The 72,089-nt window shown below is 37.5% G+C and overlaps 1 protein-coding gene and 1 non-coding gene across 2 annotated transcripts; one reads left to right on the top strand and one right to left on the bottom strand.

The window, feature by feature from the left end:
- Positions 1-19,477: 19,477 nt before the first annotated feature.
- On the bottom strand, positions 19,478-48,783 carry LOC136227093 (uncharacterized). The gene is made up of 7 exons (XM_066015805.1): positions 48,624-48,783; positions 48,089-48,446; positions 23,390-24,764; positions 23,135-23,227; positions 22,690-22,729; positions 20,608-22,167; positions 19,478-20,097 (listed from the first exon to the last, which is right to left on the bottom strand). The coding sequence occupies exons 1-7, from the start codon at positions 48,781-48,783 to the stop codon at positions 19,478-19,480; spliced, it is 4,206 nt and encodes a 1,401-aa protein (XP_065871877.1).
- Positions 36,534-36,640, top strand: LOC136228139 (small nucleolar RNA R71). Its single transcript, XR_010688473.1, has one exon. It is a non-coding gene; the product is annotated as a small nucleolar RNA R71 (small nucleolar RNA).
- Positions 48,784-72,089: the final 23,306 nt, after the last annotated feature.

The raw sequence follows: 72,089 nt of genomic DNA, 5'->3' as shown, positions 1-72,089 counted from the left end.
GAATATATTTAATTTTACTTAAATAATTTTGTCAAATCAAAATCATGTGGAAAGGTGTTTCAACAAACTCCCACATGTTGATGTTGGCAAAACTATTCAGCGAGGAACTTAGTGTTGAGCTCCCCCATGATAGTTGACCTATTATTACTTAGCAAACTCCCCCGTCAGGGTTGAGCTACTGACTTAGTTTTACTCTAAACATTTTAAGGTTTAGTCGAGTAAGTCTAAGGTCAGTTTTCAGATATAGGTCAGCTCATGGAACATATTCTATTTTACTCAGTATTAAGCGTAAGGTGTAACATTCAGAGAGCACCGAGTAATCATTTTGTTCAATGGGTCTTATGAGATAGTGTTTTATAAACATACAAGACAGTGTCAAACATATTATCAGCATTGGATACAATCAACAAGGGGTAAATTTCATCAATGGTGTACAACCTTTGCCTTATTTCACACTTTGATGTACAACCTTCAATTTGTCTCACTAATATATACGAACTTATAGGTGACCTCTCACTTTGGTGTATAGCAGGTAAAAATGACCGGTCAACGCGAAGTCAATCTGCCATGTCAGCGGTTTGACCAGTCAAAAAGTCAAAATTTGACCTCTAATATATAATTACTTTTATACCCTCATCTTCCTCCTTCCTCCTTCCCATGTCCCTTTCTCTCTCTAACTCCTCTCTCTACCTTATTTCTCTCTAATTCTTCTCTCTCTACCTTATTAGTTTCTCTCTCTACCTTATGCAAAATTGCATTATCCAAAATTGCATGGGTTTTTAATTTCTTATGAATTCAAATTGCATTATCGTCTTCAGCTTCACCAATTTAATATGTGAAACCTGATGTAAAATCTAAGTCCTGAATTCCTCTTCTTGTAATATATTTAATCTAATCTTTTTAATTTGAGGTATGAATCATTCATCAATTATATAATATTATCATACAAAATGGTGGATAATTAAATAGCTGCCACTTTTACTACTTCAATTTTTATCAAATGCTTCTGTCAAATGCTTAAAACATAAGGAATAAACGTTGTTTCTTAATTTATTATATAAAGGAGCTAATTAAACCTGGGCATTACTTGTAAAAATATTTCGGATATAAATATTAAACTAGCAGCATTTATTTGCCAAATTATAAAATTGAATTTTTTTTTTGAACGGTAGAGAGAAATTAATAAGGTAGAGAGAGGAACTAATAAGGTAGAGAGAGAAACGTTAGAGAGAAATAAGGTAGATAGAGGAGTTAGAGAGATAAAAGGGAAATGGGAAGGAGGAAGATGAGGGTATAAAAGTAATTGTATATTAGGGGTCAAATTTTTAACTTTTTGATCAGTCAAACCGCTGACGTGGCGCATTGACTTCGCGTTGACCGGCCATTTTTACCTGCTATACACTAAAGTGGGAGGTCACCTATAAGTTCGTATATATTAGTGAGACAAATTGAAGGTTGTACACCAAAGTGTGAAATAGGGCAAAGGTTGTACACCATTGATGAAATTTACCCAATCAACAAGTATTATAAGCATTAAACATAGTTGAAGTATTTGAAGATACATAATAGCATAATACTCAACATCGTATGAAGTAACTCAAGTTTGGATAAAAGATGCAAGTATTGTATTGAAGTAAAGTAGTCAGCATACATAGCAAAAGATGAGCATAAAAGAACATAGAACTACAGACTAAGTAAAAAGCTAAGCCTAGCCTATTTCTACTTCTTCTTCTTTTGCTTAGACTGACTACTTCTAGGAGCCTCCTGCTGAGTTCTAGCTTGTTCTTTCTCCCCCGTTTTGTAAGCATCGGGAGGAGGAGGAATTCTAAAAGAGTCGGTTAAGACCGCGACAGTCAGTACGGCGGATAGCTCCTTAAGTTTGTCGGCACTTTCATTAATGTCGTCAAAGACAATAACGCCTTCATTCAAGACCTCTTTTGGTATGCCGATTTCAACGGCACTGAGCAGGCTCAATATGTAAGCTTGAGACTTACCTACCCAAGTAATTGAATCTGTCAGTGCAGCAAAAACTTGATGAAAGGTCTTCAGCAAGGCTGAGTCATAATATTGACGCTGGATATTGTTATGACAAACATGGGTGAAGATCCTTTGGGAGTTGGCCAAGATCTCATTTTGCTTCATTTGGTCAGTGTCCATCTCTTGCTTATTCAAGTTCAGCAGACGAACTGCTTCGCTAATTTGCTCCACCGAGCATTGAGAGTAGGAAGCCAGGTGATGGTTGGTCTTGGTTTGCTCAGTGTAAAGCTGGGCAAAGAGCATCTTAACTTCATCAAAAGTTGCATACTGAGTGTTCGCAGCTGACAAGGTCTGGAATTGGCCTTGAAGGGTGTTAAGATGATGAACCGTTGTCAGTTGGAGCTCAGCCAGCTTCGATATTGAGTCCTGCTTGGGCTGATGTGATTGAATTGTGATCATATCACTTAGCAAATCCTTCAGTCCCTTAACTTCATTTAGAAGCAGAGTGACTTGGGATAGCTGAGCTGATGTAGTGTTAGTAGACCCAGCAGAAGGTTCAGCGTGTTGATGAAGATCCTTGATTAATGACTGCACCGAGTTGATGAGTTGTCTACCAGACTCGGTGGCATGCAGATAGCTGAGTGATCCTTCATCATGTTGCCTGGTTTCCTCAGTTTGACTAGTTGGTGGAGGAGTCAGAATTGTTGCAGGGATGACATGGTCAGTGACTGGAAGTATGTTTTCGATCTGCACTTGGTTTTCTAGAAGAGATGATTGATCGGCAGTAGTGATGGTCGGTGAAGTAGTAATCCTAATGCTGTCAGTGTTGACAGGGGCAGGAATGTTCTGAGTCAGTATAATGCTTGGAGCAACATCATTAATGAGAACTTGCTCGGTCTGACTAGTAGAGTTGGCGGAAGCATTCAAGTCGGCTTGTTCCTTTTGTGAAGAAACAGAGGCTTGCTTTTCAAGAGAAGCTTGTTGAGAAAAGGGGGTTTGCTTACTGAAAAACTTCAGCTTAAGAGAAGAAGGATCTTTAGTCGGCTTTTGAACAGGAAGGTCAATGACAGTTTTCTGACTTGCCTTTACTAATCTTCTTCTGCGAGGAGGAGTGTCAGCTTGGATAGACTCTCCTGAGTGAGAAGGAGAAGTCTCTTCTTGATCAGCATTAAGCTGGTCAGCTTGTTCTTGTTCTTTATCTGCAGCCAACTCAGTATTAGTTGGGTCAGCAGCTTCCTCTTCACTAGCTGTCTCCTCAGCGTCATCCTGACCGCTTTCTTCTTCTTCTACTTCCTCATCATCCTGATCTTCGTTATCTAATTCTTCTTCCACCTGAGTGATGAAATGATCATCCAGTTGTACATCATCTTCTTGATGCTCAGTTTCAGTTCCCTGACACTGTGTGAAGTGAGAGTCACTGGGATTAAGGAATTCAGTGGGGATAACATCAATGGGGGTCAGCTCTGAAGACTTCTTCTTCTTCTTCAGAGGTTGCTCATCATCATCCATTCTCTCTTCTGTATCAGGCTCATTGTTGAGCGATTTCCGCAAGTGCACGGTATACGCTTGTAGTAATAAAAGATATCGATCCCACAGGGAACGCTTTTTTAACAAAACTTATTTACAATCGGTTAAATTTACTTTTAGGTTTATGATATGGAAAAGTCGTTTAATCGGTTTTGGTTTTGAAATAGCTAGAATAAGAATTAGATTAGAATATGAAGATGTTAGAAAATATCTGATTAAAAATGAATTTGCAAAACAGGAACGTTTTAGTACTTTAGAAAAGTAAACAAGTATATTTGTTTGCATTAAGCAAAGAAACAACTTTAAACTTTGTACGAATTATAAAGATGAAATAAATGACAGAACCTCTAATTAATTGGCTTTGAACGCGACAAAACCCTTATCCGGGATAATTGCCCTTAACCAAATTAAAACTCTACTGAGATAATAATTTGCCTAAGTGTTCAACAAAGTTTCCTTGTAAAGATTTTGGATTAAATACGTTTTAATGAAAAAACCAGCATCAATCCACTTCGGCTCATTTACCAAAGTGCTGGATAAGAATCTATCGAATAGAACAGACTTTATTAGATGAAATATAAATTGATACAAGTTTACAGAGAACATGGAGCATTGAATTCTTCGACGGTGTGCAAGTGAACGGGTTGTCAATCCTTTCCTTGGGTTTCGTTCGAGTTTGTCAGGCTCAGGGGCGAATCCTCTACTCAATCTTCTCGCTGAATCTTCGTAATAGAGACTGGGTCGGTCTACTACCAAAATGAAACTAAACTAGAACAATGTCTAAACGCTACTGAATTTGTTATTAATTTGTAAACAATGTGTGTACATCATATTGCTTTTGAACAGAATCGAAATCTAACTTCTAAATCACTTGATTCGGAATTTCTACATAAATTCTACACTAATTTCTTTCTTCTACACATATCACATTCTTTCAACTCTCCATCAACTCTTTATTTATAGATGTTGAAGAGTCTTGATCGAAGTGTCGTGTCCGTTGTGAAGGAATGTCTTTATCCACCCGAACGATCGCGTTCCGTTGAAAACGAAAGTGTGTAACTAGGCTTCTAATCTCCTGCTCGTACCGAGAATTATCAAATTCACTACCGAGAATGGGGGAGCATCAATTGTACTCCGGACGAAGGGTAAAATGGCTGAAGGACGCGTGTCGCGACCGTGAAAAAGGGAAGCCGCGGTCGCGGCACGGAGCATTTTTCATTTTTTCGCTCTCGTTCGTGTCCTCGACTTGGCGTTATTAATTTTCGTCGTCTTTGACTCCTTTTGTAGGGCTTTTCTTCTATTTTCGAGCTCTTTTTACTCCTATTTGGATTTTACCAAATATTTATGTACCTTGCATGAAAGAAACATATTCGAAAGTAAAAGCTTTCTAAAGAGTTATAAACAACATAAATTCGTAGCAATATTGATGTAATTATTATTAATATTTTAGGTATATTTGGGCTTAACAAATCTCCACACTTAATCTTTTGCTAGTCCCGAGCAAAATTTCACTGAATTTATTCTCTAACTAATCTCTTTATGAAAATAAAACATATATCTCTGTATTATCTTTTAAATTAGTTAAGCCAAAAAGACTAACTTCGCATGGCAAATTTATACGTAAAATATCAAACTAACTTAGTATAAATACGATATATCATTCGTCTTGTATTTCCAATTTTTGTATTGACGCATTCGGGACAATGTATAAGCACGCATGTTATTGAGTTTTTCCGTCTCAAGGCATTTCAAAGCACAAAATTTTCTTTCCCAAACCTAAACTAATATATGAGATATATTATATTTAAATAAGTACTTGAACTTTAATTAATTTGCTTGGTTACACCCGAAATAAGGGTGGTTTCAACTGTAACCTTGTACGTATATATTGCTTTGTGTTTGCTTAAGAGGTACCGACCATGCCATGGGTGGACGCAATCGTTACTTTAAACTTATACACGCTTATTATTTTTAAAAACGTTCATTCCATACCTCGATTGTGATAAGGGTGGTCGCAACCGTGGCCAAAAGTAAACGGTTCTTAATTTTCTTACCTTTCATACCTCGATTGTGATAAGGTTGGTCTCAATCGTGGCCAAAAGTTAAGAATTCAACTAATTGATTAATTAATATGAATTATAAAATTATAAGTTGGGAAAAAGAAAAATAGCACATTCATCCTATATTGACTTAAAATTCAACATGTATTATGGCTAAAGTTTCCTTAAAAACTTCAATTGGTGTTAATGTAAGACGAAATCAAACCGAGCTAAAATTGTTAGTTCAATTTAATGCCTATAAACCTAATTGAAAATTTCAAATAAGATTTATTCTATCATGAATTGCATGATATAAAAATAGAGATCGAAATAAAGAATTTATTTACTTAAAATCATTCACTCGAGACAATTTTACTTAAAATCGTATCGGAGATTTGTGAAAAATTTGAAAATATATTACCCGTATAGAAATATTGTTTCTATCGATAATGATAACCTAAACAAATAATCATATTAACTTATAAAATGTTAAGTTATGTGTTGCAATATATATATGTGTTGCATTTGCATGAATATCATTTGTTGCATTTATTATTTGTTTTGCAAAATAAAATCTTTGTTGCATTTATTCGTATTTGTGTAGAAATGGATATATGTATGTCTCCTCCCACACTTAAATTGGACCATGTCCTCATTGGTGCAAAAATAATGGAGAAAACATAAAATACGAAATAAGGCATACGAAACAAAGATTGAAACTTGTAGAAAAGTAAACATTCAACATAAAAGTAAAAATTGTACCAAACATAAGAAAATGAAAATTGTACCAAATTATAACAAGATAAAAAAAATAATGAAAGGAAAACAACCTAAGCATGAGGTGGTGAATCGGGAGGTGTAGGTGACGTCTCCACATTGCGGCGTCGGAAAAAGGAAAGCATCCGGTGCCGAGTCGATCGATGTTCACGCCTCAAAAGGTTGAGGTTGGCATTCATCACCATATTGTTTTCAACCAAATCATCAATTCTTAAGTTCATTTGACGGTTGTTGGAATTGATTTGGTCCAAAATCCTCCGCAAATCTACCGGATTATCCTCCGCTTGAGGTGCTTGGGGTTGTGCTTGAGCCGGTGGTTCATCATCCCCTCCATCCGCATCTCCGCCGCTTTCGGTACCGAATGGAAGTCTAAGAAGTGCATATCCACAAATTGGCGGTCGGCTTGTGAAAAATGTTTGAAATGAACGGCTTCTTCCTCCGAATAGATGTCAAAATAAGCTCCGCATTGAACCCGAAGGCGATTAGCTTCCGTAACAGCGGGCTTGTTACCAACACGCTTAGTCCGAACCATGGTGATGGTGTTTAGGGGCTTAGGGTTTGAGAAAAAGAAGAAGAAGATGAAGAAGTGGAGAGAAAGACCAAAGCTTGAAGATGAGGTTGGGGGTTGTGAAATGGAAGTGTTTGAAAATAGGAAATATGATAGAAATTGGAGTGAATAAATTGGGAAGAGGAAAAGTAGATTTTTGGGGAAGAGTTTAGAGTAAGGGATTGGGTAAAAATAGAGGTGATGTGAGGTTTGTGTAAGAGGTAGGTTTATATAGGGTGATTAGGTGAATGTATAGGTAGAATAGGAATAGGAATAGGGAAAAATATTGGCAAAATCGGAATCAATAGGGCAGAAATCACGCGTGTCGCGACCGCGAACGGCAAAGCCGCAGCCGCGGCACGCGAATTTCAGGCAAATTTCGCCCTGAAATCTTGCCAAAGTTGCTGCTCATACCGAGAATTTCTTAATTCTCGGTAGAGAATTGGGTAAGATGGCCAATTTTGGTGCCTTTTGACTTGGTTTGTGCATTTTTTGTTGTGGAATGGTTCCTGAACTTAATATTAAGTGTTCCTGTACTTAAAACTAAAATAAATGACATTAATTGCAAGGAAAACCAAAGGTTTAACCTTAATAAATTGAATTAAAATAAATTTATTATGAAGAATTAATGAAACTTAAATGTGCATTTATGCATATAAGTTAAGAGAACCACATTAAATGCATAATAAGGGCATGTTAATACATATTTAATACATGAATTGAATTGATTAAATGTAAACTTAATTCATTGAAAATAAATTGAGTTACAAAATAAAATTAAACGTGGATAAATGTGTGGGAAAATAGAAAAACATATTTAGTTCAGGTGAATCCTTTTTATCTGAATATGAGTAAGAGTAATGAGAGATCCATATGAGAATATGCTAAGTATAGATAATGGATCAAATGGATAATTCTAATAAAATTAAGAATTGAACTAAATAAGATTTTTATTAAATAAACATATGTACAAAATAATGAAAACAAACCAATAATTAAAACAAAACAAAATATATACAAAAATAACAATGAAAAACAGAAACTATTCTACATAGTCATCCCTATCTAACGGGATATTTCTGGCCTTAATACGATCAATTTGAAACTGCACGAAAGTTTCACGTTCCGGTGCAGACAAAAATTGAGGCCCTGCTCGAAAGACACGTTTCACAAGTCCTTCGTGCTCGAGAAATTCATAGTCAATTGTCGGGAAGAATTTATCATCACTCCAGGGAACATCAATAGTACCCTTTGAACCGAGAATTATTCCACAGATTATATTGCCGAACCCAACCTTCTTATCTTTGGATCGAGAAGCGGCGACAAGACCTTCCATCAGAAGTTTGGAAGAATCCACTGCATGGCCCTGGAATATATCTCCAAGAACATACAAATCAGTGTCACGGACCACACTACTGAATGTGCGCCCGAACAAACTGTGACACAGGAATTTGTGTAAATACAACATGGAGTTGGAGCGAAAAGAGTGATTATAGGCGAGTTTTGAATTGAATCGCCAGAATCTAGTGAGCATTCTCCAAATGTCCGAGGATGTCATGTCTCGTCCAGGATGACGTTTGATTGTATCCCTTGGGGGAAAACCAAACCAAGCATGCAACTCGGGATAGCCGAAAGTGAAGATTTCGCCTTCTCGACGAAAACTGAGACGTACTCGTCGTTTATTAGTAAAACGAACGGTACAGAAGAATTCGAGTATCCATTTGCCTATTATTGGAAATCGCATTTGGGCGAATTTTGTCCACCCTAGGCGCTCCATATAGCGACTCATGTCATCAGTAATGCCTAATTGGCTATTAAGAAATTCATCCATATACAACATTCCGGTGAAGAATTTGTAATGGTGATTCCAGTAACGTCTACCTTCATCGTGGTTGAAGATAGGGAAAGGCGCCCCATATCGCTTGGATAAGTCTGGGCATTTGTTGATTGAGGCAGCATTGTGCCTAGGTGATTTGTATTTGGTAGGCATAATGCAAAAGTTAGTGTTACTTTAGCAAAGAACGGTATTTGTGAAGAAAAATCAGAGTTTTGACAAAGATGAAAAAGAATTGTAACAGAACTTGAATCCTCTAAGATTAATTTATAAGAGTTTAGGATGAAAAGAGGTATTGTTTTAATTCTGAAAAGGTATAATTTGTACCTTTCTGGAATGAAGAAACTTAATTTTTCAATTGCCAAGAGGTTCGTCGAAAGGGTGAGAGTGTTTCAGGCCTGATAGTGCAGGAAACACGCGTGTCGCGACCGCGAATGGCAAAGCCGCGGTCGCGACACGTTGATTTTCATGCGAAAATCAGGCATCAAAGCCACCTCCTGATTCACGGTAGAGAATTTAAAAATTCTCGGTATGAACAGAGAAATTCGAACCTGTTTGTGACATTCTTAAATGAAGGGATTCTCGGCAGGGAATTCTAAATTCTCGGCAGAGAATTGCCTGAAACTTCAAATTCAACTTAATTTCCTAAAAATCAAATCTAAAATCATGAAATATAAATATTTTATGTATTTAAATCATAACATAAAGTTTATCTAATAAAAATGGCATTTTGAAAATAAAATAATAATAAAAATAAAATAAAATAAAATAAACAAAATCATAAAAACAATAAAACAAAATAAACTGTGTAAAATAAACTGAGTAATTCATACGTCAGATAACCTTGTTACGAACTCAATTCCTAATTGGGAAATATTTTCGTAATAGATTTTACATCGATTACCATTAACTTTGAATCGAACTCCGGTAGGACCTTCCAGTTCTAAAGAACCGTAATCGAATGTTTTGACGACTAAATATGGTCCTAACCATCTGGACTTAAGTTTTCCTGGAAATAAACGAAGTCGTGAATTAAATAACATCACTTTATCCCCAACATTAAAGTGTTTAACTTTAATTTTGGCATCGTACCATTTTTTCATTTTTTCTTTATAAATCTTTGCATTTTCGTACGATAGATGACGTAACTCATCTAACTCATTTAAATTGAGCAAACGTTTCTTACCTGCTTGATGTAAGTCAAAGTTAAGTTCTCTAATAGCCCAATAGGCTTTATGTTCTAATTCGACTGGCAAATGACATGCCTTACCATACACCAAACGGTACGGAGTCATTCCTATTGGCGTTTTAAATGCAGTACGGTATGCCCATAACGCATTATTGAGTTTAGAAGACCAATCTTTTCTAGAGGATGAAACCGTTTTCTCGAGAATCCATTTGAGTTCTCTGTTTGATATCTCCGCCTGACCATTTGACTGAGGATGGTATGGTGTTGATACGCAGTGGCGTACTCCATATTTTTTCATAAGCGTTTCAAAACTCTTGTTTATAAAATGAGTACCACCATCACTAACTATAACTCTTGGACAACCAAATCTACAGAATATATCGTCAATAAAATTAACGACAACCTTAGAATCACTCGTCGGGGTTGCGATTGCTTCAACCCACTTTGAAACATAATCAACGGCAACTAATATGTAAGTTTTACCATTGGAAGGAGGAAAAGGTCCCATGAAATCTATTCCCCACATATCGAAGACTTCAACTTCTAATATGGTTGTGAGGGGCATCTCATCTTTCCTTCCTAGATTTCCTGTTCTTTGGCACTTATCACAACGAGTAATAAATGAACGGACATCCTTAAACATCGTAGGCCAAAAGAAACCACTTTCAAATATTCTAGCTGCTGTCTTGTTAACTCCATTATGTCCTCCATAAGAGCTAGAATGACATTCTGACATTATGGATTCAAATTCATTTTCACCAACGCATCTCCTAATTATCCCATCACCACAAGTTTTGAACAGAAAAGGATCTTCCTAAAAGTATTGTTTAATATCGAAGAAAAATTTCTTCCTTTGGTGGGAATTTAATCCTTCCGGAACAATATGTTGAAACACCTTTCCACATAATTTTGATTTGACAAAATTGTTTAAGTATAATTGAAATACATATTCTAAACACACTAAGTTTAAATGCTTTGATTTATTCTACTAATGTGTTTGTTCAATGTTGAGTTAAAATTGTTTATAAGTCACAAGAATCAAAAGGCCCAAGCCCAATACGGAAGTCAAGGCCCAAGTCAAACAGCTCAGTACAACTCGGCCCGCGTGTGTCAAGACATTGCCGTTTTAAACAAAACGCAACTCAGCAAAAGGAAGGATCTAGAAGACCTTCGGGAACAACTTCAAGATGAAGCTGCTGAGTAGTCTCGACAAAGCGTACAAGACAGCAGCTGACAAAGGAAAACTTCCAGACAAAGTATTTCCCATTTGGGCAAAGTTCAGATGACACAGTATGCTGTCCAGTTGACTTTACCATAAAAGGAGAGACAGTCTGCTGAGCTGACCGAGGACAGAAGATACACAATTCTGATTGGCCGAGAGCTCTGAGCAAGTCAGGATGACAACTACATGTAGCTGTTTCCCTCCAACGGTTATTTCGAAATTCGAAATGACCGATGCCCAGACGTCTCTATAAATAGTGCCATCAGAAGCTTCACTCAACACAGAACTTGATCAAGCCATTACGCTGACCAAACTTCTACAAGTTCTGCAAGCAAAGAAGCAAAGCAAATCTTACACTAGAATTCTTATATCTGTGTAAAAGTCTAGAGTGATTGTTTCAATCGTCTAAAGTGTCTTAGCAAATCTTTGTATAGGACAAAACACTTATCATTTCTAGAGATAGAAAGGAGAGGCTGAGTACTCGGTTTTAGTACTCAGCGAGAGATTAGGATTGAGTAGAGGTATAGAGGAAGGTACTCTTGTCATACTCAGTTGCTAAGATTGTAAAAGGTTTGAGGCTCTACCTTTAAAGAGCTCAGTAGAGGATTCGAAATCTCGGAACGTGTTCCGGGGACAGGACGTAGGCTTAGAAGAAGCCGAACCTGGATAAATCTGCTGAGTGAAGTATTTCTTACCTTTAACTCCTTATATATATTGCTTGTTTAAAATAACCAAAAACTGACCAGGTAAAGAGGTCAAGTTGAGTTGTGCGCGTTGAACGTCTGAGCTCAGGAATAGACTTTAAGTGCTATCTCCTGACTCAAGCTAAGAAACTGACCTAGTCACCAGTTGACTAAGCCAGTATCTTACTGTTTACTCAGCGTCGCTGTTAAAACCTTTTTCCTTAGAAAAAGAAGTCTGCCCTAATTGCAAAAAAGTTTAAATAGTTCATAACCCCCCCTTGGAACTATACTTGCAACCTTACAAGGGACCAACAAGTGGTATCAGAGCTTAAAAGCTCACTGTAAAAGGTCTAACAACCTTGAGCTGATCCCTACCATGGGCGAAAACAGCACTCGGTTTCTCCCTGGAAACCAAATAACTCAAATACTGCCTGAGGGGCTGTCCATTACTAGGCCTCCCCTATTCTTCGGGCCAAACTATACCTTCTGGAAGAATATGGTGAAAAACTTCATTCAGGCTACAAACATGAGTGCCTAGCTATCTATAGTCCAAGGCCCATTTGTACATGTCGAGGTTGTGGCTGGCCAAACAGTTGTAAAAGCTGAGGCCAAATGGACAGAGGATGATCTTAAGAAGCTCCAAAACCATGCTTCGGCTATCAATATGCTTCACTGTGCGCTCGATGCTGCAGAATATAATAAAATCTCAGGTTGTGAGTCGGCACAAGAGATCTGGAGAAAGCTGGAAGTCACCTACGAGGGAACAAATAAAGTAAAAGAGTCCAAGGTGAATCAGCAGATGAGACTGTATGAGCTGTTCGAGATGAACAATGATGAGGGCATTTCAGACATGAATGCAAGGTTCACCAACATCATTAATGAGCTCAAGAGACTTGGAAAAATCTTCACTGAGGAAGAACAAGTCAAAAAGATACTCAAGAGTCTTCCTAAAGATTGGCAAGCAAAGAAGACAGCAGTTGAGGAAGCTCAGGATTTAACCACCTACAAATATGACGAACTCATCGGTTCATTGCTGACCCATGAGATATCTATGAAAAACTTTGAGGTGAAGGAAAAATCTGAAGGCAAGAAGCAGAAATCCCTTGTCATGAAAGCTGACTCCACTGACGGGAGTTCAACTGACGATGAGGAGATGGCTATGTTCACAAGGAAGATGAAAAGGCTATTCAGGAAGAGTGACAAATACTCTAAAAAGCCTTACAGAAAGTTTGATAAGTATAAGGCTGACTCAAGTGACAGCAAATACAAAAAGGACAGCTCAAAGCCCATTACATGCTTTGAGTGCCATCAAACTGGCCATATTAAGTCAAACTGCCCCACACTGAGGAAAGACAAGAAGAGTGGGAAGAAGGCAATGGTGGCTACTTGGAGCGACAGTGATGAGTCTTCATCTACAGAAACTGAGGCCACCGAGTCAGTGAAGATATGCTTCATGGCTGACGAACTTGCTGAGCCATGCGTCTCTGAGCATGCTGACCTATCAGATGACGAGGAGCAATCAAATGAGGTAATTTCTCTTCCCCGGCTCAGAAACGATATGGTTAATGCCCTTAGTGATCTCTATACACTTGTCAAGAAGTGTAATAAGAAAGTTAGAGCACTCAGCAGGCGCTGTGACGAAGTGGAAGAGGTCAAACTGAGTGACCTCAGATTCCTTCTTCAAGACAATACAACTCTGCATGATAACATGAAGATCATACATGAGTCTGTCTCTGAAGTCCAGTCAGTTTCAAAGAAACTGAGTAAGGACGTCACAGCTATCCAGAACCAACTAAAGGTTCCAAATAAAAGAAACAGTCCTCTGAGAACTCAGTACCAAGGTACTAAGCAGAGATGGAATCCCCAGCGAAAATTCCAGTGTGACTTTTGTGGGAAGTTAGGACACACCACTAAGGTGTGCTGGCACGCTCAGCACTGGGGTGCTGACAAGTCAGTGAAACATCCTAAACAGAAGGTCAGTTGTGACTTCTGTGGAAAGAATGGCCATACTGTCCATGTATGTCGCCATAAAATAAAATATGATGCTTTACCTGTTGCACCTAACAAGCAAGGACCCAAAAAGAATTGGGTACCTAAAAGTAACTAGTTACAATGCAGGTAAGCCTGAGATGTGCCGAGAAGTCAAAGATGTGGTATATTGACAGCGCATGCTCAAGGCATATGACGGGTGATGAAACTCAGTTCATCACGTTTGAGCGTAAACGAGGAGGGAGCGTAAGTTTTGGAGACAACAAGAAGGGTAAGATAGTAGGGTCAGGAACCATCGGAGGTAATCCTACTATTGAATCTGTCTCCCTAGTCAGCGGACTCAAATATAACTTACTCAGCGTAGCTCAGCTATGTGACAATGGGAGAAAAGTTATATTTGATGCTACTGGATGTAAAATATACGAGGGTAAAACAAATGAGTTAATATTAACTGCCCCTCGAATAGATAATGTCTTTATGCTAAACTTAGAGAAAAAGTTTTCAAAAACTGTGTGCTTAGTATCAAAGGAAGAAAATTCCTGGCTATGGCACAGGAGACTTGGTCATGTAAGCATGGACCTCTTGGAAAAACTAGCAAGAAAGCAATTGGTTGAGGGACTGCCTGAACTTAAATTTCAAAAAGATCAATTATGCCACGCTTGCCAAGCTGGAAAACAAACCAAACAATCTTTTCATAGCAAAAATATTGTCTCAACTAAGCGTCCGTTAGAGTTACTACACTTGGATCTCTTTGGTCCAGTCCAGCCGTTGAGTCTGGGTGGAAGAAGATTTTCCTTGGTCATTGTAGATGACTTCTCTCGATATACGTGGGTTATCTTGCTGACCAGAAAGGATGAGACCTTTGAGACATTTTCAAATTTGGTTAGAAAAATTGAAAATGAAAAAGACCTAAAATTAGCTCACATCCATAATGCTAACGGTGGAGAATTCAAAAACTAAAAGTTTGTTGAATTCTGTGAAGCCAGCGGCATTGACCACAATTTTTCTGCTCCTAGAACACCTCAGCAAAATAGGGTTGTAGAAAGGAAGAACAGAACTCTGGTTGAAATAGCCAGGACAATGCTGGATGAGCATAGGCTTCCAAAGTATTTTTAGGGAGAGGCTATTAACACAGCATGCTATATTCTTAATAGGGCTCTAGTTAGACCTATACTCAAGAAAACCCCCTATGAACTTTGGAAAGGACGAAAGCCAAATATTGGATACTTTCGTGCCTTTGGCTATAGATGTTTTATTTTAAATACCAAAGATAGCTTAGCAAAGTTTGATTCAAAAGCTGATGAGGCTATCTTTTTGGGCTACTCAACAAACAGCAAAGCATACAGAGTTTTTAATAAGCGAACTCAAGTTTTAGAAGAGTCAGTACATGTAGAGTTCGACGAAACTGACCCTGCAGGTAGATACCAGCCGCTAACCGAAGATGATCCACACTTAGTAACCACCGCTGACCAAGAACCAGCTACTGAGTCATTCATGAAAAGGCTGACCAAGAGTAAGAGTGAACCTAAGATTACTTTTACTGACCCATCTACTTCTGCAGAGATTGTTGAAACAGAGACAGCACAAGACATAAATCTACCTAAAGAATACTTCTAACTCCCAAAAATGTCTCAACAACACCGCACGCAAAGTGTAAAACAAGAAACTAGAAGCAACAACACCCTCACATGATCACTCTATGCACTCTTGTGTTTAGGCTTATAATTCATTTTAGAGGATTCACTCAAGTCACAATCATAGAATGTAGTTACCATAAGCTAGCCAATCAATCGAATCTCCACCACATAGTATGAATTCAAACAGAAAATCAAAGGGACTTACAGGGGTGTAATGTAGGTTAGGCTCATGGGTTGGAAAAGAGAGAGGGGAATGAAACTTTAGGGGATCCGAGAGTAGTAGAATAGTGCAAACTACTCCAAACTAGGCCAAAACGAAAGTAAAATTGCATATTTACAAGACGACAAACTCGTAAACTCACATGAATATCTAGAAAACAATTCGAGATAATCATGGAAACTAATGAGAACATAAACAAAAGAAACTGAAACATTAAACGAACTAGGACAGACAAATGAATGTATCCTAATTATCTCCTTTTTTCTATTTTTTTTTTCATTGAGGCTTTTTCTTTTCTGCCTTTTTTTTCATTTTTATTTTCTGCCTCTATTTTTTTCTTTCTTTTTTTTTTTTTTGTTGATAACCACAATAAGTAATTATAGAGCACAACAGTTTGTTGTCTCTTCTTTAAAGAGCTTGTGGTTCGAAATGTGACACGAAACATAAACGACTCAACACTTTGTACAAACTTCAACTGGACTCTGAAGGCTTAAAACCTATCATTGGTCAAAGGAATAAACAAGGTATCAAAAATGGGGAAAAAGGCTCAAATTGGCAGTCTAAAGGCTGGTTAAATTTTGGTAAATTTTTTCTTTTTCAGGGTTCAAAAGTGTGGAGAGGTTAACAACAAAAGAAACCTAATGCCCTTATCATTTTAACAGTTCAAATTCATCAATCGGGTCTTGAAACGTATGTCATGGCAAGTTCTAGAACTATCATGCTATACAGACGCACTCAGAAAAGAAACAGAGCAAATGCGTAATGTGTTTGCTCTTTCCATTAGGCTCAAATGCTTACCAGAAATGGGGTGTAAAGTGGCGTTGCTGCTTCTAAGTCAACTTATTAAAACGATTTTTTCATGCAATGTTGGAAACAATTCAGTTCGTCAGCGTGTAAGCAAACATTTACTTGACTCCGACTATTCAGAAAGGTGATCGCAAGACTCGATAACACTTCAGGGGACTCAATACTATAACAACAAGCAACTTTATCAAAGCATTTGAAAGATAATGAGCTAGCAATGGTAGAATCTCAAAGGGACAAGGCAAAAGGCAGCCACCTCACACTAGACTTATACCAACAGTTGCACAACTTTTCAGCTTTAAAGAATATGTTAATCATGCGCAAAACTACTAACAAAATAGACATGGACAGCCAAAACTACTAGCAAAATAGACATGGACAGCCAAAACTACTAACAAAATAGACATGGACAGCCAAAACTACTAACAAAATGGACAGCAAAACATCATGGACATCAAAACATCTACAGAAATCAACAAAAACAACCATATTCACATGTAAGCACTTCTAGAATATCATCCCTCCCCCTCCTTTCTCCTCGCACCGTCCTCGGTGCGAAATTCAATCAAATAGGGGCAAGGGCAGCAATCTCAACAACTAAGTAAATGAAAAGGTAAAATATTAACGAGTGATTGAGAAGCTTACTGCCTTTGTTAGGGGAGGGGACCCCGAGCCTCAATCTTTCCGAGGGAAGGGTGGGTCAAAATTGACCGTCTTGAAATAAGCCTCTTGGTTGGCACGCATTTCTTGGATTTCTTGCAGTATACGCTCCTGGGTGCGTTGACATGCTTCCACGGCAGTTGTAGAATCTTGAACGAGTCCTCCTAAGGATTGTAATTGCCTTTGCAGAAACTGAAGTTCCGGAGGGGGCAACTCAGTTGTGGCTTTCCTTGCTGCCGTTGCCTTAGTGAAACGAGGACGTTGGCTTGCTGTCCCGTTAGTACCGTCATCTGGCAGTAGCTCCTTATCTGTTGCCAATCTCCCTGCATCCACAAACACAAAGTTTTGCCCTTCTCGGCGTAATAATTGCATGTTCTGTAGGACTTTTAAGTTAAGGGGTGGTGTAGAGCATGCAATATGTTTGTCAGTGTGTGCAACATCAAATCCACATAGGTGTACAGCCAGTGATGTTATCAAATGTCCTAAATAGATGCACTTGGGTTTTTGGACTAGCCTTTGGAATTTGTCGGCTATCCAATAACCCAAGTTCACCTTTTGACTTGTTACCATACACCATAAGAAAAACAGTTCAGCTTTTGAGACTTTGGTTGAATCCCTATTTCTGGCCGAGTAATTAACCGCCAAAAACCGATGCATAACCCTAACAACAGGATTGCGAAAGTAGTGGGCCGAAGTTTTAGACGGGGAAAATTCTGGTGCAGACTCAATCGTGTATTCATTATAAACATGTGTGTCATCAAAGTTGGAGGGATAGTCACATAGCAGGTCAAGATAATCGTCAGAGGCAGCATAGGTGGCATTCATTAGTCCTAATGCAACATTAAACTCAGTTATAGATAACTGAAGATCCTTATCTAACAACCTAAAACGAATGCATTTAGAGTGTAAATCTAACTTCCTCGTGTCACAATGAAATGCATATGTACTATAGAACTCATGAACCAAATCGACAAACACAGGAAATTTCATGGCAAATAATTCCCTCCAACCAATCCCATCTACTAATCCATAAAAATTATCATGCATTTTCAAATGAGTCAAAGCATTCTCATCAACACTGTGAGCATGGACAATTCGTAGGGGTTTTAGAAATTTATACCTCACTGTGTGTTCAGGGCTGGAGAATTTCAGGTCACTTACGTAAGGAGTGGTAAGCGAACCGTATTTGCTCTTCCCGTGCCCGAGCCGAGCACGTTTCTTTGATGGAGCTTTTGGTTCTGGACTTGAGTTGTCCGAACTGTCAGATTCGTGCGAACTGTCCGGGCTAATTGAAACTTCAGTGTCTTCGGTATCTGAACTTGTGTTTGAACTGGAAGTGGGAGTTGGAGTTTTTGCCTTTGGGGTTTTTGGCTTGCTCGTGGTTGTTGGCTTGCTAGGTTGAGACCGAGTGGATCTCCTAGTGGTTGTGGGAGGAGTGGGATTCGGCTTCCGCTTTTTGGAAGTTGTTGCGGCTTGAGCAGGAGGTTCTTTTTGCATTTTTGCCTTCTCCGTGGTTGTCGTGGCTTTGGCAGGAGGCTCTCTTTGCGGTTTTTTCTTTTGAGTTGGTGGATTGGTCGGTGCTGGAGAAGAGCTCACGACCGCGGCAGGTTCGTTAAAGACTACCAGTCTCAAGTTCGACGGCGATGAGTGTTCGGGTGATGGAGGCACTATTGATAGAGGCGGCGGCTGCTCCTCCATTTGATGTCAACGGCGGTGATTTTAGGAGTGAAGTGGAGATGGCGGTGTTAAATTCGTGAACGGTGGCCGCGAAATGGAGAAAGAAATTGTGGTGATGTTGGTTAAGTGAGAAGAAGTGTGAGTGGAGGGAGTTAAGAGGGTGGCGGTGATCTTGAGAACAATGAAATCAGAAAGTGGGTTTTAGGGAGTGGAAGCGGCGATGTTGCGGGTTTAGGATAGGAGGAGAGAGAGTGAGTGGTTGGTGAGTTCAAATTGAATGAGAAAGTGGGAGATGAAGGGGGGGGGGGGGGGTAAAAGAAAGTGGCGGTGATGTTGGTGGATGCTTAGGGTTAAAAGAGCCATTAACCCAATCTCTTTTATTTTTACCTTTATTTGCTCATAGTTGGGCCTCCTTTGCTTTATTAAATTTCAAACCATCTCTTAGCCCATGTACCTCAAGTCACCATTTTTATCCTGCAAAAAGAATTTATCAAAGGAAAGACAGAGCCCACTGAAGAAGAAGATGTCAGTTAAGTTAGTTGGTCCAAAATAAAAAAAAAGAAGAAATTAGGAATAAAAATAAATAATAAAAGAAACAAGAACAAAGGATACGTGTTAGTCTTGAGCAAGACTAACTCTGGGCTGCCTCCCAGTAGCGCCTTTAGTTAACGTCTTCGGCCAGACACATCCGAGCACTAAGGCTCATCTCCGGGGTCGAGGTATTGCACTGTTTCAGGGGCTCCCACTGCGATGTTCTCATAAAATAACTTGAGTCGTTGACCGTTCACTTTCTGCACTTTACCATTCTCCAAACTCTGAATTTCCACAGCCCCATGTGAGTAAACTTGGACAACTATGAAAGGCCCTATCCATTTTGATTTTAATTTTCCGGGAAATAGTCTCAATCGAGAATGGTATAGTAATACCTTCTGTCCTACCTGAAACTGTTTCCGGACAATCATGTCGTCATGGAACTTTTTAGTTTTCGTCTTGTATATCCTTGAGCTCTCATAAGCATCATTCCTCAGCTCTTCAAGCTCTTGAATCTGAAGTTTTCGGGCTTCCCCCGCTTCATCAAGGTTCATATTACAGCGCTTTATTGCCCAGAACGCTTTGTGTTCGAGCTCGACTGGGAGATGACAGGCCTTCCCGTATACTAGTCGAAATGGGGTGGTCCCGATGGGCGTTTTGTACGCCGTCCGGTAAGCCCATAAAGCTGCTTCTAGTCTAGTACTCCAATCCTTCCTAGTGAAATTCACTGTCTTTTCCAGGATGGACTTCAATTCTCTGTTTGACACTTCTGCTTGGCCATTAGCTTGGGGGTGGTAGGCCGTCGACGTCCTGTGTTGTACGCCATATTTCTTCAAGAGGGCTGTCATTATCCGGTTACAGAAATGGGTTCCTCTATCGCTTATGAGTACTCGAGGCGTGCCAAACCTGCAAAAAATGTTAGTTTGAACGAATTGGATCACCGTTTGAGCATCATCGGCTCTGGTGGCCTTGGCCTCGACCCACTTAGACATGTAATCCACAGCTAGCAATATATAGAGATTACCAAATGAAATGGGGAATGGACCCATGAAGTCTATTCCCCAAACGTCAAAAATTTCACAAGAGTAAACCGGTGTAAGTGGCATTTGATCCCGTCGTCCTATATTTCCTGTTTTTTGACAACGAAAACAAGACTTGCAAAATAGGTAAGCATCACGGAATAAATTAGGCCAAACCAAACCACTATCCAGTATTTTACGAGCTGTTCTTTTTGGTACAAAATGGCCTCCACAAGCTTCTGTGTGACAGAATTTCAATACTGACTCCACCTCGCTCTCGGGAATGCATCGCCTTAACAACTGGTCCGAGCAGTGTTTCCATAGGTATGGGTCGTCCCAAATGTAATATTTGGCTTCAGCTTTGAGTTTATTTTTTGCGTGCCTGCTGAGATCGTCCGGTACAGCACCTGTAGCCAAATAATTCACTAAGTCAGCATACCATGGGGTTATTTCACTTACGCTGAATAAGTTCTCATCCGAAAATTCTTCACTCATGGGTGTTGTTGCTTCTTCGCTGTTGGGTAGACGACTTAGGTGATCCGCCACGAGATTCTTGGACCCCTTTTTGTCTCTAATCTCAACGTCGAACTCCTGGAGGAGTAAAATCCACCGTATCAGCCGAGGTTTGGACTCTTTTTTCTGCATTAGGTACCTAAGTGCTGCATGATCAGAATAAATTATGACTTTAGTACCCAATAAATATGAACGAAATTTTTCTAGAGCAAAAACCACGGCTAAGAGTTCTTTTTCTGTTGTTGAGTAATTGCATTGAGCATGATCCAAGGTTCTCGAAGCATAGTAAATCACGTGCGGACTCTTGTCGACTCGCTGACCTAAGACGGCTCCTACCGCGTAATTACTGGCATCGCACATGATCTCAAAAGGACGATTCCAATCGGGTGGTTGGATAATCGGTGCTGAAACCAACTTGCCTTTCAACAAATCAAAAGAATCCTTACATTCTTGGTTGAAATCGAATGGTACGTCGTTTTGAAGCAACTTACACATCGGTTGAGTGATCTTCGAGAAGTCCTTTATAAATCGCCGGTAGAAACCTGCATGGCCAAGAAAAGAACGGACTTCCCGAACACTAACGGGGTAAGGTAAAGTATGGATAACATCTATTTTCGCCTTATCTACCTCAATCCCTCTTGCTGAAACAATATGGCCCAAAATTATCCCCTGATCAACCATAAAATGGCATTTCTCATAGTTCAAAACCAGATTAGACTCCAAACATCGTTTTAAAATTTTAACAAGGTTAGACAAACAGTGATTAAACGAGTCTCCATATACCGTGAAATCGTCCATGAACACTTCAATTATTTGTTCAACATACTCAGAGAAAATACTTACCATACATCGCTGGAACGTCGCTGGTGCATTGCAAAGTCCGAACGTCATCCTCCGATATGCGAAAGTGCCAACGGGACAGGTAAAGGTGGTTTTTTCTTGATCTTCCGGTGCTACTGGAATCTGATAAAAACCCGAATAACCGTCAAGACAGCAATAAAAACATTTTCCAGCTAAACGTTCTAACATTTGGTCGATGAATGGAAGCGGAAAATGGTCTTTTCTAGTTGAAGTATTCAACTTCCTGTAATCGATACAAACCCTCCACCCATTCTGAACTCGGGTGGGAACCAATTCTCCTTTTTCATTAGCAACCACAGTGATCCCGGTCTTCTTTGGCACGATATGTACTGGGCTTACCCACTTACTGTCGGATATCGGAAAAATTACACCGGCGTCATACATTTTCTGAACCTCCTTCTTAACAACTTCCATCATAGGCGGATTCAATCTTCTTTGTGCTTCCCGTTTAGGCTTTGCATCTTCTTCGATGTGAATTTTGTGCATGCACGTAGCGGGGCTGATTCCTTTAATATCTGCTATGGTCCACCCTATGGCCTCTTTGTACTCTTTCAACACTTCAATCAGTCGCTCCTCTTCGTCTGGCTCTAGTTTGTTGGAGACGATGACTGGAAGAGTGTTCTCGCTACCCAAAAATGCATATTTAAGATGGCTGGGCAGCAGCTTTAATTCCAGATTCGGTGCCTGCAAAATGGAAGGTAAAGGCTTCTCGTTAGAGGCTGTTAATTTATTAATTTCACAAATCTTACCATCTTGTTTCAAGGCTGCCAACTCGTGTAATACATCGCATATGTCCTCTCCCATCTCAAAACTTGTTTCGCCCTCGATTCCAATGCTTTCTTCGACGACCACCTGCAACTCATCTCTACTAAAAATCTCGAAAGCTCGTTGGGTTATTGGTTCGAGTATATCTATGCCACATACTGAAGATACTTCGCTAGGAAATTTCATAGCATCATAGACATTGAATTGTACCACCTTACCATCGAATTCCATAGTGAGGGTCCCTTTCTTAACATCAATCTTTGTGTTAGATGTCTGCAGGAATGGCCTTCCCAATAGGATTTCTGACGATTCTGACGAGCAACTGTCATCTTCCATATCGAGAACGAAGAAGTCAGCTGGAAAAATTAACCCGTTAACCTGCACCAAAACATCCTCTAACAGCCCTTCAGGGTAAACAACAGATTTGTTAGCAAGTTGAATAACTACTCCAGTTTTTTCAAGAGGACCAGCATTTAAGGAAGAATAAATAGATTTAGGCATGACATTTATAGACGCCCCTAAATCACACATCGCCCTTTTTATACTAGTATTCCCTATCTGACACGGAACAACAAACATGCCTCTATCCTTACTTTTTTGGGGCATTTTCCTTTGAAGTACAGCTGATACATTGGCACCCATAGTAATCTTTTCATACCCAACCCTTTTGGTTTTATTAATGCACAAATCTTTAAGGAATTTAGCATATCGAGGAACTTGTTTGACAATATCAATTAACGGAATGTTTACCTCAACCTTGCGAAATACCTCAAAGATGTCTTTCTCTTCCTTTTCCCTCTTTGATTTGTCGAACCGATTTGGGAAAGGTGCTGGAGTAACTAAAGGAGGGACCTTGTCTCGCTTTTGCCCTTCTTCTTCAAGAGTTTTGTCTTCCTCAACAATGTTCTTCTTGCTGACCGGTTTGTTTAAAACGGGCTGCTCAATTTCTCTTCCGTTACGAAGGGTGATTGCGCTCACGTTTGGGTTTGGCTTTGGATTGTCTACCGATTGAGAAGGCATCTTACCTTGAGACTGAATTTCGCTTAGTGCAGTGGCTATTTGAGTCATCTGTTTCTGAAGTTCTTGCACGTTAGTTGCGAGATTATGGACAACATTAGTTAAAGGCATACCTGAGTTTTGGGTGGATTGGTGAGACCGTGGCTGATAGTTCTGTTGCGGCTGATAATTTTGCTGTCTCGGTCCATAGCTGAGGTTTGGATTGTCACGCCACCCTGGGTTGTACGTATTAGAGTATGGGTTGTGTTTCCTTTGATTCTGCCCTTGGTACCCATTAAGTGCATTGGCTTGTTCAGCATTATCTTCATACAAAATAGGGCATTCATCAGTGGTATGTTCAGTGGCAGTACAGATCCCACACTTTTTTACCTGGGCCGCCTTCCCCATGGCTAAGTTCTGCACAAGACTAGTCAGTTTATTCAACTTTTCTTCAATGTTAGAGCTGCTTGCCTCATACGCCCTCTTTGGACCTTCCTGAGATTTCCCAAACTGTTGAGAAGTTGCTGCAATTACTCTGATCAATTCCTTAGCCGCGGTTGGCGTTTTATCGAGGAAGCATCCCCCACTTGCCGCGTCCACCATTTTTCTTTCCATACAAAGCATTCCTTCATAGAAATATTGAATCAGAGAATTTTCCACAATCCCGTGTTGAGGGCAATTTTCACATAGCTTTTTGAACCTCTCCCAATACTCATGGAGCGATTCCACATCTTTTTGCTTAATCCCACTGATCTCTCTCCGAATTAATGCCGCTCGGGAGGTTGGAAAATATTTGTCCAGGAAAGATTGTACCATCTGATTCCATGTAGTAATGGTTCCTGATGGCAAATTTAAAAGCCAATCCTTGGCTGCATCTTCTAGTGAGAATGGGAATGCTCTCAACTTCACTTGTTCTTCCGTTACTCCTTGCGGTCTCATGCTGGAGCACACCACATGGAATTGCTTAAGATGCTTATGAGGACTTTCACTCTCCATGCCGTGAAACTTGGGCAACAAATGAATCAACCCTGATTTCAGCTCAAACGACACATCCAAGTTGGGATATGTGATGCATAGGGGCTGATTATTAACCTCTTGCGCCTGAAGTTGTCTCAGAGTTCTGTCTGCCATTGTCTCTTCCGCGGACTGTTCACTTTCGTCACTGGAGATTGTTTCTTCTTCACTAGAACTCGAATTTCTGGCACTTTGTAACTTCTGTAACCTCACTTCCTTGCGGAACTTCCGAGCTAGTAATTCAATTTCTGATTCAAAGAGCAATTGTTCTGAATTGTTGGACCTGGTCATAAAAGAAATAAAATCAGATTAGATTATTCCCCGGCAACGGCGCCAAAATTTGATGGGTGTCGAATCACCAAAAATAATCCCAACTTTCCCTAAACGAATAAATTGCGATAGAGTAAGTAGAGGTCGAACCCAAGGGAATAATATCGATTTAACTAAATTAATAACCAAGAAAATAACAGAATTAAATAAAGGGGGGATTGAAATTGTGAGACTTATTAAATTAAATGTAGTAATTAAAAGATGTTGCAAAAACAAAACAGAGCATGAATTGGGTTTTGTGAATAATATTTAGAAAAGTTCAGTTAAGGGGAATCGTGGGATAATTCTTTCGTTAACGATCATTGACAGACAAGGTTACATTCTCATGTTTACGACGGACCAGTTTGAACGTTCTTCCTTAATAATGAACTAATCAAGCACTGCAAATAACTTGTCCCTAATCAATAAACAATCCTATCTCAGCGCCTAGGATTTAATTTACTGACAGCTTTAAGAAATAGAAGAACCCAATCTTAGTTAATCGTCTCTCAGCGTCGGCGATTATAAACTAACTTATCTGTTCGTTCGACTTAGATAAACCTAACTTGATTTGTGTTAATGTCACGTGGAATATGAATTCTGGTTTGTCAGACTTGAATCCGTTCTTCCGAACACAAACCTAGCTTGGTTCAAATAGTCGGTAGCTACTTAGTTCGGTTGTCCTAGGTGAAACTCTAATAAACCGAATCAGCCTTATGATTATTCAATCTAATAAACAATCCTGCAGTAACCATTCATGGAACAAATAATCAATTGAGAATAATTCTGAACATAATGAACAAATAAACGACTTAATAAATGAGAAGAGTGAAATACAACGATCTCACGATAACGGAGAAGAATCCCTTGAACTATCCCTTAACCGAAATTAAAGAAATTAGCTATCAATAGCCATGGAACGTATGTGTTTTTCTGCTGGGAAAAATAAAAATAAAATATGTAAAAACTGATGTTCTGGACTTGGAAGATCTGTCGTTCTTAAGTGTATTACGGCTCCTAAATGTAAGGAACTAAATCCCTTCAAAATAGCTTAAGAATCCTTCTTTCAAATTTTGAAATTGGTTGCTTCCTCATTTTTCTCCTACAATTTCGTGCTTCTGGCGAAAATCTCGTTCTCAATTTGTCCAATCCGGATCAGGAAAGCAATCCTATTTGAACTAGGAAACTGTCAGCCCGCAACTGCCTTAGTCTTGTGCAAGAGTAACTCTGACTCAAACCAATATCTGTCCAATCAGCTCCGGATCACGACCCGACATCAGCTCGGCCCAAATTAAGCCCAATTTATCTCCCTTTAGTCATCATTGGCCTGTAGAGATGAAAACACCAAGAACAAACAATAAAACCCGCAAAAATAACAAAACACGACAATAATAAAGCATAAAAGCGGGGTTAATTGTTGTTGAATTACGCACTTATCAGTGAACCTAAGATTACTTTTACTGACCCATCTACTTCTGCAGAGATTGTTGAAACCGAGACAGCACAAGACATAAATCTACCTAAAGAGATAAGGATTCCAAGAGGGCACTCAGAAAGTGCAATCCTTGATTCTGCTGGGAATACCCTGATGATGAGGAATCAACTCAGGAAGTACCTCAGCAATGTTGCCTTCGTCTCAGTACAAGAACCGAAGAATTTCGCTGAAGCTGAGTACGATGAATTCTGGATGATCGCAATGCAAGAGGAGCTCGATCAATTTAGAAGAAACGATGTATGGGAGTTAGTGCCTCATCCAAAGAGTCAAAAGACCATCGGAACAAGATGGGTCTTCAGGAACAAGATGGATGAACAAGGAAACGTAGTCAGGAACAAAGCAAGGCTTGTAGCTCAGGGCTACAGTCAGCAAGAAGGTATTGACTACGGTGAGACCTTTGCCCCAGTGGCAAGGCTAGAGGCAATTAGAATTCTATGTGCATATGCATCTTACATGAACTTTAAATTATTCCAAATGGATGTCAAAAGTGCATTTCTTAATGGAGTTATAAACGAGGAGGTTTATGTAAATCAACCTCCAGGTTTTGAGGACCCTAAGTTCCCAAACCATGTTTACAAACTCAAAAAGGCCCTGTATGGCCTCAAGCAAGCACCACGTGCTTGGTATGAGAGGCTGACCAGTTTCCTGCTGACTAGAAATTACGTCAGGGGCAAAGCTGATACAACCTTATTCATTAAGAGAAAGGGTAAAGATACCCTGCTGGCCCAAATTTATGTTGATGATATAATATTTGGTGCAACTAACGAATCAATATGCAAGGAGTTTAGCAAACAAATGCAGACTGAGTTTGAAATGTCCATGATGGGAGAACTCAACTTCTTCCTCGGTCTTCAAATTAAACAAGGAAAGAATGGCATCTTCATCAGTCAAGCCAAATATGCCAAGGAGATATTAAAGAAATATGACTTGGAAAATTGCAAGCCAATATCCACTCCTATGGGCACTGACACTGTCCTCTGCGCTGACGAGAATGGTAAGTCAGTAGACAGCAAATTATATCGATGTATGATAGGCTCTCTACTTTACTTAACAGCCAGTAGACTGGACATTCAGTTTTCAGTATGCTACTGTGCTAGATATCAATCTAACCCTAAGGAATCTCATTACATTGCTGTAAAAAGAATCCTTAGATATTTGCAAAGCTCAGTGAATGCAGGTCTATGGTATCCAAATACTCATGATTTTACACTCATCGGATACACTGACGCTGACAATGGACGGGATAAGCTAGAACGTAAAAGCACCTCTGGAGGATGTCACTTCTTAGGAAGCTGTCTTGTATCCTGGTTCAGCAAAAAGCAGGCGTCAGTAGCCTTGTCTACCACTGAAGCTGAGTACATTGCTGCTGGTCATTGTGTTGCTCAAGTCCTATGGATTAAGCAACAGTTTGAAGACTATGGTGTTCAAACGAAGACAATTGAAGTCAAGTGTGACAACAAAAGTGCAATTGATCTCTCAAAGAACCCAATTCAACACAGCAGAATGAAGCATGTCAGCATCAGACATCACTTCATTAGAGACCATGTACTCAAGGGTGAGATCAAGCTGACCTTTGTCCCAACGGACGAACAGCTTGCGGATATCTTCACGAAGCCACTGGCCCATGAGCAGTTCAGCATACTGAGAGAAGCAATTGGTATGTTTAATCCTCTTCAGTAAATTCCTGAACTAAATGAATATGTATGCTGAGTGAATTACTATGCTGAATGATTGATTGTTTGCTGAGTAACTCATCGAAACTGACTGAACATCAAATACTGAGTAAACTTGCACACTGAGTAAATTAGTTTAAACTTAAACTTAAAAATCATCCCTTTATGCAATGCTGACCACTCAGAATATCAAACGCTTAGTATTCTACACGCTGAGTGTTAGATCCGTTAGAATGAATGCAATAGCACGCGTATAGCCCTAGGATGACGTATTCGCCGTATGTGTCATAAATGCCAGGATCTTTGTCGGTACATAATCCCGAGGCAAAACTGACACATGGATTTGATTAAATCCACACCGCTCATTTCTTCTATAAATAATGGGTAATTCCCCATTTTTTATTCTTTACGCTTAATCAAATTCTAAGGCAAAGAAACTCTTTCTCTCTCAAAATCCTTCTAAACCTTCCCCATCCTCGAAAATGACTAAGATTTCCTACAATGTCTCCGGTCCCGGCCACCAAAAGTCCAGCTCCGATGAACCTACAAGGAATCCTCCAACACCCAGCAAAGGACAAGCTGGCCAAACCTCTGGTCAGGGAAAACCCGTAAAGGTCAGGACCTACTCCAAGGTCTTTGAGAATGTCCGTGAATGGAAAGTTGAGCCCTCAAGATGGGTCTCTGAAAACTTCGTGCAAAATGAACAACCGTTCTGCGAGTGGATTTCACAGAATGGATGGACTGGGCTATTTTCGGTTAGGGATGAAACCTATCCTGACCTGGTGAGGGAGTTTTACCACAACCTCAAAGTTGCAAATGACAACACTGACTACTTGTGCACTGAGGTGCAAAACAAATCCATCTTCATCAACCCTCTCTACATAAGAAATCTTCTCAAGCTAAAAACTGAGGGAGCAAGGCTGAGAAGATCGGGAGATCAGGATAAAACTGACTATGTACACAACTTCTGCAAACCTGAGGGTCACTCAGGAGAAGTCTCAGCTTCATCAATGGGTCAGCACCAGAAGATGGCTCATTATTTGCTGACCTACTTTATCTACCCGAAGATCAACTGCACTACATCAGCAACAAATTTCGAGCAGTGCTTTATATGGCACATGCTGACGTACACTCCCATCAACATGCCGGTCTTTCTCGTTGCTGGTTTCCTTCGAAGCACTGGCACGATGCGGCTTGGATCACTCATCACCAGAATCCTCATTGACCATAAGGTTGATCTCGAAGGTGAGGAGAAGACTCGAGGAACTGAGATCACAGCTGCCTCGCTGAGAGCACTAAAGTTTGGACAGACTTTGAAGAAAGGTAAAGCTGCTGCTGCTGGCCAAGCTGAGGGAACTGCTGAGCCAAAGAAAGGGCGAAGGACTAAGGCCCCAGCTTCCCGTAAAAGGAAAACTGCTGAGACTCCTTCACAAAACATTGAGTCTCCAGCAAAGAGGCAGAAGTCAGCTGGCAAGTCAGCTGAGAAAAGAAGCAGGCAAGGTGAGCCTGGAACTGAGGAAGCTGTGGAGCAAGCTCAGAAGAAGCAGAAGTCTTCAACACTGACTCCACTGAACGCCATACCTATAGACTTCATTGTACCGGGTGACTCTCACTTCACCCAGTGTCAAGGTACAGAAGCTGAGCATGATGAACATGAGGTACAACTAGATGATCACTTCATCTCTCAAGTTGAGGAAGAACTTGATGGTGACAGTACCGAAGAAGAAGAAGCCAGCGGTCAGTATGACGCTGAGGACTCTGAGGAAACAGCCAGTGAGAATGAGGTTGAGCATGCCGATACTGAGTTGGCTGCTGGGGTTGAGCAAGTACTCGACCAACACACTGTTGATCCAGCTGAAGAGCAAGCTGACCAGCCTCATACTGAGCAACAAGAATCTTCCCCTTCTCACTTAGGAGAACCTGATCATACTGTCACTCCACCTCGTAGAAGGCGAAAGTTGGTTAAGGCCAGTGAGAAACTAGACAGTGAACTTCCTGTGCAACCACCAACTCTTCCTGACTTTGTCCTCTCAAAGCCATCTAAGGACCCTTCTACCGTCAAACTCAAGTTTTTCAAACGCCAATCCACTTCCACTACATCGGCGCCATTAGAAAAGCAAGCCTCTGTTTCTTCTCAACAGGAACATGCTGACCCCAATGCTTCTGCAACATCAACCAGTCAGGTTGAGCCGTCTACTGTTCATGCTATTTCCTCAAGCATGGTGCTGACTCCACACACTTCTGCCGTCAGCACAGACAGTATTCGCATTACAACTTCTCTAACTCAACTCTCTGCCGATCAATCAACTATCCCACAAACACAAGTGCAGATTGGTTCTTCACTTCCAGTCATTGACCTAGTAACTCCTTTCACTCCTCTTCCTTTCGGTCATACTGATGTCCCTAAAGGATCACAAAGCTATCTGAATGCCACTGAGTCCGGCAAAAAGATTATTGACTCAGTGCAAGCATTAATCAGAGACCTTCAACATTCCACTCCTCCTTGGATCTTCAATTCTTGAGACCTCCCAGCTTTCCCAAGTCACTCAGCTTCTCACCGAAGTTAAGGGACTCAAGGATCTGCTGAACGTCGTCATATCCTTCCAAGCACAGCAAGCTAAGCAGAATTCAATTGCCAAGCTGGCTGAGATCCAGCTGACAACCGTGCAACACTTGAACTCTCTCCACCAACAAGTTCAGAAATTGTCAGATGTGAAAACTGACTATGCCACTTCATCTGAAATCAAGATGCTCTTTGCTCAGCTTCATACTGAGCAACTTAAGACCAACGAGCAAATGGTTTCGTACAGTCAGTGCTCGGTAGAGCAAATTGGTGAGGCTATATGGTTGCTTAACCTGAATAAGCAAGAGATGGATACTGACGTAATGAAGCAGAATGAGATGCTGACTCTCGCACAACAAACTTTCAACCACATTCGTCATAACAACATTCAACGTCAGTATTACGACACAGCTCTTTTAAAGACTTTTCACCAAATCTTTGCTGGCCTTACTGAAGCTCTTATCTGGCAAGGCAAAGCTCAAGCGTTTAACGTCAATATGCTCAGTGCTGCTGATCTCAAAGTACCCGAAGAGGTATCAGCTGATGTAGTTGCCATCTTTGATGGCGTAAATGAAAGCGCTGAGAAACTTAAAGAGCTATCCCAAGAACTGACTCGAGCTGTATTAACAGATGTTTTCAGACTCCCTGAAGTTGACAAAACGGGGGAGAAAGAACATGCAGCTAGAGCTCAGCATGAGCGAAGTCAGTCGCAACACAAGAAAAAGAAATAGATAGGCTAGCTCAGTTTAGGCTAAGTCAGTTGTAATCTATTTGCCTTATCTATATATATTTTGCTGTGTAATCACTGACTTCTATCTATATATCATATATGCATCTTTTATTCAATTCCTGAGTTATGATATATGTTACTAAGTACTGAGTCATTATGTATCTTCAATTAAATCAGCTATGTTTAATACTTGTAACATTTATTGACTAAATCAAATGCTGATAACATGTTTGACATTGACCTATGTGTTTATAAAACATTCTGATAAGAACTCATTGAACAACAAATTACTCAGCGCGCTCTATATGACTAAACCTTCCGCTTAATACTGAGTAAATAGAATATGTTGAAATAGCTGACCTATATCTGAAAACTGACCTTAGACTTACTCATTTAAACCTTTAAATGTTTTGAGTAAAACTAAGTCAGTAGCTCAACCCTTACAGGGGAGTTTGCTAAACTATACTAGGTCAACTATCATGGGGGAGCTCATACTGAGTTCCTCGCTGAATAGTTTTGCCAACATCAAAATGGGGGAGTTTGTTGAAACACATTTCCACATAATTTTGATTTGACAAAATTGTTTAAGTATAATTGAAATACATATTCTAAACACACTAAGTTTAAATGCTTTGATTTATTCTACTAATATGTTTGTTCAATGTTGAGTTAAAATTGTTTATAAGTCACAAGAATCAAAAGGCCCAAGCCCAATACGGAAGTCAAGGCCCAAGTCAAACAGCTCAGTACAACTCGGTCCGCGTGTGTCAAGACGTTGCCGTTTTGAACAAAACGCAACTCAGCAAAAGGAAGGATCTAGAAGACCTTCGGGAACAACTTCAAGATGAAGCTGCTGAGTAGTCTCGACAAAGCATACAAGACAGCAGCTGACAAAGGAAAACTTCCAGACAAAGTATTTCCCCTTTGGACAAAGTTCAGACGACACAGTATGCTGTCCAGTTGACTTTACCATAAAAGGAGAGACAGTCTGCTGAGCTGGCCGAGGACAGAAGATACACAATTCTGATTGGCCGAGAGCTCTGAGCAAGTCAGGATGACAACGACATGTAGCCGTTTCCCTCTAACGGTTATTTTGAAATTCGAAATGACCGATGCCAGACGTCTCTATAAATAGTGCCATCAGAAGCTTCACTCAACACAGAACTTGATCAAGCCATTACGCTGACCAAATTTCTACAAGTTCTGCAAGCAAAGAAGCAAAGCAAATCTTACACTAGAATTCTTATATCTGTGTAAAATTCTAGAGTGATTGTTTCAATCGTCTAAAGTGTCTTAGCAAATCTTTGTATAGGACAAAACACTTATCATTTCTAGAGATAGAAAGGAGAGGCTGAGTACTCGGTTTTAGTACTCAGCGAGAGATTAGGATTGAGTAGAGGTATAGAGGAAGGTACTCTTGTCATACTCAGTTGCTAAGATTGTAAAAGGTTTGAGGCTCTACCTTTAAAGAGCTCAGTAGAGGATTCGAAATCTCGGAACGTGTTCCGGGGATAGGACGTAGGCTTAGAAGAAGCCGAACCTGGATAAATCTGCTGAGTGAAGTATTTCTTACCTTTAACTCCTTATATATATTCCTTGCTTAAAATAACCAAAAACTGACCAAGTAAAGAGGTCAAGTTGAGTTGTGCGCGTTGAACGTCTGAGCTCAGGAATAGACTCTAAGTGCTATCTCCTGACTCAAGCTAAGAAACTGACCTAGTCACCAGTTGACTAAGCCAGTATCTTACTGTTTACTCAGCGCCGCTGTTAAAAACTTTTTCCTTAGAAAAAGAAGTCTGCCCTAATTGCAAAAAAGTTTAAATAGTTCCTAACCCCCCCCCCCCTTGGAACTATACTTGCAACCTTACAAGGGACCAACACAATATTGGCTGCGAGATAATTAGCAATATCTGCATACCAAGGTGATATGAAACTATTCATTTGATAGAGATGTTCATCAGGAAAATCATCTCGTACACCGATAGTTTCACCTATAGGACCGTTTTCATCTTCAAGTCTCGATAGATGATCGGTGACGAGGTTTTCAACTCCCTTTTTGTCTTTAATTTCTATATCAAATTCTTGCAATAATAAAACCCATCTAATTAGACGTGGTTTTGCATCTTTTTTAGCAAACAAATATCTTAATGCTGCATGATCGGTATAAATAATAACTTTTGAACCTAATAAATATGACCTAAACTTGTCACATGCAAAAACTACGGCTAACATTTCTTTTTCTGTTGTGGTGTAGTTTAATTGTGCACCAGACAGTGTGTGACTTGCATAATAAATGACATGAAGTTTCTTATCCTTCCTTTGACCTAAAACACATCCGAAAGCTAAGTCACTTGCATCACACATAATTTCAAAGGGTAAATCCCAATCAGGTTTAGCAATAATAGGTGCACTGACTAAAGCAGTTTTCAATGTTTCGAAAGCTTTAACGCATTCTTCATTAAAATCAAAGGTTGAATCTTTCATGAGTAAATTAGTAAGTGGTTTGGAAATTACAGAAATTTTTTTAATAAATCTTCTGTAAAAACCAGCATGTCCTAAGAATGATCTTACTCCCTTAACAGTAGTTGGAGGGGGTAATTTCTCTATTACTGAGGTTTTTGCTCTATCTACTTCTAATCCTTTTTCAGATATTTTGTGACCTAAAACAATTCCTTCGTCAACCATGAAATGACATTTTTCCCAGTTTAATACCAAATTTGTTTCTTCACACCTAGACAAAACTTTATCCAAATTTTCTAGGCACGAATCAAAAGAATCTCCATAAACTGAAAAATCATCCATAAAAACTTCCATGATATCTTCAATGAAATCATTAAAAATCGCAGTCATACAACGTTGAAATGTTGCAGGTGCGTTACATAGACCAAAGGTCATTCTCCTATATGCAAATGTTCCGTAAGGACATGTGAAGGTTGTTTTATCTTGGTCATCCGGGTAAATGTATATTTGAAAGAATCCGGAGTAACCGTCAAGAAAACAGTAGAAAGAATGACCAGCTATCCTTTCGATCATTTGATCAATGAAAGGAAGAGGAAAATGATCTTTCCTAGTTGCTTTATTTAAATTTCTATAATCTATACAAACCCTCCAACTAGTGGTGGTTCGTGTGGGTATTAATTCTCCTTCTTCATTCCTTACAACTGTTATGCCTCCCTTTTTAGGTACACAATGGATTGGACTAACCCATTCACTATCCGAGATAGGGTAGATGATTCCATTGTCCAGAAGTTTAGTAATCTCATTTTTTACTACTTCTTTCATGTTCGGATTTAGGCATCTTTGCCTATCCGCTTTAGGTGGCTTATCTTCTTCTAAGTGAATTCTATGCATTACAATACTTGGATTAATACCTTTTAAGTCAGAAATTTGCCAACCCATACTTCCTATCCTACTTCTAACAACTTCTTTCAATTTTCCTTCTTGAACTTGTGTCAACTTGTTAGAGATAATTATAGGTAGAGAATCGCCTTCGCCTAAGAAAGCGTACCTCAAATGACCTGGTAATTCCTTAAGTTCTAATTTAGGTGGAACTACAATTGAAGGCGGAACTGGTCCATCTTCTCGAATCAAAGGTTCTGGGTCCTTATCTTCTAGTTCCTCACTCATTATAGGTTCTATTATTTCTTCTTTTTGAACAATGTCATTTACACATTCTTCAATTAAATCAAGTTTCATACAAGCGAAATCCTCCATAGGATATTTCATCGCTTGATTCATGTCAAACTCAATCTTATCATCTCCTATTCGTAAAACTACTTTCCCTTCCGACACATCAACTAGAGCACGTCCCGTGTTCATGAACGGTCTACCAAAGATTAGCGGACAATTTACATCATAAGCAAAATCTAAAATAACGAAATCGGTAGGAAAAATAAATTTGTCAACTTTAACTAAAACATCCTCAATTATACCGTATGGTCTTTTAGTGGTTTGATCCGCTAATTGCAAAACCATATTGGTACGTTTGATGTCTTCTTCTAAGCCTAACTTATTAAAAATAGATAATGGCATAAAGTTAATACTTGCTCCTAAATCACAAAGACAACTTGGGAATTCTATATCTCCCAATTTACACGGAATGGTAAAACATCCGGGATCTTTGAGTTTTGTGGGCAAATTACTTGACACAATCGAACTGCAATCTTCAGTTAGTGAAATGGATGAAATCCCTTCCCAACTGATTTTCTTTGAAATAAATCTTTGAGGAATTTTCCATAGTTGGGAATTTGCGTAATTGCATCCATAAACGTTAAATTAATATGCAAATTCTTAAGTTTGTCTAAAAATGTTAAAAGTTGTTTATCATAGTCCTTGTTGCGGACTTTGTGTGGAAAAGGTGGTTTGGGTACAAAAGTTTTTGTACTAGAGTCAATCGGTGCATCTTTTTGTTTTAATGTATCTTCTTTGGGTTTTGGTAAATCAGTTCCAGGTAAAGTAGAATTTCCGGGCATTTCCGGGCCTAAGTAGTTTTTCCCTGAACGAAGAGTGATAGCCTTAACATGCTCTTTCGGATTTTCTTCCGTATGGCTTGGAAGACTTCCCTCTTTGCGGGATGGAATTGATTTAGCGAGTTGTCCAATTTGAATTTCCAAATTATGGATGCTAGATGATTGGTTTTTAATAAGTTGATCGAATTTATTCTCGATCCGTTTAAAACCATCGTCGTGATTACTTATTTTTCCGCTCATCGCATCAATGAATTTGTCGATTTTAGAAGATAAAGTGCTAATCGTATCTCTTGATTGATTTTGATAATTAGTAGTTCGATTTTGATTAGCATTAACATTATTATTGTTATTATCTCTCCAATTAAAGTTGGATGATTTCTCCATCCAGGATTATATGTATTGGAATAAGGGTTATTAGTTTGGTTTTGCCCTTGGACAAAGTTTACCTGTTCAATTTCACTCATACCTTCGTAATCCACATCCGTTTGGATTGGTTGACCATTAGGATCACACGGTGCCATAAACCTATCAATTTTGTGCGACAAGGCAGAAAATTGGGCTTGCAACATCGCTACTGGATCAAGATTCACTATACCTTTAACTGATGATGTTGTTGAGGATGATGGTTTCGCTACTGGTACGTGTCCACGTTCCGCGGGCCACATACTGCTGTTGATTGCCATTTCCTCCAAAAGTTCTCTCACTTGGGCAGATGTTTTCTTCATGAATAACCCTCCAGACATAGCATCCAATGAACCTCTAGTTGTAGGATTTAGTCCATTATAAAATGTTTGCATTAAAAGTTCAGCGGGCAATTGGTGGTGTGGGCATAAACGTTGAAGTTCTTTAAAACGTTCCCAAGCCTCATAAAGAGTTTCATTATCATTTTGAGAAAAAGATGTTAACTCTTTAATGACTCTTGCGGTTTTTGCTAAAGGGAAAAATTTTGATAAAAATGCTTGGGCTAATTGCTCCTAAGTCTCAATTGATGCGGCTGGCATAGAAGTTAACCATTCTTTGGCTCGATCCTTCAAAGTAAAAGGAAAAAGGCGAAGTTTGATTGCTTCTGCAGTTACATCAGTAATTTTAAAAGTGTCACAAATTTCTAAGAAATTTGTCAAATGGGTGTTAGGATTTTCGTTAGGTAACCCGTAAAACGTTACATTATTTTGCAACATATTAAGCAACGCAGGCTTAATTTCAAATTGATTTGCATTGATTTGGGGTCTAACTATACTGTTTGTTACACCGGCCACTCCTGGCCTAGCGTAATCCATAAGTGTGGCCATAACTTCTGGCTCGGTAATTTTAGTTTTTATTGGGGTTTGGTTTTTCTTTTTCTTTTCTTTCTTGTTCTTTTTAAGGGTTCTTTCAATTTTTGGATCAATAGGATCTGGTGACGTGCCCGAACTTCGAGAACTGCGCATGAACTTGAAATTTCGCACGAACCGAAACTACCTACAAAACAGAATTTGAAAAATAAATATGTTAGTAATTGAAAATAATTAAAAATATAAAAGTTTGAATAAGTATGAATAAACCTAGATTCGTAATAAAACACGAAAAATTTAAAATTTTGGCGTATCCCCGGCAACGGCGCCAAAAACTTGTTGAGCGATTTCCGCAAGTGCACGGTATACGCTTGTAGTAATAAAAGATATCGATCCCACAGGGAACGCTTTTTTAACAAAACTTATTTACAATCGGTTAAATTTACTTTTAGGTTTATGATATGGAAAAGTCGTTTAATCGGTTTTGGTTTTGAAATAGCTAGAATAAGAATTAGATTATAATATGAAGATGTTAGAAAATATCTGATTAAAAATGAATTTGCAAAACAGGAACGTTTTAGTACTTTAGAAAAGTAAACAGGTATATTTGTTTGCATTAAGCAAAGAAACAACTTTAAACTTTGTACGAATTATAAAGATGAAATAAATGACGGAATCTCTAATTAATTAGCTTTGAACGCGACAAAACCCTTATCCGGGATAATTGCCCTTAACCAAATTAAAACTCTACCGAGATAATAATTTGCCTAAGTGTTCAACAAAGTTTCCTTGTAAAGATTTTGGATTAAATACGTTTTAATGAAAACACCAGCATCAATCCACTTCGGCTCATTTACCAAAGTGTTGCATAAGAATCTATCGAATAGAACGGACTTTATTAGATGAAATATAAATTGATACAAGTTTACAGAGAACATGGAGCATTGAATTCTTCGACGGCGTGCAAGTGAACGGGTTGTCAATCCTTTCCTTGGGTTTCGTTCGAGTTTGTCAGGCTCAGGGGCGAATCCTCTACTCAATCTTCTCGCTGAATCTTCGTAATAGAGACTGGGTCGGTCTACTACCAAAATGAAAACTAAACTGGAACAATGTCTAAACGCTACTGAATTTGTTATTAATTTGTAAACAATGTGTGTACATCATATTGCTTTGAACAGAATCGAAATCTAACTTCTGAATCACTTAATTCGGAATTTCTACATAAATTCTACACTAATTTCTTTCTTCTACACATATCACATTCTTTCAACTCTCCATCAACTCTTTATTTATAGATGTTGAAGAGTCTTGATCGAAGTGTCGTGTCCGTTGTGAAGGATCGTGTCCGTTGTGAAGGAATGTCTTTATCCACCCGAACGATCGCGTTCCGTCGAAAACGAAAGTGTGTAACTAGGCTTCTAAATCTCCTGCTCTTACCGAGAATTATCAAATTCACTACCGAGAATGGGGGAGCATCAATTGTACTTCGGACGAAGGGTAAAATGGCTAAAGGACGTGTGTCGCGACCGTGAAAAGGGGAAGCCGCGGTCGCGGCACGGAGCATTTTTCATTTTTTCGCTCTCGTTCGTGTCCTCGACTTGGCGTTATTAATTTTCGTCGTCTTTGACTCCTTTTGTAGGGCTTTTCTTCTATTTTCGAGCTATTTTTACTCCTATTTGGATTTTACCAAATATTTATGTACCTTGCATGAAAGAAACATATTCGAAAGTAAAAGCTTTCTAAATAGTTATAAACAGCATAAATTCGTAGCAATATTGATGTAATTATTGATAATATTTTAGGTATATTTTGGGCTTAACAGTCTCTAATGAAGTGATGTCTTATGCTGACATGCTTCATCCTGCTGTGTTGAATTGGGTTCTTGGATAGATCAATTGCACTTTTGTTGTCACATTTGACCTCAATTGTCTTTGTTTGAACACCATAGTCTTCAAGCTGTTGCTTAATCCATAGGACTTGAGCAACACAGTGTCCAGCAGCAATGTACCCAGCTTCAGTGGTAGACAAGGCTACTGACGCCTGCTTCTTGCTGAACCAGGATACAAGACAGCTTCCTAAGAAATGACATCCTCCAGAGGTGCTTTTCCATTCTAGCTTGTCTCGTCCATAGTCAGCATCAGTGTATCCAACGAGTGTAAAACCATGAGTGTTGGGATACCATAAACCTGCGTTCACTGAGCTTTGCAAATATCTAAGGATTCTTTTTACAGCTATGTAATGAGATTCCTTAGGGTTAGATTGATATCTAGCACAGTAGCATACTGAGAACTGAATGTCCGGTCTACTTGCTGTTAAGTAAAGTAGAGAGCCTATCATACCTCGATACAATTTGCTGTCTACCGACTTACCATTCTCGTCAGCGCAGAGGACAGTGTCAGTGCCCATAGGAGTGGATATTGGCTTGCAATTTTCAAGATCATATTTCTTCAATATCTCCTTGGCATATTTAGGTTGACTGATGAAGATGCCATTTTTCCCTTGTTTGATTTGAAGTCCAATGAAGAAGTTGAGTTCTCCCATCATTGACATTTCAAACTCAGTCTGCATTTGCTTGCTAAATTCCTTGCACATTGACTCATTAGTAGCACCGAAAATAATATCATCAACATATATTTGAGCCAGCAGGGTATCTTTACCCTTTCTCTTAATGAATAAGGTTGTATCAGCTTTACCCCTGACATAGTTTCTAGTCGGCAGGAAACTGGTCAGCCTCTCATACCAAGCACGTGGTGCTTGCTTGAGGCCGTACAGAGCCTTTTAGAGTTTATAAACGTGGTTTGGGAATTTAGGATCCTCAAACCCTAGAGGTTGATTAATATAAACTTCCTCGTTTATAACTCCATTAAGGAATGCACTCTTAACATCCATTTGAAACAGTATAAAGTTCATATAGCTTGCATAAGTGCATAAAATTCTAATAGCCTCTAGCCTTTCCACTGGGGCAAAGATCTCACCGTAGTCAATACCTTCTTGCTGACTGTAGCCCTGAGCTACAAGCCTTGCTTTTTTCCTGACTACATTTCCTTGCTCATCCAGCTTGTTGCAGAAGACCCATCTTGTTCCAATGGTCTTCTGACTCCTTGGATGTGGCACTAACTCCCATACATCGTTTCTTCTGAATTGGTCAAGTTCCTCTTGCATTGCGCTCATCCAGAATTCATCTTCCTCAGCATCAGCGAAGTTCTTAGGTTCCTGAACTGAGACGAAGGCTACGTTGCTGAGGTATCTCCTGAGTTGGTTTCTTGTCATCAGGGTATTCTCAACGGCATCAAGAATAGCACTCTCTGAGTGTCCTCTTGGTATCCTTATCTCCTTTGGTAGATTGATGTGTTGTGCTGTCTGTGTTTCAACAATCTCTGCAGGTGTAGACTAGTGAGTGAAAACAGTTTGAGGTTCACTTTTACCTTTGGTCAGCCCTTGAGGAAATGACTCAGCGACTGTATCTTGATCAGTATGTACTGAGTGTGGATCATCCTCGGTCAGTGGCAGATATCTTCCTGCAGGGTTAGTTTCGTCGAACTCAACATGTACTGACTCTTCTAAAACTTGAGTTCGTTTATTGAAAACTCTGTATGCTTTGCTGTTTGTTGAGTGGCCTAAAAAGATAGCTTCATCAGCTTTTAAGTCAAACTTAGCTAGGCTATCTTTGGTGTTTAAAATAAAACATTTACAGCCAAAGGCACGAAAGTATCCAATATTGGGCTTTCGTCCTTTCCAAAGTTCGTAGGGGGTTTTCTTTAGTATAGGTCTAACAAGAGCCCTATTAAGAATATAGCACGCTGTGTTGACAGCTTCTCCCCAAAACTACTTTGGAAGCCTATGCTCACTCAGCATTGTCCTGGCTATTTCAACCAAGGTTCTGTTCTTCCTTTCAACAACCCCATTTTGTTGAGGCGTCCTAGGAGCAGAAAAATTATGGTCAATGCCGCTGGCTTCACAGAATTCAACAAACTGTTGGTTTTTGAATTCTCCACCATTATCACTACGGATGTGAGCCAATTTTAGGTCTTTGTCATTTTCAAGTTTTCTAACCAAATTAGAAAATGTCTCAAAGGTCTCATCCTTGCTACTCAGTAAGATGATCCAAGTGTACCGAGAAAAGTCATCTACAATGACCAAGGAAAATCTTCTTCCACCCAGACTCAGCGGTTGGACTGGACCGAAAAGATCCAAGTGTAGTAACTCTAACGGACGCTTAGTTGAGACAATATTTTTACTATGAAAAGATTGTTTGGTTTGTTTTCCAGCTTGGCAAGCGTGGCATAGTTGATCTTTTTCAAATTTAAGTTCTGGCAATCCCTCAACCAATTGCTTTCTTGCTAATTTGGCCAGAAGGTCCATGCTTACATGACCAAGTCTCCTGTGCCATAGCCAGGAATTTTCTTCCTTTGAAACTAAGCATACAGTTTTTGAAAACTTTTTCTCTAAGTTCAGCATGAAGACATTATCAATGCGAGGGGCAGTTAAAATTAACTCATTAGTTTTACCCTCGAATATTTTACATCCAGTGTCATCAAATATAACTTTTCTCCCATTGTCACATAGCTGAGCTACGCTGAGTAAGTTATATTTGAGTCCGCTGACTAGGGAGACTGACTCAATAGTAGGATTACCTCCAACGGTTCCTGACCCTACTATCTTACCCTTTTTGTTTTCTCCAAAACTTACGCTTCCTCCTCGTTTACGCTCGAATGTGATGAACTGAGTTTCATCACCAGTCATATGCCTTGAGCATGCGCTGTCAATATACCACATCTTTGACTTCTCAGCACATCTCAGGCTTACCTGCAATGTAACTAGTTACTTTTAGGTACCCAATTCTTTTTGGGTCCTTGCTTGTTAGGTTCAACAGGTAAAGCATCATATTTTATTCTATGGCGGCATACTTGGACAGTATGGCCATTCTTTCCACAGAAGTCACAGCTGACCTTCCGTTTAGGATTTTTCACTGACTGATCAGCACCCCAGTGCTGAGCGTGCCAGCACACCTTTGTGGTGTGTCCTTTCTTCCCACAGAAGTCACACTGGACATTCCGCTGGTGATTCCATCTCTGGTGACCAGTACTTCAGTACTGAGCAATCAGAGGAATATTTCTTTTGTTTGGAACCTTTAGTTGGTTCTGAATGGATGTGACGTCCTTTCTCAGTTTCTTAAAATCTGATTGGACCTCAGAGATAAATTTTGCATAATTCCGATGTTACTATGCAAATCTGAGTTGTCCTGAAGAAGATATCGAAGGTCACTCAGTTTGACCTCCTCAACCTCGTCACATCGCCTGCTGAGTGCTCTAATTTTCTTATTACACTTTTTGACATGTGTGTAGAGGTCACTCAGGGCATTAACCATTTCATTTCTGAGCTGGGGAAGTGATATTACCTCATTTGATTGCTCCTCATCATCAGATGCAATGGAGGGGTCAGCATGCTCAGAGACGCACGGCTCAGCAAGTTCGTCAGCCATAAAATAGATCTTTGCTGACTCAGTGGCATCAGCTTCTGATGATGAAGACTCATCACTGTCGCTCCATGTTGCCACCATTGCCTTTTTACCGTTCTTTCTTTCTTTCCTCGGCGTGGGGCAGCTTGACTTAATATGGCCAGTTTGATGACATTCAAAGCATGTAATGGGCTTTGAGTTGTCCTTCTTGTATTTGCTGTCGCTGGGCTCGGCTTTATACTTATCAAACTTTCTGTAAGGCTTCTTAGAGTATTTGTCATTCTTTTTGAACAGTCTTTTCATCTTCCTGGTGAACATAGCCATCTCCTCATCATCTGTTGAGCTCCCATCAGTGGAGTCAGCTTTCATGACAAGAGACTTTTGCTTATTGTCTTCAGACTTTTCTTTCACCTCAAAATTCTTCATCGAGATCTCATGGGTCAGTAGTGAGCCGATGAGTTCATCATATTTATAGGTGGTTAAGTCTTGAGCTTCCTCAACATCAGTCTTCTTTGCTTGCCAGTTTTTAGGAAGACTCCTAAGAATCTTCTTGACTTGTTCTTCCTCGGTGAAGATCTTCCTAAGTCTCTTGAGCTCGTTGATGATGTTTGTAAACCTTGCATTCATGTCAGATATTCCTTCATCATCGTTCATTTCGAACAGCTCGTATAGTCTCATCTGCTGGTTTACCTTGGACTCCTTCACTTTGTTGGTTCCTTCGTAGGTGACCTCCAGCTTCTTCCAGATCTCTTGCACCGACTCACAACCTGATATCTTATTATATTCTGCAGCATCAAGCGCACAGTGAAGCATATTTATAGCCGAAGCGTGATGTTGTAGCTTCTTGAGATCATCCCCTGTCCATTTGGACTCAGCTTTGACAACTGTTTTGCCAGCCACAACTTCAACAGGAACAAACGGGCCTTGGACTATTGAAAGCCATGCGCTCATGTTTGTTGCCTGAATAAAGTTTTTCATCCTATTCTTCCAGAAGGTGTAGTTAGACCCGAAGAATAGGGGAGGCCGAGTAATGGACAGCCCCTCAGGTAAGATTTGAGTTGTCTGGTTTCTTGGGAGAAACCGAGTGCTGTTTTCAGCCATAGTGGGGATCAGCTCAAGGTAGTTCAACCTTTCACAGTGAGCTTTTAAGCTCTGATACCACTTATTGGTCCCTTATAACGTAACAAGTTAGTTCCAAGGGGGGATAGGAACTATTTAAAATTTAAGTACGTTAAGGCTGACTTCTTTTTCTTTGAAAAAGGATTACACAACGCACTGAGTAAATAAGACACTAGCTTAGTCAACTGGTGACTAAGTCAGCTTCTTTCGTTGAGTCAGGAGATAGCACTTTGAGTCTATTTCTGAACTCAGATACTCAATACACACAACTCAGCGTGACCTCTTTACTTGGTCAGTTTTGTTTAAGCAAGCAATATATATATTAAGGAGTTTAAGGTTAGAAAGATGTTACTCAACAGATTTATCTAGGTTCAGCCTCTAAGCCTACGTCCTGTCCCCGGAACACGTTCCGAGCTTTCGAATTCTCTACTGAGCTCTTTAACGGTAGAGCATCAAACCTTTTACAACTTAGAAGCTGAGTATAACAAGAGTACATTCCTCTATACCTCTACTCACTCCTAATCTCTCGCCGAGTACTATAACCGAGTACTCAGCCTCTCCTTTCTAATCTCTAGAAATGACAAAGATTTGTCCTAAACAACAATTGTTAAGACACTTTAGATGATTGAATAATCACTTTAGGCTTTTACACGAAAGATATAGAATTTGGTGTAAGTATTTGCTTTGCTTTTTCTCGTAGAACTTTGAGTAGAATTTTGGTCATCGTAATGGCTTGATAAAATTCTGTGTAGAATGAAGCATTGAAAGGCCCTATTCATAGAGACGTCTGAGACATCAGTCATTTCGAATTTCGAAATAACCGTTGGAGGGAAACGGCTTCCTGTCGTTGTCACTCAGTCTTGCTCAGAGCTCTCGGCCAATCAGATTTGAGTATCTTCTGTCCTCGGTCAGTGTCCATCAGCTTTTAGTCAGCTCGGCAGAATGTCTCTCCATTTATGGTAAGGTCAACTAGACAACATTATGTGTCTTCTGAACTTTACCCAAAGTGGAAACACTTTGTCTGGAAGTTGTTCTTGCTCAGCTGCTGTCTTGTACTCTTTGTCGATTCAACCCAGCAGCTTCGTTACGAAGTTGTTCAACGAAGGTCTTCTCGATCCTTCTTCCGCTGAGCTGCGTTTTGTACATAACGACAGCGTTTTGCATACGCGGGCCGAGTTGTCTTGATCTGTTTGACTTGGGCTTTGACTTCCGCATTTGGGCTTTAAGCCTCTTAGTCTTTATGTCTTATAAACAATTTAACTCAACATTGAACAAACACATTAGTTAAATAAATCAAAGCATTTAAACTTAGTGTGTTTAGAATATATTTAATTTTACTTAAATAATTTTGTCAAATCAAAATCATGTGGAAAGGTGTTTCAACACTGCTGACCTTCTTCTTCTTGAATAACCACGGTGCACATAGCTTTATCCATGACAGATTAATACAAATGCAGGTCTCCCCTTCAGATTGGTCTACTCATCAAGGGTGGTTCTGCTAGGAATTGTTTTATACCTTGATATGCTTGTTGACAATATTTCTAGTACGATGATCCGCCCGTTCAATCTCTGGATCTTTCTCACCCATAGTGGGGCTTTCATTTAGGCGCTCTTTTCACCTTTTTCCTCGCATGGCTTTTTACTTTATCTGGATTTGCTCTAACTCCTTTTTTGCTAATGACATAGTCAAGGAATTTTTCTGAAGTGACTCTGAATATACACTTCTCTGGATTGAGCTTCATTTTTCATGCTAGTGTTTGGCACTGGTTGCATTATTAGCAATTCCCTTGTACCTATGGGTTAGCACTGAAAGAACTCCAGAAGTGGGGCATACCCTGTCCATTATTAAAAGATTGTGGTAAGGCATAAAAGCTATATTCACTTACCTTGGGGATCAGTGGCTTGATCCACGGAACATACTTCATAGCAAAAGACTGTTTGCATTGACCTTGTTGGCAAATATCATGTATAATGCAATGTCTCTCTATGGAATTTTTAGTTCATCTTGGAATCAACTTAATAATTCCTTCACGTTGGTCCCTGACTCTAGAATGAACTTAGTCAAAGGATAAAACCGAGTAAATATTATATGTCAAACAAATTCATAATAGAATTTTAATCGTGCTTGTTATAATAATAATATCACGTATAACGGTCATAACCATAAAGATTGCTACTGCACATGAATATCATAATGAATTCTTAATAAATAACCATAATGAGAATGGTTTAAGAATAATGTCATTTTGTATTTCAATGCGCATTAATATCCAAGATAGCATATTTATTTTAAACGTCATAAAAGTTATGACATTCTATATTGGGTAAGATATCTTACATAGTTGCTATTTACTTGCAATTAATATTGTGCATCCATACATTAATGGCATTCAGAGATCATTAAAGCCTAATTTGAATGAGGTGTAATTAAAGAAAGGTAAGTGATGATTTAATAATATAGTTATATATAAAATTACTCTTATATCATTTCATTTGTACGAATAAAATAAAAGAGAAAGGGTAATTTTGGAAGAAAAATACATGTACCATGATTCTCCTCCAATTTGGAGTGTAAGGAAAATTACTCAAAATCCACTCTCACCTACCTCCACATACAATCCTCCAATCTTTAAGGAATTCTCATGTATATCCTAAGAATTTTGCATAAATTAATGTTCTGATCCGAAACCGACACTTGCACTATTTTGTAGTTAGCTCAGGACATGAAAGTTTTGTTTATCCCATTTGGTAATTCATCAGCCCATAATAGCCTTAATAGTTAGGGACAATTACAGGATAATTACAAATAGACTCAATATTTTCAAGTCTCTTGTGTTGGTAACAGAAATTCTAACAATGTCAAATAAACAGTTTTTATATGAATAGACACATCCTTGTAAAAAAGGGAATGAAATAACTGTTTGACAAAACAATATTCAAAAATATGAATTTCTGATATTAAAAGTACTATATAGGAGAAAAGTCATATATAGATGGTGATTGTACAAGGAAAAACCAAATATGATTTTTTTTTTTTGTAATTTCTTCTAATAGTTATATGCATGTTCACCCAAAAAGATTGATCAGATCTAAATGATTTGTGATTACATGAGTCTTTTTATGATATTTTAATATCAAATGACAAAATCACATTGAATGGATAGATTTTTTTTTATAAAATCCCAATATTACGGGTCTTATACATGCATTTTGTACTAATTTAATGATAATATCATATTACACTTGTCATACATAAAAATATGAGGGCATAGTAAGCATGCAAGATTTAATGAAAGATTTGTGTCTATGACTTTATCTTTCACAATTTATTAGATTTATCATAATAACATGTAATGATATTCATATCACTTTATAAGGGTGGGGGATCTCAATTTTCTTTAATTAAAAATGGAATAAGAAAGGGGAGGAAACTTATCTTGTTTATCATAAAATTCCAGATTTAATGTAGAGAACTCTTTCCCACCAATCTATAGAGAAGCCTATCTTTGGATAGATTTGTTCGTACTGATTGAGCCAAGGTTTGAGATGGAGATTTCTATTCTGTTGACTCCATTGTTTTGTTCTTTGTGAAACTCTATAAAATGAAGATTTTGTGATCTTCTGTTTGTTAGAGATCCACGCTCACCGCACCAATTGATAACTCGGGGAAAAAACCTTGATCGGAGCACTTTCCTGTGAGGCGCCGTTGTGATCGGCCGGGGACACTCCGATGCCAAAGTCAGTAATATTTCTGAGAATAAACTGTAAGCACAAAAGTAGAGAATCAGTAAGTGTACCCTTGATCCTAGGAAGCTGGGGTATTTATATAGGTTTTTGTAACCTTCAGCATTAATGGGGAAGCAGGTGAAGAGTCGTGTCATTACTCGTCTTTAATTGCTATCAATTCTCCATTAATCCCAACATTTAGCATTGAAACCCTCAGAGTTGAGGTATTCGAACAGTCAAGTCTTTATTCCCATTTAATAGCTATTAATTGCCATTTAGTTGTATTTTATTCCCATTCATGGATGGTAATAAAGGCGCCTTTTGGTATTCTTAGATCCGCCAAGGCGTATGTACGCTCCCCTTGAGAGCTATGGCGGGTTTTCACTACTCGCTCTCATCGAGCGTATCTCGTTATGGCGTATCTCGCCATGGTCCACGTGGTGTGGCATAATGCTAGAAACTCCTTCTTTTTCTTCATTATTTGCATATTCACCCCTGCATTAATCCTGCAATAATTGTCATTAATTCCATATTAATCATGCATAAATCTCTCTTTTAGAAGGAATAATAGTTTGCCATTATTTCTATTAGTTTTCTCTTATTCCTTATTCAAGAATAATTTAGGTTGTTATCAAGTGTGTTTTGTCAAAATATAAGGACTAATAAATTAATTGCCCTATTTTAAAATTTAAGCTTTATAATTTAGAATTTATAGTTTTTTTAAAAATATTATGCATTAAATAGAATCAGAATACAAGGCTTGAACAATGAAATCTGGATGATTAGTATGTTACTCCATCAGTCCTGGCTTATAATAGGATACTTTTGCAAGTTCATGAGCAACACTATTCGCAGAACGACTAGCATAAATGATACTAATATCATTAAACGAATGAATCAAATTATTACAATTATCAAGAATAAGGTTGTAATAAGACCTCAAGGAAGGTTGATTAAGATCTAATACCACCACATTTGCATCGGTTTCAACAAGACAGCCGTCCATATCCTTTTTGTTGAGCCAACTTAGAGCTTCCTGAATACCCATAGCTTCCCCTACACGAGGCAAGAAATCACTCCACACAAGTTTGGCAAAAGCTCCACAAAACTTGTTGTTGCAGTCCCGTAGAACTGTTCCTAAACCCAGCAGACCTGATCCCGAGATAATAGATGCATTCACATTTAGTTTAAAGCGAGCTGGAGGAGGCCGTAACTAGTGAATCGCATCCCGAGTAGACCTTGTCCCCACTTGAAACAATTTGGAAACATTCATCCCCTTTGATTGAGCATCATGTCACTCCTTCAACCTAATGCACGCTAGACGAAAACAAACATATGCAGAATTCCTTGAATTATTCCAAATAGAATTATTTCTATTCAGCCACATATTCCGCACAACCATAACCCACAAACAACAACTCCCAACATTATTTGCCTTACTCAGATCTGCATCCTCCACCACAACGCCACCTCCTTCTTCATCTTCCATACTTAGATTAGCATAAGAGAATTCCAAATTACTAGAAGAAATCATTTGGAAGTAAAACAAAAACGAAGACACAAGACAAAAAGCAAAAGTTATTAAAAAAGATAAAACAAAACTCAACTTGTCATATAGACAAGACATTTAGAATTTATACTTAAACTTTTAGGATTTAAAGTTTATATTTTAACATCTAAAGTTTATATAATTAAATAAAAAATATATTAATATTTTATTGATTATCAAAAGAATGACGAGACGCAACGGATGTATACAGTAAAATCTCTCCGATAATTCCATATCACGTTGCATTTCGATCAATGAAATATTAATGTTGTATAATAATTATACGTAAATTGAATTCTAGATCTTAAAATTTAAATCATAGGCTCTAAAATGTAAATTTCATAAATTATAAACTCTGGACTGTAAAATTGACGTGACATAAATTATTGGTTTGGTGTACGAATGACATGGTGCGTTGATCGTATAGTATAATTTCTCCCAAAACAATATAAGGCAACAATATACGTTAGCCGAATCAGGTTTGTGATTATTTATTTATATATAAAATAAAACAAAATAAGCTAGTCTAGGATCAGTTGCGGGAAGCAAACACCAATGGCATCATTATTTAAAGGTTGATAATTCAACAATTACCACTAGAGCCAAGGCTCCTTTATCATAAAAAAGAACTCTGTTTGAAAAGGACCACGTAAAAGCATCCTTCAAATAGTAGTGACAAAAGGGCAATACTTTAGCACATTGATAACAGATTACTCGCCATTACCACGTCGATAACAAGTTAGGACATTAGTGAGGTGTCTCCTGGCTCCTTCTAAATTGGTGAGAAGCTTCTTGTTAGCACACAACTACACAAAGCTTCAAAGCCTCTAGGGAGTCCTAGTAGTGCAAATTTTCGACCACATCCCATCTTCTTCCGAGAACGCATAGACCAAATGATACACAATTTTACAACTGAATTTTCCATTTTCAGTAAGACCTCAGCAACATTTATCAAAATTACCAGGCTTTGTGCTGATAAGGATAAAACGAAATAAATCACTTGATATAGGATAAAATAATTAAGACCGGAACAAAGGCCAGAACGAATCAACTGAATGAGTCTGAACCAAAGGCCCAAATTAAGTTAAAGGAGCTGGTTGGAGCGGTTAAGTAGAAAGCTTTAGCAAGAATGTACCTAGTTTCACATATGGACCAATAGAAGCTCCAGACTCAAAGCCACGCTCCTAATCCTTAGATCCCGTGAGATATTACGGAGTGACATAAAGGGAATTGAGTTCGAAGCCAATCAACGATCTACACATGCAAAGGTGCTTGGACGAATCCAATCAGAAGCTGACACATGTAAAATGTCTCGCACTTTAGATATGTAATTATCTATAAATAGCCTTGGAAACTGAGCTCCAGGTATGTTCACTATTCATAATTCATTACCAAGTGCTTTTAAATTATTACTTACTTCTAAGTAATTCATTGACTTAAGCATCAAAGAGTGGACGCCGGATTCCTCATTCGGGATCCTGAGGTCGGTGATTGACATCAGCTTGGCGGGCGACCCTGAGGGGAGTCCTCTAGTCGAGCAAGTTATCAATCTCCTTCTATAATTGGGTGCAGTTCTTTATTGAATGTCCGGAGGACTTGTATTTGCAGTATAGCTCTTTATTAGTCTGCGCTTCGATGATCTCTCTGAAAAGGAGTTGTGTGTCTGCTCGATTTTACAGGGTAGTGGGGCGACTACCCTATTTGAATAGTGTAATTCTGAAGGAAAATAGGCAAAAGTTTGGCAGAGAAAATATAAAGATTTTAACCTATTTCCTTAAACCAAGATCCGTTAATCGTTATTTCATACAAGGAATGATAGAAGGAAATACCTTTATGAAGAACTATCTACCGTTGCTAACGAAGTGCCCTCAACTCTAGTTATGAGTTCATGAGCACATACAAAAACACAAGATCAAACAAGTTAGAATCTCAACCAGGAAAACAATCAAAGTAAATTGTCTCTAACAAATCAACACAAGATCAAGAAGAAAGAGATCAAGTCAATCGAATGGAAGCAAGCGGTGGAATTCCATCCTCTACTGTAGGGGTCGAAAATCTCAGTCTGCGGGATAAACTAGGGTATGCCGAAATTCACAATAGGAGGGGTATATATAACCTCTTGTATCTAAACCCTAGTTAGATAAAATTAGGTTAATAATTAAGAGTTATATTCGGAATAATACTCTTATTATTATTATTATTATTATCTATAATTATATCTAAATATATAAAGATAATATTAACTTATTTAATAGGATAATAATTAGAAGCAATTTATCACAATAAACCTTCTAACTTAATTATCCTATAATTAATTTAATCCATAATTATAATCTAATTAAAATTGCTAAAATTAAATTAATTCTCACATATGTCTAAACACACTAAATTTCGCCCCCCTCCTTATTTAGGTCTTAGTGGACTAAGTTGGGTTTCCATCAATTAATTAATATTCATTCCTCTTTTTGGTTCCAAGTCTTATGTGTGACCCATTAGGTTCTTATTACTACTAGCTGTATACAACCATTAAATTAATTTTCCAAAATTAAATTTAATCTTTGCATAACGGAATGAGTGCGAGGACTGTGATAGGCAGAACCGTAAACATTCCCCCAGATCTATAAGAAGACAGATTGATTCTGTCGTTGACCTTTCCTTATTAGTTACAGTATAATTCGGTCCTTTATCAACTACATCCTTGAACAGAATCTTATGACTATGGATTATGTCAAGTCACATATAGCGAGACGTTCGTTTTACTTGTACAGGCCGAGTTAACTCCGAATAGATAGGTTAAGTAAAATCTCAATTTCAAGTCTTAATCTACCACCTTGCAAGGATTTAGAGTCAAGTCTTCCACAAGCAATCCTTGGACGCATCTCCCATTTATCAGGAGTGACAAATGTTCAATCCAATGTTAACTATCCTGCAATTATTTCCTGTGATACCCAACGCTTGCCCGCACACACCCCAGAGTCATCTCTGTTATGGATCGTGTTTGAACAGAGTCAAAGTATCACATTCCATAATCTAGAATCACTAGTTAACAATCCTTTGAGCCTGAGGATTACTTATACCTATTAATACCAATGTGATGAACATGTGACAAAGGATAAATCCATCCATCTTGTTATCTCAAGTCGGGTCCCCAATCCTAATGAACTCCTTCATTGGATCCATGTAACTGTCGAGATATCTGCATATCTGAAGCTTGTGAGATTAGCTCTCTGTCTCGACAGAAAACATTGTTACATGCAAGTCTCTACAGTATTATGTCAATCCCTATTCAAAACATATTACTTGACTTGGGGTGGTTTTAAGTTTATTAGTTTATTATAATGTTTTGTCTCACTTCATGCTTGTATGAACACTTTATAATCACTTTAAATAAACTTAGGGATTTCCTTTTATTAGACTTATTTAGTTCTTAAAAGTAATTGCTTTTATATAGTTTGGAAAATCATATCTTATTAAAACAAATGATATAAAGAACAATTCATTTACAGTTGGTTTATATCCTAGAACAATTGACTATAGGACACTAAACCCCAATAAATTTATGCCCTACCGAGCGGTTTGACTTGGTCATGGATTTGGGTTCCGCATGGTCTTCTTCTCATCAGGATAGGTATGACAGAGGAGCCTCATCCCTCTTGCTTCTTCCTATGTCCCTAGAGTCCGTGAGCTGCTTCCCTTTTTCCCCACACTTGTTGCCTTTGGCTTTGTCTTTCTTGGATTTCTCGTACCTTTTAGTCGGTCGCAGTCGTCATAGCGGATGAAGGTCTGCGCCATGACCACGAGCTCCTCGAAAGAGCATGAGAGCTTTTAGAAACACTTTGACTTTAGTGGCTTAATGGAAGTTCCCTTCCATAGTTGAGACACTTGACTTGGGAGGCTAAATGATGGAATCTTGAGAGGAAGTTTCTATGCAAATTTGTTGAGGTCTGAGCTTACCTTTCTCACCTTGGTAGATATCGCAAAACATGATAGAAATATGCCTTTTAGCAAGTTGAAGGAGTCTATTGACTCAGGGGTTAGGCCTCAGTACCATTCCTGGGTGCTTGCGGACAAAGTGGTGAGGAAAACCCTGCACATTATGTCTTCGTCCTTGGAATACAGGTTGATAGTACTCATGAATGAAGATATATAGTCGTTTGGATCTTCAGTGTCCGAGTAGAAAGTGAGCCTGAGAGTTTTTCAGTCCCTCGGGAAATGAGTGTCTACGATCTAGTGCACTAGAGGAGTTTTACTTAACGTTATGTTTCATCCCATTACTCCACTCAAAGCTCGCTTATCGTGGAACATTTGGATTTTGGATTCTAACAAGTCTTCAACCTCATGGGGAGCCAGGGTTATCGCTGCGGGGTTGAGAAGTGCTAATGAGGGTGGTACATGTCACACCCGACCCTAAACGGCATCGGGTATGAAGGGAAGACAAGATAACGGGCGTTATCAAGTCTAAAAGTCGAACCGATTTTCTACGAATACAACAAATTAATTGGGACTACCTAAAGTTTTATTAATTATTTGGCTTGGACTTGATAATTCTATCAAGCTTCCTACGTATCCCGAACGTCTTTAATCTTTAAACCGGGAATCAAAGTCACGTAGTTCTACCTATTTTCGGTAGTTCTTTTAACTTAGATAGTTCTCTTAACTTATGAAATCATTTTAACTTATTGACACGTTGATTGACACGCTAATAACTTAATTATATATTTCACTTTACTACTATATAATTTAATATATATATAAATCGTTTTATCAAAACGAATCAAATCGAATAATGTAATTTTATCAAACCAGCTCGTAATCAAATCTCGTAATCAAATCAATTGCTTTAACAAACCAACAAACGTAAAACATTATATTTCAAATCATCAAGCCTTTTCAAACGTAATACAAAATTTGCGTGTGTGTCCATCCTCGAATTCCACCCGTGTAGCTTATCATAACATCAATCATATCAATAATCGAGATATCTCATTCATATCTCGCCTTGCCTAACGTTAGGACTACCAGCCGTGCACTCTGGCCATACCGCCCTTAGGTATAGTCTTACAAATACAACTCCTACCCCGGGCAATCCTAGATGGACAAAACCATTTTTATCAATCGTTCAAAATAAATATCACAACATGAAAATCACATTTGGATTTCGATCCAAATCACATAAATATTAACAACAACCAAATCAGCTTTCTCAATCCAAAAACAATTCGCATAATATTCTCAAATTCATTTTCCTCGACCTCAATTCGAAAGTATCGAAATCACAAATCTTGAAAATATTCAAATATTTCAAATAATATATATAGTCTTCAAAATCCATAAAAATTTATAGTTTAATAATTCACCAAACTCCAAGAAAAATCACTCAAATAGAAATAAACCTAAATAAAATTTTAACTCAAATACTTTTATAACTTAGGTTTATCCGGAACAGTTACGTGTAATATTAAACCGGTACCGTTATTTTAGACCGAATATACCGTTAGACTCGTTATAATATTATCATAAGTCTAATCGTACTAATTTTATATTCGAATTCTCGTACTAATTTTATATTCTTCTTTATACCGACCTAATTAGCACATATCGATATTAATCCTTTTAATTTATAATTCGATAAATTAACGTCACTTAATTATCATAAAATTTAATTTTAAACCAACATTTTTAACAGACTATTTATGTTCGTCATTGAAATTATAAACTGTAACTCTAAACTGATATTGTTCACTCCGACCGATGGTTCAGTTATACTCGTGACACTGCTAGGAGTCTATCCGTATTAATTTTATATTCCAAATTCTTGTACTGATTATTTTATATTCGACTCTATACCGACTCTACTTGGAAAATATCAATATCAGTCCTTCTATTTTCAACTTATTTAAACTCTAACTGTTAAAGTTGCTTAGAATATTTTACTAATCAAAATATTCTTATTGGATTATTTTCGGTTAATGAGATAGTAATTTTAAACCGACGTAATTATTTTAGACCGACTATACCTTTAAACTCGTGTCAAAGCTAAGAGTCTATTAATACTGAATTTCACGTTATTAAATCTAAATGACAACTAGTGTAAACTTATATTGTTATTAGTAACTCATAGGATTGATAAATTATAAATCTGTTAAAATTTAACGAAACTATAAAACCAAACTTACTTAAAATCATACCGATAATAATTTGTAATTAAAATATTGTTACCGAAATATCGTTGTCGGTCACCGAAAAGTCAACGTTGTGATCCGTCGACAGCTACCGGTTCACGCCATCATAAAGTAGATAAGTTTTTCCCACTGAAAATCTGTTTCTTACAAACCTATAAAAACTCATAAGAACTGTTGGCCCAAAATAAATAAATTTTATTTTCATGTATATAGAAAGCTTATATTTGATTTTAGGGTATAGTTTTCATTTTTCTAGAAAAAAAATAAAATAAATATATATATGTAAACTCACCTCCAGCCAATGAGGGCGCCAATCAAACACGCGGGGCGTGTATTCCTATACGCGGGCCGTATACCACACATTCGGAGAAGTTCCACTTCAGAGGCTCAAGTACGCGGGGCGTAAAGCTAGACATGTCACGCGTAAAGTGCATCAACAAGGCGTTCCAAGTTCAGGAGCACAAACACACGGGGCGTCTTTCTCTTACGCAGCGCGTACTTTCCTACTTGGGACGTAACACCAGAGGCGCCACGCGCAGATACCATCAACGAAACGCACAAGCTTCAGGACCTCCAACACGCAGGGCGTAACCAAGGATACGCGGGGCGTATCGTCTCTTCCGGCAACAGTTGGAAGCAGTTAATGGAAGTTGATGGTAGTTAGTGGAAGTTGAGGTAGTGGGGTGATGTGGCATGGAGGTAGTTGAGTTAGTTGGTGAATAATTACCAAAATGCCACTGAATAATTACCAAAGTGCCACTCCAAAATACTATAAATAGACCCCCTCCCCTTCATAAAAAATCACTCAACTCAACACAACAAAACCCCTTTCTAAGGTCCCTTCCAATGCTCTCTAGTTTCTAGTTTTAAGTTCTTAGTTCTTCAAAGTTTTTCTTTTCGTTCTTCGTTTTTCTTAGCTTCGATCTCTTTTTTAGCTCTCTTTAGCTCCAATTCAAGTTCCAATAGCCTCTTTCCAAGCTTTTCTAATTCAATTTAGCATTCCAAGCCTTTAATTTGCTCAATTCCTAGCTAAAACTCTGTTTTCAAATTAATTTTCCAGATTCGTCCAACTACTTTCAAAACCCGATTTCGTCCGTTTAAATTCATTTTTTGCTTTCAATCCCTTCAACAAAGTTTTTACTGACATTCTGAATTTCAATCTAGTGTATTTATTTGCCCAATTCCGTGCCCAGAAACCGTAGTTACAAGCCGATCTTTACAGCCCAAATTCTTTTAGACATTCTGTTTCTAGAATTTTCCAGATTCGTCCAGTTATTTTCAACTCCCAATTTCGTCTACTTAGCATCCGTTTTAGCCTTCGATCCCTTATAGAAGTTTGTTCCTGACATTCCGAAATTAAATTTAGCCTATTTACTCGTCCAATTCCGTGTTCTTAAACACCCAAATGAGCCTCCCAAAGTTGAAGATTAAATCTGTCCCATTTGCCTACCAACGTTTTGCCATTGCCAAGATCATATACCGTACGGGCCCGACCGACCACATCTCTCCAAGAGCCTCAAGCCGACACCAAAATTCAACATCAATCCGACATAGCTATTGTGGCTCCGAGTTTGTTGTTGAATTCCAATTTATTTTAATTGCATTTCAATTCTTTGTATTGATTTGTCTCTTCCCAATTCAATTGATTATCTATATGTTTAGTATAGACATATTTCAATTGTAATTCATTTTCAATTTCATGCTTGTTGTACATATTCATATCAATAAAACACCAATTTTCCCATGAAGTATTCCATCTTGGATGGCCCCGATACAACCTTCAATGCAGGCTCTGAAAGAAGCTGCTATATTAGCCGTCTGTTTCTCGAGTTGATCCAAAAATAGTTGATATTCATCGTCCTTTGATTGGTTCTCCTCCATAAGCAATGATTCGATTTCTCCATCATCCTCAACAACTTGGACTGCTTCCACCTCTGCCACACGACTAGAATCCTTGAAAGAATTTTGGTCATAACTCATATTAGAGCACACAACATTTTCATATGTCTTATGCTCGATTGGAGCCATGACCGTACTTCTTTCAAAGCAAGATTGCCGACATGGACGATGAAAATGTAGGTTTTCATCCCTATAATTGCAAATATAATTATTTTGGCAATGAGGATTACTCATCCGTAGATGCTCCCATACTTCAATATAATCAGGACCATGTGGATTTTTATAGGACTCCTGGACTTGCTCCACGTAGCAACCATATTGATCATCATAGAATGACGCGGTTTGAACGTAAGCACAACACTTGTAGTCGATATTATGTTCGTCGCTATGAATAAACTGAACATAGCCATCGTCGTAGCATCTAAAGACGGTGTACCAATGGACCCACAATCCGGTTGCACTTATTGTAAAATGTCGATCTCGATTGAAACCACCAAAATACACCGGTATCGTAGCATCCCTTGCATTTTCGTATGCTGTCCTCGTCATGGTTCGATTGCTTTGCACCTATTGATATTCAGAGGCATTCTCCGTGGATAATAGAAAAAATGATTAAATCAAATTTATTATGAAAATAAAGCGAGTAAAATTGCATAAAGTAAGAGCATGGAATAATAATAAACTAAATTGAAAAGCTGAGTGTGAGAGAAAAAAAAACATGTCTGATGGGTTTTGCAATTTTTGGGTAAGCTAAAAACAAAAGGTCCCACTGGGCGTGCCAAAAATTGTTAGCGTTAGCTAATAAATTTTGGTAAAGTGGAAGTGGGGCGAAAAAAAATAAATGTGATATGAAAAAAGGTTACAGAAGAAATATGCACAAAAACGGGTTCTAAAATTTTTGGCAAAGCTTAAAAATAGGTCCCACTGAGCGTGCCAAAAATAGTTAGCGTTAGCTAATAAATTTTGGTATGGTAAAGTGGGGCGAGAAAAGTGCAATACGAGGTCCGAAAAATAATAAATTGTGTAAACAAAAAGTTTTAGATCCTATATGTAATTTTTGGTAGCCTAAAAAAACAAAAATGTCCCACTGGGCGTGCCAAAAAATTTTAGCGTTAGCTAATAAATTTTGGTAAAGTGGAAGTGGGATAACGAGTGTGAAGAGAAAAAATGTGTGCGATGGGTATTAAATTTTTGGCAAAAGCCTAAAACAAATGTCCCACAGGGCGTGCCAAAAATTGTTAGCGATATTTTTGAAATATGCTAATTTCAACCTTGTCACGTGTGGTTAGGGTGCGGGCGTGCCAGAGAAGATTACTTCTCAATTAAAATGGTTAAGTTTATGGAAATGCGCGCCAAAACTTGAAATCTAATCGAAGCGATTGGCGAGGGACGCAAGGATTGAAAAAGTCCCTCTTGGGTCTCTCGCGCCGTATAGAAACTTTGCGAGATAAATTGTTTTTATTTAAGCTAAGCGTATAAATTGAAGACAGAAAAATAAAGAAAATTAAAGTGCGAAATTGACACGAGATTATAATACAAAGTTAGAAGCATTTTCCACTCGCCCGACTCTTCCAAAAACGAAGATTCATAACGGTGAGACAACAATAGAAAGTCAAGAGGATGGAGACGATCCATATGACTATGATTCTAAGTCCATGCAAGAGGATGACGTTGCTTCCAATGATCTTGATTCGGGGGGCATCCACGAAACTACTATAGAAATTCAAAAAGAAGAACGAGATGTTTCTAGGAGCTACGTTTCAGAATCCAGCGAAGAGGATGATGTCGTGTTTAGTGATCTTGATTCGGGGGGCAGCATAGAGGAAGCAACTCAACAAGAACCCACTCTAGAAGTACTGCCCTTATATGCAAATCCCCAAAGGTCAATGGGATTTTTATGGAGCCTCGACATGAACGAGAAGGAAGTTGTGCAAACCCAAGACGAGGATGAAGATGTATCTCATGACCTCAATTCAGGTTCCAGCCAGGAGGATGATGACCTATCAGATACTCCGAACTCGGAGGGCATCCACGAAACTACTATAGAAATTCAAAAAGAAGAACGAGATGTTTCTAGGAGCTACGTTTCAGAATCCAGCGAAGAGGATGATGTCGTTTCTAGTGATCTTGATTCGGGGGGCAGTAAAGAGGAAGCAATTCAGCAAGAACCCACTCTAGAAGTATTGCCCATAGATGCAAATCCCCCAAAGTCAATAGAATTTCCAGGGAGTCCCGACGTGAATAAGAAAATAGTTGTATAAGCCCAGGAAGAGGAGGAAAATATATCTCATAACCTCAATTCGGATTTCAGTCGGGAGGGTGACGACCCATCAAGCACTTCTAACTCGGAGGGAATCCACGAAGGACCTGAGAAATTCAAGAAGATGAGGAAGACGTTTCTTGGAGCTATGATTCAGAATCTAGTCAAGAGGGTGAGGTATCCAACCCGGGGGGCATCCAAATGGAAGAGGTGCAAGACTTTATTCTAGAAGAATCTCTCATTCTTGTGAAGTCTTTAAAATCAGAAGACTTTATGAAAAGTTGTAATATCAAAGAAGAAGTGGCTTCAGAAACACATGAAGAAGTTTTCTATGATTGTAATTCGCAACTCAGTCATGATGAAGAAAACTTCTATGATCGTGATTTGGGGGGCAGTCAAGATCAAGAGATTAATCGAGAATCCACCCCAGAAATACCTCTAATGATTCTTCCAACAACTCATGTTTTTTCAGAGCCTATGATCACTATGAAGTTTGTTAACTCGAGTAGAAAATCAAGTTTGCAATCCATGATTCTACTTGTCATCAGTCTACTTCAGTTGTCCTACCATCCAGACAAGTCACAAGGTTTTTACTTCTTAACCGTGTTTATTCATTTAGACTCTAGTTTACAAATACTTTTTATTATGCGGAAAGAGAGTCATGAAAATAAGAGTCTAGACATGGAAACTCATTTCCCTCTTGTAGAGATGTTACTGAGCATTTTATTATATGAGGCTATAACATGATTTTGTACTTACAACATAGCCCATAAGACCATTCATGGCCAAAATAAGTTGACGTCCAAAAAAAAAAAAAAAATTCCAGTTTTCAAAATAAATTATTTATGTTCATGTTTCCATTTGGTTCATATTTTCTACTTTTGTTTTCGCATCTTCTTCATTTGCTTCAAACTCTAACTCACAAACCAGAACACTCAATCATTACCATTTCTAAATCGTATTTGTTATCTATTAGTTGATTCCGGTTAATTAAAATACCCAGAACCAAGCTTTTGGTAATTATTGATCTCAAAATCATAATTTCCATCAAACAACTGTTCTGGTTAGCCCTTTTTTTCCCAAAATTGATTTCATCCGCCATAAACCACCTTTTCCTTCAAAACCAATCTCAATCTCTTCGTTGATATCCAAATTATAACTCTCAACTTTCATTTTGTTCAAAACGATTTCCTATAACCTCAATTTTCTCACTCGAAATCACCCCATTGCCATTTGATTTTTCTTACATTAGATAACTCGTGTATTCGAATTTTAAAATGATTTTGACACGTCCAATTTCTACGTCAAATTCAACAAATTTCAATCTGATTATTCTAGAAGTCCATTTAGCTTAGACAAACGTTATCCACTCCTCAATTCGAGCCAGTTGTGTCCAGATTAATCATTATTATAGCTTCAAGATATTTTTCATTATTACGAGCCATTCTCTCGTTGCAAACCATTTCCATACCTTTTTCAAAAGCAATCCGTGATTCTAAAGTACCAATTATCTCAGAACCAAGCTTTTGGTATTTATTTGATCTGAATCAAATTTAATCCCATCAAACAACTGTTCTGAACAACTGTTTTGATCTCAAACCATTCATCGGTCACGAGGTCAAGTTTGTTATTATTTATTTTTGTACAATTATCTCCAATAATTTCGGCGTACATATTGCTTTGTAATTTTCCTGCTTTATTTCTCACATTTTTACAAAAAAAAAAATCAATGAGCAAACGAGGTTCTTATTAAAAAAAAAAGAAAAGGAAAGAAAGAAAAAATCCTAAATACATTCTTTTGTGTACAAATTTTCAATCCTAGTCAATTTATACACAAAAGAGGGGGCAATTGTTGGCCCAAAATAAATAAATTTTATTTTCATATATATAGAAAGCTTATATTTGATTTTAGGGTATAGTTTCCATTTTTCTAGAAAAAAATAAAATAAATATATATATGTAAACTCACCTCCAGCCAATGAGGGCGTCAATCAAACACGCGGGGCGTGTATTCCTATACGCGGGCCGTATACCACACATCCGGAGAAGTTCCACTTCAGAGGCTCAAGTACGCGGGGCGTAAAGCTAGACACGTCACGCGTAAAGCGCATCAACAAGGCGTTCCAAGTTCAGGAGCACAAACACGCGGGGCGTCCTTCTCTTACGCAGCGCGTACTTTCCTACGCGGGACGTAACACCAGAGGCGCCACGCGCAGATACCATCAACGAAACGCACAAGCTTCAGGACCTCCAATACGCAGGGCGTAACCAAGGATACGCGGGGCGTATCGTCTCTTCCGGCAACAGTTGGAAGCAGTCAATGGAAGTTGATGGTAGTTAGTGGAAGTTGAGGTAGTGGGGTGATGTGGCATGGAGGTAGTTGAGTTAGTTGGTGAATAATTACCAAAATGCTACTGAATAATTACCAAAGTGCCACTCCAAAATACTATAAATAGACCCCATCCCCTTCATAAAAAATCACTCAACCCAACACAACAAAACCCCTTCCTAAGGTCCCTTCCAATGCTCTCTAGTTTCTAGTTTTAAGTTCTTAGTTCTTCAAAGTTTTTCTTTTCGTTCTTCATTTTTCTTAGCTTCGATCCCTTTTTTAGATCTCTTTAGCTCCAATTCAAGTTCCAATAGCCTCTTTCCAAGCTTTTCTAATTCAATTTAGCATTCCAAGCCTTTAATTTGCTCAATTCCTAGCTAAAACTCTGTTTTCAAATTAATTTTCTAGATTCGTCCAACTACTTTCAAAACCCGATTTCGTCCGTTTAAATTCATTTTTTGCTTTCAATCCCTTCAACAAAGTTGTTACTGACGTTCTGAATTTCAATCTAGTGTATTTATTTGCCCAATTCCGTGCCCAGAAACCGTAGTTACAAGCCGATCTTTACAGCCCAAATTCTTTTAGACATTCTGTTTCCAGAATTTTCCAGATTCGTCCAGTTATTTTCAACTCCCAATTTCGTCTACTTAGCATCCGTTTTAGCCTTCGATCCCTTATAGAAGTTTGTTCCTGACATTCCGAAATTAAATTTAGCCTATTTACTCATCCAATTCCATGTTCTTAAACGCCCAAATGAGCCTCCCAAAATTGAAGATTAAATCTGTCCCATTTGCCTACCAACGTTTTGCCATTGCCAAGATCATATACCGTACGGGCCCGACCGACCACATCTCTCCAAAAACCTCAAGCCGACACCAAAATTCAACATCAATCCGAGATAGCTATTGTGGCTCCGAGTTTGTTGTTGAATTCCAATTTATTTTAATTGCATTTCAATTCTTTGTATTGATTTGTCTCTTCCCAATTCAATTGATTATCTATATGTTTAGTATAGACATATTTCAATTGTAATTCATTTTCAATATGTTTAGTATAGACATATTTCAATTGTAATTCATTTTCAATTTCATGCTTGTTGAACATATTCATATCAATAAAACACCAATTTTTTCAAAATCTCGTGTCAATTTCGCACTTTAATTTCCTTTATTTTTCTGTCTTCAATTTATACGCTTAGCTTAAATAAAAACAATTTATCTCGCAAAGTTTCTATACGGTGCGAGAGACCCAAGAGGGACTTTTTCAATCCTTGCGTCCCTCGCCAATCGCTTCGATTAGATTTCAAATTTTGGCACGCATTTCCATAAACTTAACCATTTTAATTGAGAAGTAATCTTCTCTGGCACGCCCGCACCCTAACCACACGTGACAAGGTTGAAATTAGCATATTTCGAAAATATCGCTAACAAAAACATAAAACGTTTTTCATTAGAAAACCAAAACCTTCACAATTTTCATTGTTTTTCTTCCTTTTAAAAACTATAAAGAAGATTAAATCTCCATATGATTTATACTAAATTCATTTAATTAATCATTTTAGCCACCAAAATAAAACATTTCATAATAATAAACCATTTCAAATAATGTAAAAATTCAATTTTGTTTTTTCAAAAACCTCCATTTTCGCCTCTTTCATAAAAATATTATAAGTTTATGTATTTCCATTTTCTTCTTCATAAACACTATATATAACACTTTTTATTTATTCATATTTAACTAAAGTGTATGCATGAAACATTTTTTTTTAAAGATAAATTTAGTGCATGACACATGTTATTAAATAAACTTTAGATATGACACATGGTTTTTCTATAATCAAAAACTTGACACATGGATTTCTTAACCATAAAATTGACACATAAAATACAAGTGTCTTCTAATAATCTCCATTTCAAATTAATTGTTTTATTTTATTTATTTATTTATTTATAATATAATATTGAATTTGATGGCAACCTAAAAATCAAATTATACTATTTACGTGTACAGTATTTTTCACATGGACTCTAATGACCACGTGAATTTGGTCAATCATCGTTAGATGTAGACTGATTAAATCTAAGCCTTAGGATGCTTTGAATCTCCATCTTAGGATTTTAATCAGCCTACATCTAACGGTGAATGACCAAATTCACCGTGGTCGTTAGGGTCCATGTGAACACTACTGTTTACGTGTATACCAGATTTTGTAATTGAGAAAATATTGATTTTGGTCCTCTTAATTTGTAACTCTTATAAAACTTACCTATAATTTTTTTTTTAATTTACAACTAAAGACATTAAATTTAACCCAATTAATTTAACCCAATATTGTATTTAAAATCGTAATCAATTAATACTCCAAAATTTATATCGAAATAAATTTTGGGCACGGACGTGACAATTCTCTCCACCTTAAAGAATTTCGTCCTCGAAATTCATATCGACCTTTTCACTATCGAACTATATATCCCTCAGGATTTCTATCTCCAAATTTTCATATTCCAAAATCATAATCCTTAGATCCGAAGAAAATAACCTAGAGCTCTGATACCAAAATGTCATACCCGATAACGTTTTGGGTCGGGTGTGACAGTACATGAGTGGGAGATGGTGGTGACATCAGGACTGGGCCCACAAGGTGCGTTGTCATAAGCGCGGTTTGCACGAGGAGTATTGAGGCCGAATCCATCAATACCGGGGAGTTGAGGTTGAGTTCTACCTCTATGGGGCCTTTTTAGTTTTGAGGAACTCTCATATTTTAGCGTTCTCCTCCTCTAAACTTTCTGATGTTGCACGATCTTCATTTGTACGGTGGTTTATACCGATTGAGTTTGGAAACTTATGATGATACTGACTTACTGAGCGGATGTGCTCATTGCTTCTTCGTTGGGCTCGACCTCCATAAGCAGGGGTTAAGTTTTGTGGCATCCCGATTGGGCTCAATGGGGAATCTTCACGTCCGGAGCTAAATGCCTCGGTAGTTGTGATGAACATCTCCTTGATAGGAGTACATGTAGCTTGATGGTCAGTCATGTTTGAACAAAAGGGATCTGAAGGTGGCTTGCTGTCATCATTCACCGCACCAAAGAGTGAAGATGTGAAGATTTAGGGGCTTCCTTCCGACTTCAGACTTCTCCTATACGTTGTAGCCATGGTAGATTTGCTCTATATGTCTTATCAATTATCAAATTTAAATTTTATTAAAAAATTTAAATTTTAAATTTAATAACATAAATCTAAATATAATAGTGTGTAACCTAATTTATTTAATCTGTCAGGTTACTCCATATGAATACTGAATAGATGGGTGAATTACATATGTGGTGTACAACCTTTTTCTGTAATCACACTTTGGTGTACAACCAAAATTTTGTCACACTAAACTGTACAATCTTTTAGTGACCTCCCACTAAAATATATAGCAAGTAAAAATGACCGGTCAATATTCAGTCAACGCGCCACCTCAGCTTTGACCGGTCAAAAAGTAATAAAAATCGACCATTTAATATAAAATTACTTCTATACCCCTATCTCTCAGTATTTTCATTTTCTTCCATCTATTTCTTTCTCTCTCTTTATATTTCTTTCTCTCTCTAACCACTCTCCGTAGAATCAATACCATCAAGATCCACTGCAACCTTGGATTGAGCCGGCTTATGATTGAAAAATGAAAACTGTAAATTTACACAAATAAGATGAGTATGAGCGAGAAGTTGAAAGGCCAACTTATTTTTGCAGGAAAAAAATTTATTTGAGAAATCTTGATAAAATGGACTACTCAGTGAGATTAATCAATTCCTTGAGGCGAAATATGCAACTGATTTCGCTTTTTCTATATAACCACCGCCGGAAAAAATCAACACAGAGGGTAATCGATTTTGATAGTAGAAATGGTGGGTCAAAGTTAGGATTCATCTATTTCAGCAAAAAGAAATCAATAGAAAATTATGGTACAGAGACTAGAATTGACTGGCCATATTTGAGTAATAGGAATGTCTTGGAGAAGAAGATGGAATCTAATATAAATAAATTTCCAGAAAAGCTTGAGCGAAGTAGAAGGCACGAGATGATGGTGGTCGGTGAAGCAGATCCGATTTGATGAACGTGGTGGTGATCGGCGAAGGAACACGGACGGAAGTTGTGGTGGTCGGCGAAGCAGATCTGATTTGATGAACGTGGTGGTAATCGGCGGAGGAACACGGACGGAAGTTATGGTGGTCATTGGCAGAGGGGAAGAGAAGACGGGGCAGATCTGAAAGATGAAGTGCAATGTTAACTTATTTTCTTATATTAAATTTAATTTTGTTAACAGGTGCCTAATTTTGATTACTATGGTACACTGGATAATTTTTCCAAATGTAAATATTCCAAATGTAAATATTCTTTTTAGAGAGAGAAGAGTTAGAGGGAGTAATGAAGTGGGTTTTATTTTTTTCAATTTGAAAGGGGGAATGGTATTTTAGTAATTTTATATTAGGGATGTGAATTTTTGACTTTTTAAAGTGGTCAAAATGCCGATGTGGCGCGTTGACTGAACATTGACCGGTCATTTTAACCTGTTGTACACTTTAGTGGGAGGTCACTAAAAGGTTGTACAGTTTAGTGTGACAAAATTTTGGTTGTACACCAAAATGTGATTATGGATAATGGTTGTACACCACGTATATAATTTACTCAGATCATATACCTCAAATGTTGATATTTATTCACCTAAAATCTAGCAGTTTCTTTTATGAGTTGTGAAGGGGGTTTTTGATTGGTTAAAAAGAAACAGGTACTTATTTGAATAAATGGGGATGATGATAGGACTAGTATGTATTTATGAATGCATGCACATCACACACCCATCTCTTACAAATCTTGCATGCATGTCACTTATCACGTGCTTCCATTCAACTTATTATTATTATTTTTATTTTCTTCTCACCAACACAACACTCATTACATTGCACCTACTAGGGATAGGGTACCCACCGATGGTACCAGTCCTATTATCCGAACGCATATATTTCATGAAACTTATATTTAGTGGCGGAACTACAACTCAAACTAAATTATGGCTTAAATATTTAATAATAAATTTTTATAACGTTAAAAATATTTTATCACATAAAATTAAATAATTTTTAACACAATAATTTGGGATGCTAATTTTAACCGTGCGATTGACGGTAAATTTTTAAAATCCAGCTCGGCAGGGTTGATAAATTTTTTTTGCCTCCAACGCGTTAAAACTGTAAAAATGTTATCATTTTTTTAGAAACTAGCATTAAACTAATAGAAAATTAAACATGTTTATTTTTTTTAATGGTAAAGACATAATAAAAATGAATATTAAATATGTTTATTTTTTTTAATGGTAAAGACATATTAAAAATGAATTCAAAAGTGTTATAAATAAAGAGTCCATTTAAATTAATTAATAATGGTAACATGTTTTTATAATTATTGAAAAATAAAATTAAAATAAATAAAAACTTTTTAAAAGAAAATGAGGTTGAAAGGAGTTGAACATATGACCTCTCAAATAAAAGTAAGCATTCTTAACCATCTCATCTACGTTTAAACATTAAAATAATACTACATTAAGTCAATATAATCTTTTCCAAAATATTATTAGACACTATTACTAAAAAAATTTCTTTTCTAAATTCTCGAGCGGCCTGCCGAGGCTCGAGCCCACCCCAACCTCCCCCTAGTTCCGCCTCTGCTTATATCCATTCCATTTAAATTCCAGATACCTTTACCGTTAAAAATAATGCATAAAACAAAAAACATTACAAATTTAATAAAAAATAAATTTATTAAAGCATCCATAAATATTTCATCTATAAATTTAACAAATATATATTCCAAATTCTAAAAATAAAAATAAACTAGTTTAATGCTTAAAATCAATGGATGAAAATCAAACATATGACAGATATCGGATAACGGGTATCTGAGAGTGTTCCCATACCCATGATAAGTAATTTTTTTTTAGCCCACCCTTTTATAAAGATACAAATAATCTCATTAGAATCAGATAATGTCAGATACCTACAGGTAAAATACACGTTGTCATCCCTAATTACATGGCTCCACTCAACTCAACCTCTTATGATTATGATCAGTGATGGAGCTAAGACCTAAATGTTGGAGGGACTAGACCGTGTAAAAATAAATACTATGCTACTTTAAAAAAAATTAAATGTGGGGTTTCTGGTGGGGTTGGAGGATTGGTCGACCCTCGCCGCCTCCTCTAGCTCCACCCCTGACTATGAGAATGAAAATCATATCACGAGATTTGGGCTTTGTTTGATCAAGAGCTTTTTAGAGTAAAGTTGGAGGTTTAATCCACTTTAAAGTTTTTGACTAGTCAAACCTCTTTTTTTTTGGTAGGAAAAGGAAAAAAAAACAAAACCCCCAAAAAATTATCCCGGGATTAGCCTGGGAAAGCTAACCCCAACCAGATCATCTGAAAGAAAAAAACACAGGAAGTCCGGAGGCGACTGAAAAGTAGAGACTCCAAAAAACCTCTCATGGCCCTCCGCAGCAAGGCGGTCAGCAACCCTGTTCTACTTCCTGAAGACATGTCCAAAGATGATGGAGTTGAAAGAAGAACATAACCTTCTGATCCCTTTTATAAGATTCTGGTTACTCAAACACAAAGCCTTGTTATCAGAGATAATTCTAACTGCTTCAAGGTTGTCAGACTCAACGATAAGACTTTTCAAACCCAGACTTTTGGCGAGCCTAATCCCAGAGAATATTCCCCAGAGCTCAGCAGTAAAGGCAGAACCTGCTCCTAGATTCTAAGCGAAGCCAGACACCCAAGCACCCCCAACGTCTCTCAAGACTCCACCAGCAGCAATCCTCCCATCTGACAGACAGGAACCATCCGTATTTAACTTCACTGTCCCTTCCCCAGGTCTACTCCAACCCAATAACTGCACGACACTCCTCTGACTAGTAAAAGAAAAATTCTCATCCTTGACTAGTCAAACCTCTAATATTGGTGTTTGGTGAAAAGAAATTTGAAACTGCTTATTGGGTCCAAAAATGTAATTTTGAAAAAGCTCATTTTATGAGCATTTTCAATTAGCTTATTGCTTCATCTTTTTTTAAGGACATTTTTACCCCCTAATTACTACCCTTGAACCCCGTATAAATGTTTTACCATGTCCTTATTTATCATTTTATATAAACAGCTATTAAAAATCAACTAAATTTTATCAAACAAGTTTATATAATAATTAAATCAGTTAATCAAAGATAATCAGCTAACAGCTATTTGACAAACAGGACGTTGATCTCAAGAATTAATAATTTTTCTCAAAATTGTCCTATTCGATTGTGATAATTGCATGAAATTTAGAGATCACGACTAATAATTCATTTCGAAAATAATTATTTCATCGTACACATTTTTTATATGTACTTTCTCATAGGTATGATGATTTTTTTTTTCTGTGAAAATTATGATATGATTTGTTATTATGATAATAATCATTCTTATTTTTTACCTTAAGCTTTTTCCCTAGAATCGAATCAATTTAAATAATTTAGAAAAATCAAACATTTTTATTTTTATGACATTGCCGGTTCCAATAAATTATACTTGGAAATGTCAATGGTTTATCAATAATTCATGTTCACACAAATAATTTTATTTGTGTGTGTCCTGTCATTAATTACTAGTAGTTGATATTTATATATTATTGATATTTTTTATTGTTGGTTATGGTTGGGTTTCAGCGACTTTCAACCACTTTAATTTAATCACTTTCATGTGAGGTAAGAGTGGAGGAAAGTGGATGAAAATAATATATGTAACAACTTTTAAACTTTTTTTAAGGGTAAGTTTTATTTCATGAAACTATTTGATTTAATTTTTCATAATTGTTTTCGTATTTTTACATGACGTTCAACGAGTTTTAGTCGTTTTGAGTATGTTCGCATGAGGTGAAAGTGTGAAAGTAATATGTAATTATATGTAAACATATTTAAACTCTAGTGTTATATTTCATGAAAGTTTTGATTTAACTTTTCAGATTAGTTTCAATGATTTTTACAAGACTTTCAACAAGTTTCAGTCACTTTCATATAATTTCATTCACTTTCACAAGAGATGAAAGTGGGTGAAAGTGTGTGAAAGCCATATGTAATTGCATGTAAACCTGTGGTACATTTGATTTACTTTTTAGAATACTTTTAATCACTTCTACAAGTCTTTCAATGAGTTTTAGTCATGTTCACTTGAGGTGAAACTCGCTAAAAGTCATATATATATATATATATATATATATATATATATATATATATATATATATATATATATATATATAACTGCATGTAGACCTGTTTAAATTAAAGTGTTAGTTCATGAAACCTTTGATTTAATTTTTCATAATAGTTTCAATCACTTTTATAAAGCTTTCAACAAGTTTAATTCAACCGCTTTCATACATTTTTTGTCACTTTCACATGAGGTGAAAGTCATATATAACTGCATGTAAAACTGTCTAAACTCAATTCTTATTTCATGGAACATTTGATTTAATTTTTACAATAGTTTCAATCACTTTTAGAAGGCTTTCATCAAGTTTTAGTCATTTCCATACACTTTCATACGAGAAATTCAATTTCCTATTTTATTCCTCATTTTGAAATTATTCTTATATTTTTCAACTCATCCATGACATGGGTATGCAAGTTCTTAATTTGGTGTTATAAATAAGATTTTTAATTTGCTATCCGTGAATGAAGATGGTAATGGGCGATATTGAAAGAGAAATACGAGTCTTGCATTCTTTATTGAATCCGGTATTTTAGAAATGTTGAATAACATTATTTTATGAATATTGGTTTTACTTTTCTGTTATTTTTTTGTCATGTTTGGAAAAATAAGAATAAGTAGTTCGTTTATGGAATTTAGATCCTATTAATATATAGAATCATATTTTCACTTGACGGTTTTTGACGAATGCAAATGTCTAATATAAGAAATAAAAAAAAATCATTAACATTTTCAATTTGGAACAATTTTCATGATTTTCATTTTTAACAATATCGTTAGAATCATTGAACGAGGCATACGGTACAAATTCCGGGTCTTGATTTTAAATGAAATTTTTCGAATCTACTAAATAAGATTTCTTCATAAATAAATGTTTATATCTTACTAGGGAAACCAAATTTTATACAATGATATTATAGACATGTAAATAATCTTAAAAACATTTATTTATTTTTTGTGAACAAAATTTTTTTTGGGGAGAGAAGCGTATCTCCAGTTCAATATTAGAAAAGGGGTAAATTACACTAATTTTAATATTGTGGCTATTAAAATTCAATTTTTAGTGGTATAACCATTGAATTTTACACTTTTTAACACCAGTTACCACTCAATGCCTCAAAACAACTGTTGACGGGTTCAAAATAAAATATTTGAAGAATTAACGTTATTCTAAAGAACTTTAATTCTTGAAATTTTCATTTTAAATCCATTTAGGTGTTATTTGATTAGGAGAGAGAAAACTCCAAAGATATGATTTTGAAAAATAAAAAATGTGGTTTCATCATAAATTTCGTTCTGAACAATTTTAATTCTTGAATAATTTCATTTTGAAGTTGTTAACGGTGATTTTGAGGAGTTAGTTAAAGTTGAGTGGCCACCAATATTAAAAAATATGAAATTCAAAAGTCATGCCGTTAAGAATTAAAGTTCAGTGGCCATAATATTAAAATGGTCAAAGTTCGGTGGCCATGAGTGTAAGTTACCCTTTATAATGTAAAGAATTTATATAATGCTCCACATAAACGGAACTCATAGGAATATAACCAAATGAATTTAATGATTCACCGTTAGATCTAGACTTATTAAATCTAATCCTAATAATATTTTCAACCTCCACTTTAAAATTCTTATAAGCCTAGATTCATAAGGTACATGTGAACTCGTATGAAAATGTTACGAAGAGTCGTTTTTCACTATTGAGCTTTCACGGTTTAATCAAGTACGTAAATGTTTTATTTGATGAGAGAGATATCTATTTATTTATTTATGGAGAGCAAAATGACAAATTGGTGGATGATTTTTGCAAAATTATCGTTTAGTTTAGTATAGAAACTAATATTCTGCAGGATTTATTTCTTTTTATAATAATTTAAACCCCCCACCTACGTTGACTAAATAAATAGACTTGTAGTACTGCACTCAAACTTGTACTTTTTAAAATTATTTTTATATCCCGTGTTCTAATTTTGACCCATTGTAACATCGTTGTATCCTTTCTAAAAAACAAAAAACACATCACAAAATAAAAACAAATGTTTTTAATGGACAAAATATGTAAAATTAACAGTTAGGTGTGGGTAGTATAGTAGTGTCAGTACTCAAATCAAATAAACAGTGATAAAATCCAAATATATCCACATCTAGTGTTTGGATAAATGTATATTTATTCTTAATTTTATTTATAAGACCAATTTTTATTCATACTTCAAACAACTTACTGATTTTAATAATTATTCGATTGTCGCGTGAGATATTCTAAACAAATTTACCGATAAGCATAAGTAGTTTTATACA

Source organism: Euphorbia lathyris, chromosome 4 (genome assembly GCF_963576675.1).
Source record: "Euphorbia lathyris chromosome 4, ddEupLath1.1, whole genome shotgun sequence".
Taxonomy (NCBI): domain Eukaryota; kingdom Viridiplantae; phylum Streptophyta; class Magnoliopsida; order Malpighiales; family Euphorbiaceae; genus Euphorbia; species Euphorbia lathyris.
The sequence above is the reverse complement of the archived record's forward strand: the minus strand, read 5'-3'. Positions and strand labels throughout refer to the sequence as shown.

Excerpts from the sequence above, each read along its gene's own strand:
- LOC136227093 (XM_066015805.1), bottom strand. The coding sequence starts at position 48,783 with ATGGAAGATGAAGAAGGAGGTGGCGTTGTGGTGGAGGATGCAGATCTG. Across the intron at positions 48,447-48,623 it reads AAGGAATTCTGCATATGTTT|GTCTGCTGGGTTTAGGAACA; the intron begins GTTTTCGTCTAG and ends TCTCGGGATCAG. Across the intron at positions 20,098-20,607 it reads AAGGCGATGCATTCCCGAGA|CTAATGGCCAAGCAGAAGTG; the intron begins GCGAGGTGGAGT and ends ACCACCCCCAAG.